Source organism: Macaca fascicularis, chromosome 4 (assembly GCF_037993035.2).
Source record: "Macaca fascicularis isolate 582-1 chromosome 4, T2T-MFA8v1.1".
NCBI classification, from domain to species: domain Eukaryota; kingdom Metazoa; phylum Chordata; class Mammalia; order Primates; family Cercopithecidae; genus Macaca; species Macaca fascicularis.
The window spans coordinates 81,450,336-81,522,424 of NC_088378.1; positions in this window are offsets into that span (position 1 = coordinate 81,450,336).

Sequence of the window (72,089 nt, forward strand, 5' to 3'; positions counted from 1 at the left end):
CTGAGGATAATGGCTTCCAGCTCTATCCATGTCCCCACAAAGGACATGATCTCATTTCTTTTAATGGCTGCATAGTATTCCATGGTGTATATGTACCACATTTTTTTATCCAGTCTATTGTTGATGGACCTTTGGGTTGATTCCATATCTTTGCTATTGTCAATAGTCCTGGAATAAACATAGTCATGAATGTGTCGTTATAACAGAATGGGCAAATATTTTATGATGAATCACCAAAAGCGATTGCAACAGAAGTGATAATTGACAAGTGGGATCTAATTAAACCAAAGAACTTACACACAACAAAAGAAACTATCATCAGAGCAAACAGGCAACATACAGAATACGAGAAAATGTTTGCAATCTACCCATCTGACAAAGGTCTAATATCCAGAATTTACAATGAACTTAAATAAATTTACAAGAAAAAAAAAAAAAAAAAAAAAAAACAAGCAACCCTATCAAAAAGTGGGCAAAGGACATAAAGAGACACTTCTCAAAAGAAGAGATTTATGTGGCCAACAAACATATGAAAAAAAGCTCAACATCAATGATCATTAGAGAAATGCAAATCAAAATCACAAGGAGATAAAATCTCATACCACTTAGAATGGTGATTATTAAAAAGTCAAGAAACAACAGATGCTAGCAAGGCTGTGGAGAAATAGGATCACTTTTACATAGTTGGTGAGAATGTAAATTAGTTCAACCATTGTGGAAGACAGTGCAGCAATTCCTTAAGGATCTAGAACCAGAAATACCATGAGATCCAGCAATTCCATTACTGGGTATATACTCAAAGGAATGTAAATTATTCTATTATAAAGCATTTCTTTAAATAATTGTTGTAGGAAGTTGAACATGATTTTACCAATATGATCCTGAAGACAAAGCACAATCAAAGCAATGGCTACCAAGAAGCAAAAGTGGCCCAATCAAAGCAAATGTGAACCAGTTAAGATCAAAGGTCATGGCAGTAGTTTTTGGGGGATGCTCGAGGTATTTCTTTTGTTGACTTTGTGGAGGGCCAAAGAAAAATAACATCTTTTTATTAAGAGAGTGTTTTCAGAAAGTTAGACAAAGTTTTAGCAGAAAAATGCCTAGTAAATCTTCACCAGAGTGTTTCCCCACCAAGAGAATGTTCCTGCTTGCTCACTTCTCTCATCAAACAAGGACAGTTTCTGAGAATTTTTATATGAAATCATTAGACATCCACCTTACAGTCTTGATTATCTTATTTGGACTCATTTTCACTTTCTAATTTTATTAGTCCGTTTTCACACTGCTGATAAAGACATACCAATATAAAGATATTTATAAAGAAAAAAGAGGCTTAATGGACTCACAGTTCCACATGGCTGGGGAAGTCTCACAATTATAGCAGAAGGTGAGGGAAGAACAAAGACACATCTTACTTGACAGCAGGCAAAGAGAGAATGAGGCCCAAAGTGAAAGGGGGGACCCCTTATAAAACCATCAGAACTTGTGAGACTTATTCACTACCATGAGAACAGTTGGGGAAACCACCCCCAAGATTAAATTATCTCCCACTGAGTCCCTCCCACAACACGTGGGAATTATGAGAGGTACAATACAAGATGAGATGTGGGTGGGGACACAGCTAAATCATATCACTATTCTTTAAAAAAAAAAAAAAAAGAAAGCTATAAAGGGCAGCCATTTTCTTTAATTAATAATGTAAAAAGACTGCATTCACATGGCTAATTTCTGGGACCCACATTTCTTTAGAAATGGACTAAATGGGCCGGGCACGGTGGCTCAAGCCTGTAATCCCAGCACTTTGGGAGGCCGAGGCGGGTGGATCACGAGGTCAGGAGATCGAGACTATCCTGGCTAACATGGTGAAACCCCGTCTCTACTAAAAATACAAAAAACTAGCCGGGCGTGGTGGCGGGCGCCTGTAGTCTCAGCTACTTGGGAGGCTGAGGCGGGAGAATGGCGTGAACCCGGGAGGCGGAGCTTGCAGTGAGCGGAGATCACGCCACTGCACTCCAGCCTGGGAGACACAGCGAGACTCCGTCTCAAAAAAAAAAAAAAAAAAAAAAAAAAAGAAATGGACTAATTGGCTTGTGTCATTGCTCTCAAACTGTCTTGAACTTGATGGAGCTCAGTATGAGAAATAAAGTTTACAGTTTTTATTTTTATCTTTTAATTTCATTTTTCTATGAACTTTTTGAAACCTCTTATACATTTCTCCAGTTGCCACTGTACAAGCAGTAAACTTGTGGTTATTTTATCCTTTCATATTGTTTTTTATCTTCCTCTTGCCTAAGGGATTATCTCATACTACAGACCCTAAAACTCACTTGGACATTATGTGATCCCCCTATTCTGTTGTAATAAGATATCAACTAACATGGCTTTTAAAGGACTAATTCTTTCAATTCTTTGAAGTGACAACTAAACCAGTAAAATACACACACCCTACATTTGAAATTCCAACATCTCCGAGACTTCTTGGTACAGTTTGTTACTAATTTTTAAAATGTGGGTGCTTATGGGGATGGAAAGGAGAATGGATCTAGACGGCTATGACACACTTAGTGGAAACACTTCCACTTCTCCAACTGTCTTAGGGGTCTTGGTGGCTGAGACAAATAGATCTCCATCAGTGCACCGAGAAGAAGAACTATACTTGCCAAAATCCTTCATGTAATCTTTAGAGAACATTGTCATTACCACTCATTATACTGCCCTTAAGAGACAGTGTTCTGCTGTGATGACCTGCTCCACTGCAATATATCAAGAAACCTTTGCCTTCCCTAATCTATATCCCCATTATACCCACATGATCTATACTGAAATGTGAGAGCCTCTTGATATGGTTTGGCTGTACACCCACCCAAATCTCATCTTGAACTGTAGTTCCCATAATCCCCACATTTCATGGAAATGACCCAGTGGAGAGTAATTGAATCACGGGGACAGTTACCCCCATGCTGTTCCCATGATAGTGAGTGAGTTCTCAGGAGATCTGTTTGTTTCATTATGAGCTTTTACCCCTTTTGCTTGGCACTTCTTCTTCTTCCTTCTATCATGTGAAGAAGGACATATTTGCTTCTCATTCTACCATGAATGCAAGTTTCCTGAGGCCTCCCCATCCGTGCAGAACTGTGAGTCATTAAACCCTTTTCCTTTATAAATTATCTAGTATCAGGCAGTTCTTTATAACAGCATGGGAATGGACTAATACAGTAAATTGGTACTTCAGAGAGCGAGGTGCTGCTATAAACGTCCCCAAAAATGTGGAAGTGACTTTGGAACTGGATAACGGGAAGAAGTTGGAACAGTTTGGTGGGGGGCGAAGAAAAAAAGGAAGATGTGGGAAAGTTCAGAACTTTCTGGAGACTTGGTTGAATGGACTTGATCAAAATGCTGCTAGTGATATGGACAATGAAGTCCAGGCTGAGTTGGTCTCAGATGGAGATGAGGAACTTGTTGGAACTGTAATAAAGGTGATTCTTTCTATGCCTTAGCAAAGAGACTGGAGGCATGTTGTCCCTGATCTGGAGATCTGTGGAACTTTGAACATGAGAGAGATTATTTAAGGTATCTGGCAGAAGAAATTTCTAAGTAACAAGGCATTCAAGAGGTGATTTGGGTGCTATTAAAAACATTTAGCTCTATGTATTCACAAATATATACTTTGGAATTGAAACTTAAGTTTAAAAGGAAAGAAGAGCATAGAATTTCAGAAAATTTGCAGCCTGATGAAATGATAGAAAAGAAAAACTCATCTTCTGAGGAGAAATTCAAGCCGGCTGCAAAAATTTGCGTAAGTATGGAGGAGTCAAATGTTAATTGCCAAGACAATGTGGAAAATGTCTCCAGGTCCATCAGAGGTCTTCACAGTAGCCCCTCCGATCACAGACCTGGAGGTCTCAGAGGGAAAAATGGTGTTGTGGGCTTGGCCTAAGGGCTTTGCTGCTTTGTGCAGTCTCAGGACTTGGTGCCCTGTGTCCCAGCCATGGCTAAAAGTGACCAAGATACAGTCTGAGCCATGGCTTTACAGGGTGCAGATTCCACATGGTGTTGAGCCAGCAGGTTCACTGATGTCAAAAATTGAGGTTTTGGGAACCTCTGCCTAGATTTCAGAGAATATATGGAAATGCTTGGATGTCCAGGCAGAACTTTGCTGCGGGGGCAGAACTCTCGTATATAGCCTCTGCTAGGGCTGTGTGGAGGGGAAATGTGGGATTGGAGCCCCCACATAGAGCTTCCACTGGGTCACTGCCAAGTGGAGCTGTGAGAAGAGGGCCACCGTCCACCAAACCCCAGAATGGTAGATCCACCAAAAGGTTGCACCATGCATCTGGAAAAGCCACAGACACTAAATGTCAGCCTGTGAAAACAGTCGGGAGGGGTGCAGTACCCTGCAAAGCCACTATTGGGAAGGCATGGTTGTGTTTTGAAATGTAAGGGCATGAGATTTTGGAAGGGGAAAGGGTGAAATGATATGACTTGGTGGTGTCCTCATGCAAATCTCATCTTGAATTGTAGTTCTCATTATCCCCATATGTCATGAGAGGAACTTGGTGGAAGGTAATTGAATCATGGAGGCAATTACCCTGATGCTGTTCTTGTGATAGTGACTAGTTCTCTGGAGATATGGTGGTTTTATAAGGAGCTTCCCCCCCTTTTGCTCAGCACTTCTTCCTGCCATCATGTAAAGAAATACATGTTTCCTTCCCCTTCTGCCATGATTGTCAGTTTCCTGAGGCTTCCCCATCCAAATGGAGCTATGAGTCAATTAAATCTCTTGGTTTTATAAATTACCCAGTCTCAGGAAATTCTTTATAGCAGTATGAGAATGGACTAATATACCTCTAAAACATTATCTCTGTTTGAGAGAGGAATAAGTTCCTTCTTAAATTCAAACCATATTCCAACCTCCCAGTGGCTCAGAAATCCCAGTGGTATAATGTGAATGAATCTTGAAAGAACTCAGGTTGACTCTCATAAGTATAAAAATGTCATTTTTAGAAAATTTAAGGAAACTCAGCAGATTAACTTTAAATATTTTGTTTTTTTACATAATGGGAGCGATGTCAAATTGAGTTGCAGAATCAAATATTTTTTGCAATATAAAGTGGTAAATAGAACAGTTATCTCACAGTACAGAGTAAAAATACAAAAGAAACAAAAGAAAGAAAAGAAAAATGCCAGGAGCAAAAGAATCATGGAGACGGAGAACCTGATTTTTTGAATAATGATAGTTACAAATTGAAAAAAGCATGGTGGAGAAAAAGTAGTACAGTCAAATAGAACGGTTTGACTAGTCATATCACGATTTTTCACTAAGAGTTATGACGCATATTGAGATATATCTCAGGAAATCATCTTAATATGCAGGTGTATTAGTTTGCTCAGGCTGTCCTAAGAAAATACCACAGATTGAGTAGTATAAAAGATAGAGACCTTTTTTTCACAGTTTTTGAGGTTGCTATATCCAAGATCAAGATATTAGCAAGGGAGTTTTCATTCTGAGACCTCTTCTTTTAGCTTGTAGGTGGTTGTCATCTTGCAGTTTGCTCAAGTGGCTTTTTCGTGCATGTGTGTGTGGCAGGACATGGTGGAGAGAGCTCTCTGATGTCTCTTCTTATAAGGACACTTATCCTATCAGATCAGGGATCCACCTATATAAACTCATTTAACCTTAATTGTTTCTTTATAGGTCCTGTGTTCAAATACTGCCATACGGGACATGGGAGATTACGTGTTCAACATTTGAAGTTTAGAGGAACACAAACATTCAGTCTATGACACCAGGGTAAAGAGAATCTTAATGTTTCCAGATATGCAGAAACATTATGTATAAAAGGGAAAGAGAGAGTGGCATTCAATTTCGAGTCTGCTACACCGAAAGATATAACATTCTGGAAGACTTCATAATATTAATGACAAACTGGCATGTAGCTTGCTTTGCCGCCTGGTCTTTTAAGTATTTTAAAAATATTGCTTTATGAAAATCCTACATTTAGCAGAAATTACTAAGCAGTTACATCAGCTAGGAAGAGAAACTACTACACTACAACCAAATGAAAATTTAATAGAAAACATATCTTAAGATAGGAAACAAACAGAACAAAATATTGTAAGTGACAAATATAATAAATTATGTAGTTAACTAAAAGGTGATGATAATAATATCACTAGAAACCGAAATATAATTGTTCATTCATTCATAAAATCGAAGAGTCTGCAAGAAAAAACCTAATGGTCTGAAACTAAATTTCAGTTCTGAATTAACAAATTAGGAGTTAGCTAGGAGAGAAAAGGAAAGTAAGAAAGTGAAAGTTCCCTATGATCATGAGGTGGGGCTTAGTAAATATTTAATTTTAATCTATAGGTAAAATAATATTTGTTTTAAAAAGTCTACTAAAATATAAACAAGGCAGGGCACACTGACTCGTGCCTATAATCCCAGCACTTTGAGAGGTTGAGGTGGTCAGATCACCTGAGGTTCAGGAGTTAGAGAGCAGCTTGGCCAACATGGGGAAGCACTATCTCTACTAAAAAGACAAAAATTAGCCGGATATGGTGGCATGCACCTGTAGTCCCAGCTACTCAGGAGCCTGAGGCAGAGGAATCTCTTGAACCTGGGAGGTGGAGGTTGCAGTGAGCCAAGATTGTGCCACAGCACTTCAGCCTGGACAACAGAATGAGACTCCATCTCAAAAAAAATATATAATCATCATCATCATCATCATCTTACAATACAATAAAATAAAATATAAATCATTATTCAAATGCTTCTAACACAAAAATTGCTGCTACATCCTATTTAAAAGAGACACAAATACAAATAATAAGAAAAAGCTGAAAAGAAACAAAAACAATTGGGACATGTATCAGGCAAAATAAATTTAAAATAAATCAAGAGCAGCAATGGTATAACTTCACTAAATGGACTTCAAGCCAAACCTATTATATGAGTTAATAGAATATTTTACAATAACAAAACATTATAACTGGCAAAAGTCAATGTTATTGACAATTACTTTGTACTCAACAATACGGCAGAAAACTAAACAAAACAGTCTCCTAGAGATATATAATGATGATATTTAAATATCTTGCACATAACATGAAAGATGAAGTAGAGAAAACTTAAGTGAATAAGAAATGCTATTTTTGACCCATGGAGTCAATTAATTATGTATATAAATTGTATACAATATATTCATTATTATTTAAAATTATGTAACAATAACAATACCAATCACTATAAGCACATACCATGCATCAGTAGTATTCTAAATAAAGCACATACATTAAGTCATTTAATTCTCACATTTACCCTACAGTATATACTAATACAATCTCCATATTATAGATGAATAAACTTATGCCTGAGAAGTTATTTGCTCAAGATACCACAGCTTTAATTGGAAAAGGGAGGATTTAAACACAGGCCACTTGGTTCAAGTGTCTATGAACTCAGCCATTTTGACAGCAAAAGCATAAACTAACACTCATCTACTTAGAAATTAAAAAAGGCAAAAAGAAATAGTCATCAATGTAACTCTTGGATCAAGAGAATAAAGAGTTGTCTTAAAAATTTATCTTATTTCAAAATGTTGGAAATTTTGCTAAGAAGTCATCAGAAGAGAAAATATGTCACCTTAAATAGTTTTTTAACAAATTAAAAAGATATATATGTCAATTCACTTGATTTAATTAATTCTCAATTAAAAACATACCAAAACATCGCATTTTACTCTTTAAATATATACAATTATCATTTTTCAATTAAAAATAAAATTATGTTTTAGAAGATGAAGAAATAATCCATAAAGCTTTTATAACTGTAATAGAATGGGACTTACATAAAAGTGAACAAATGAACCTGTTGAACAGTACAGCATTAAGATACATCCAAATATAGCTGGGGACTTAATATATAAGAATTGTGGCATTTGAATTTAGTGGTTAAAAAGCAGATCATTAATAAAAGTAATGAGAAAATGTACTATGTATTAATTTAAAAATAAATGGAATTTTGAAACTACATAGGAAATAGAAAAATCAAGATTGACTACCAAAAGTAGGCAATGAAATTTAAAATATGTATATGTATATGCATATAAATACATACACACAAACACACACACACATATTTAAATGTCAGGACAAAATGTTCACAGTAGGCAGAATTTAGTAATTTAAGCCATAAAACCCCAAATAAAAAAAAAGAATGTATTGTCTTATAGAAATATATAAAAATGTATAAGTTCTATAAGATACAAAACAAAGCTAAATGCAAATAAGAAATTAAGATAATAATATTTGGAATATATTAAAAAGACCAATATCCTAAATGTATAAAAAGCACCTACAGTTTGTTTACAAGAAGAGAATGATTTTTACAATAGGTAAAGATAATATAAGACCAAACTGTGAAAATTGCTCAGCTTCACTATTAAGGACATACAAATGAAGTAATAATACTCTTCTTTGTTTATTACATTGACAAAAATTGCAAGTAATTTCAGTATCCATACAGCATCCAGCTTATATATATCAGGATATACAAAAGAGTTGATCAACAGCATATATAGCTTCTTCTTTGCTACTTGGTCTCACATTAGTCTTCCAAATTATTGTACCAGTTTATACTCCACGTTCATTACGTGAGAGCCCCTTATCATGAACATATGATGGTATCAAGATTCCATTTTTTGTCAATCATGTGAGTATGAAAGATGAAGTAGATAATGAATAATATTTTGTAAATTTTTATTTTGTATAACTCATTATCAGTAAGTTTTAGCATATTTCCTATGGTTATAAGTTACACTCGTTTTCTATTTGGTGAATTGTTCATTTATATCCTTTACTCGCTGTGTAATTGTGTTGTTTGTAATTCCTTTATTGATTTGAAGTTGTGTTCCTTTCAAAACACAACTCGTTTGATCTCCTTACTTGGAGCAGATTCCTACAAAGGCTCCTGACTCACTGAATGTAAAAGCCCTATCCCTAACCATGGCCTACAAGGATCTGCACAGCTTGAACTCTGTCCCATCTCACCCTCTTTGACATCTTCAACTATTAATCACCTCCTTTCTCCTTCCACTCCAGCCATACTGGCTTCTATATTTCAGATTCACCAACAAGTCCTAACAGTGGAGCTTCTGCAACAGCTCTGCTGTCCACCTGAAAAGTTAGTACATGGAAAGCCAACACCATACTTTAATAAGTCTTTGCCCTGATGTAATATTCTCAATGAGGTCACTCTGACCACTGAGCCCAAAACTGATTTATCACTCAACTTTATACTCCTGACTCTCATTACCCTGCTCTGCTTGCCCTTCCACCCACCACCTGCCCCCAGCAAAACAAACATTACTTATCTAATATCTTTAGTCTCTCTTAGTTAATATGTAAACTCCCAAAGGGTTAAGATCTTCTTTTCCTTTGTTTGCCTATTTATCCTAAGAGCCTATGAAAGCGTCTGCTATAAAACAAGTACTTAATAAATAAACTTTAAAGAATAATTGATTTTAATGATGTTTTTCATGCATAGGTTTTTCATTTGTTTGTGTCTTTTACTTTAAAAATGTATTGTAAACTCTTCTCTGCACTCTTTGGGAAATTTTTTTAGCTTTATTCAGGGTTCCTTTTGGCATACAGAAGTTTTAAAAGATGTATTTTAATGTAGCTAAATTAGTCAAGCCTATTTCTAATTGTGTGTGTTTTCATATCTTGTTTTTAACATTTTGAAGTTTTGCTTTCAACATTTAATTTTTTTCTGTACATATAATCCATTTTAATGCATAGTAATGAATTTTTTCATATAAAAGACCAATTCTACTAGCACAATTTTTGAAGGGTTCATTCTTTCTCCACTGAGTTTTTACCACCTCTGTTATATGTTAGCTTTTATATATGCAAGGATCTATTTTTCAGCTCTTTATTTTGTTCAATTAGTCTATTTTTCTATTCCTTTTAATAATGTTATCTGCAAATAATGAAAGACATTTCTTTCCTTCTTATACTTATGGACTGGCTCCTATTTAATCTTGAGTGTTTTTATATATTATTTTGTAGATGCACAATATATGTAGACACAATTAACTGCACATACATATATAACATATTATTTATAATATTAATATTATCAATTATCAGAACAGCATTTTTAGAATGAGCAATTTACTTCATATGTAGAAGTCATGCACTAATAATTTGAGAGGCCTTGACTCTGAAGGTATTTTACATATATGTATTCTTTTAGATATAAAATAATAGAAGGCACAGCATGATATAATGAATGATACTTTTGCAAGGACATATTCTGTATTTTCCATTTGAAAATTATTTTAAAAGATTTTAGCAATTCAAATGTGCAACACTGCTCAATGATTAGAGACATAATTATTTCTACCATAAAGGAATTTTTAAGTGAAGGAATATAAAATCCCGTAGTAAAGGAGATGTGATCAAATGGGAATGTTGCATTTGTGATTATAATTCTCTTGAAATCAATATTTGAAAAATGCTTTCACACCAGTTACTAAATGGATTATTGATTATAAAATGCCTTAAATGGTTTTCAGAGTTGATCAATTGGTAATATATCCACATAATATTCAGACAAGGACCACTGTTTTCAGGCTTATGCTTTTCTAATTTAGAGAGAAATCAGAATCAAAGGTTTTGCTCAATATTTATTTATAAATATGGAATGTATCAGCTTCTATCCTACTGACAACATAGCCCATCATTTATTAAACAAATTAGAGCACCTATTGGGCACCAGGAAGTACGTTAGACCCTGAGCGTACAATGGTGAACAACAGAGGCAGACGCTCTGCCTTTATGGAATTTGTACTCTAGAGGAAAATGTACAGAGAGAGCAGAAACTTGAGAGGAAAGCTGGAGACACAGAGAAACACAGGTTAAAAGTCCATGGACTTTGGAGGCAAATATTAGCTAAATATACCCACAAGCCAAGGAACACCAAGAGTCGCCAGCAACCAGAGGCATGGAACAGATTCTTACTCAGAATGTTGAGAGGAAGCATAGTCCTGTTGATTACTTGATTTTAGACTTTAGGGCTCCTGAACTATGAAAGAATGAATCTTTGTTGTTTTAAGTTACCTAGTATGTGGTACCGTGCCCCAGAAGCATTTGGAAACTAATACAGTTAGCCGCTATTGTTATTCCATTTAAAGATAAGGGAATCAAGGTCATGTAGTTAAGTGATTTGTTCAGTTAGAGAATTAGAAAGTGGTGAAATTGGACTTTTAGTCTCAGACAGTTGAACTCAAGAGCATACATTGTCTAACCACTTTGTATTCTACCTGTATGAATACACAATCCTAATACCTACTTTGTAGTCAATATTTATTGCAATGCTATTATATGTGCAGAGTCATTCTAAACATTATCAATGCAACAGTAAACAAAACAGAAAAAGCATTTACAGTTTGTTGTAGTAAGAGATGTCAAAAGAGTTAAGAAAAAGCTATGTGTTATTTTATATATTAATGTTAAAAGGAAAATAGATGGATAATGGGGATAGAAAGTTGTGACAGCAGATGGGACTTTTAAATTGTATGTTCAGAGAAGATCTCACACTTCACATCACATTTGAGGGAGTTTTGAAAAAGGAGAAGAAATATGTATATTCATATCTGGGATAACAGAGTACCAGACCAAGAGAAAAACAAGTTCAAATGTCCAAAGGTGTAAGTACAAAACAAGTACAAATGTCCTAAGGTATAAGTACAAAACAAATATAAATGTCCTAAGGTATACCTGGGTGTTTGAAGAATTAGAAAAACGCCATTTTAGGTGGAATGGGGTATAATGATTGGTAGAAGTTGTGGTTAGGGAAGAGTTAAAGGAAAACATTTAAACTGAAGATTTATATTATTGCATAAATCCTTAAGATTGTACACTCATGCAATGGAAGATTGATAGAAAAACAGAGAGACCCAGAGGCTAAGTTATGAACACCTCCAATTTTAAAAGGCCAGGGAGATGAGCAGGACCTGACCCAGCAAAATGAGAGCAAAAAGTAGATGACATTTAGTAATTAGAATATCCAAGATATGTTGATCTGGAAAACAAATTTATCCCTCTACAAGGAAGTCTTATATATCAAGGAAAATAGCAACTCAAAATATGTATGAATAATACTTACATAAAAGTTTCTAGTTATACTTCATATTCATAATCTATGCATGTGCAATTTTATTCAGAAGTATTGCAAGAAGAAAAAAAGGCCACTTACAATAGTTTTCAAAACCACTTAGTTCATAAAATGTTGTAACATTTTCTTAAAGGAATACAGACAACAATTCATTCAACAAAGCAGTAAAGGTCAGTTTCTCTGTATGATGGGAATCATAAGACTGAAAAAATGAATATCACTGCACATCTCTTCCTTTTAACTCTTCATTCTTCCTCAGGATAGAGTGGCCATTATCCCCCTACGTTACTTGCTTTGGTTGTCTACATTTTGTTGCCTTTATATTTAGTCAGTGTCTTGATACTGGTAGGTATATTAGCTTCTTATAACAGAATATATAACAGAATATATTTTTAAAATAACAATATAATATTTGATTTTCTTTGACATTTGATTTAGTTTTCAAACATTATACTTGTGAGCAAAGGTCAAAAGTATGGTCAGTGATTAGGAAGCATAGGAAAGCCAATGGGTTGATGTAAGACTAGAGTTATAACCTTGACATTCTTCACCTAGTTAACATTGTACTGTTAATAGCTACTATTCACAAGTAGTAAGGAGTATTTTGTAGTTCTAGATTAAGTACCATTTTATATATTTTATCAGTGACCTAGATAAATAAATGTGTGGGTTGGCTAGCTCTTTAGAGGAGAAGATTATAATTCAAACTGACCTTCACAAGTTGGAAGAGTAGTCAGAAATAATGAAAATCTTGAGGTCAGGTATAAAGGAGGAACTACTCTAAGGAAAAAACATGATACATATAAGATGGAGAATGTCTAACTAAGCATGAATGTGGCAGAAAAGAACCTAGAGATCACAGCAGACACAATTTGAACATAATTCAGCTCAGCAGCATTATTTTAGCAGTTTGAACACATAATGCTGGAATCTACTCTTTCAGCAGGTCATTCTGATTAAAAATTATAAGATAAAACTTCAACTACATTTTACATTGATCAGTTTAATGTTAAAACAGTGTATCAAACTTTGGACGAGTGAAATCTGGAGAATTCAGAGAGGACCCAAAAGACAGAAGTACGATTAAGTGATTAGAAACTGGAATTTCAAATAAGCAATAACATTATTTCAGTTGTTTGATTGTAAAGTAGTGTGAGGAGTGATTTAATAACTGTCTTCCAAATCAAAAGTGGTGTTTTTATGAATTGTTGACCAGCTGCTTTCAACCTTCATTGTGTTCAGAATTCTTGTTAGAATTTCAGCAAGGATAATATAAAATTGATGATGAAACAAATCATAGCTTAAGAGAAAAATATAACCTGACATCGACTAGCATGTCTTATTGTTAATTTTTATTTTATGAGAATCAAGGTGTGGATTCAGGTGTATAGACAATAAGGTCTGAGCAGGAACTTCTCCCTACCCCCTTTTTTTCCTCAACTCAAACTTGGTCATACATAGTTTAGCATCCCTCTATATCAGTACACATTTTGTTGGGGACCAAATTATTAATTATTATGTTAATTTTTTCAGTACTAATTGATATGAGCAAACGACATATTAAGAATACTAACATTAATTTACAAAAAATCAAATACAGAGAGATAAGTTGAAATTTATCTCCCAAATGTAGTCTTTACTTTGATATATGAATAATAGTTAAAACTTTTCATACTCAGTTTTCCACTCTTAATTTTGACCTTGTAGAAAGGCCTAGTTTCATGTGGAAACAGAATAAATTATGTCACTGATGTGATCTAAGTGATTTCAAAAACGTGCTTAAAAATATGTCCTTCATATTATTCTACTGGTTTGCCCTTATGTTGAAACTCTTCACCACTAATATTATACTTTCAGGCACTTATTGAGAAGATTTTATATTTTAACTGGGCTAAAGGATTGTTATTTCGGAGGTGCCATGTATTTAGCTAGCTGTGAATTTGACAAGCAGTAGTCCCCCCTTATCTGTTTGGGAAGTGTCCTGAGACCCCCAGTAGATGCCTGCAACCACAGATAGTGCTGAAACTTACATATACTATTGTTTTCTATACACACATACTTATGATAACCAATCACATTTGCATTTAAAGTAACCACCTTATGGATTGCCTTTGGCAATCTAAATTGCCAGCATCACTACTCTTGTGCTTTGGGATCTAATAATGATACCATGACAATAAATCTGATAACCAATACAGATACTGAAGTGACTGAAGTGTGGGAAGCTTACATGGCATGTCTATACTGGACAAAGGGATGATTCGCATCCCAGCTGAAATGGTGCTAGATTTCATCAGGCTACTCGAAATGGCACACATGCAATTTAAAAAGTAGAAGTAGTTTATTTCCAAAATTTTCCATTTAATATTTTTGGACCTCAGTTGACCATGAGTAAGAAACCACAGAAAGTGAAACCACAGATAAGATGGGATTACAGCACATCATTCTTTTCCTGATTACATTTGGTACCTTTAGTTGTTTCCCCTGGAACCAGCAAGTTTAGGGTTTTAGGATCATTATCGGTGGGAGAGAGAATTTCTAGTAGGTAGGGAAGAAAAGAATTATGTCTACCTGGAAATCTTGGCTCCTGCCCACATTAAGGGCAGAGAGTCTTGGAGGCATAGGAACACAGGCCATAGCAGAGATAGAAGAGATCTGAAAAGATGAATCAGAAGATTTTTAAGCTTTCACTCATTTCAATATTTTGCTAATGATCAGCCATTCTTATAGATGTGCCATAGACATGGCAGGGGTTACCAATGCAATACTTTATTTTCTTAAAAGATGCTACTAGGATATTATGTAATATTGAAATTTTCAGTGTTTGAGGGAGGTCACATTTTTTACTTCCCCTGTGAGTTCTCAGGGAAGAAGTAAGTGGAAAGCAAGGTAAAAATGATATTCTTGAATATGCTACTTTTCTCTGAAACCACATAAGAAGCATATAAATTGTTTTTTAATAAGTTGTAGCTATATAGGTGTTGAGAACTGAAAGCATTCTGGCCTTCTGTTTTACTCCGAAGTAATCATATTCCTTTGCCTTAAAACGTTTTTAAAAGAAATCAAATAAAAAAGAATTATACAAAGTATTTTATAATAATTTCAGAGTCTTTTAAGCAAGTCCCAGGAATATTAGCATTTTGATAACTGAATAAGTCAAACACCATATGCTCAATTTCTCCTCACTGGTTTTGAATCTGCTCAATGCTGGATTTATTGACTACCAGTCATTCTTCAATAATTTCAAAAATCATGATGTATAAATAGGAAATATATTAATTTTAACATTCAGACCAGTGAAATTCAATCACGTGTCGACGTATTCATTTGTAATGTGTAGCCCATACTTTCCTGCCTTCAAAGAACTTAATGTCTATAGGGAAAGTAGAGCATGAAGCAAAAAGTTATTCTATAGAGTGGTAGATGTTTGTAGTAGATAAGAGGCATGGCATGAAACCAGACCAAGTAATTGCAGCAAACCTCACAGATGAAATACTTTACACATGAAACAATACAACTGCACACACCGTGCCATTTATGCCTTTCATGCTTTTGTCCCTGCTGTCCCTTTTGCCTGGAATGTTGTTCTTTTTTTTTTTCCACTGTCATCTCAGTAACTGCCTTCTTTCCATGAAGTCTGAGTTCAGGTGGCTTTCCTATAATACTCAGGGCCAAAATGCCCACATTTCTTTCTCTGCATGGCTGCATCAGGTTTTAATTATCTGTATATATTTCTGCCTCTCAGGCTAGACCTCTTCACGAGGTTAAGATCTGTTTTGTTCATTTTTTATATATACATAGAAAATGATAAATAGTCCTCAACTAAGACAAAAATGAATGTGAGAATATTTACAATGATATGAGAGTTGAAGAAAACTCAACTCAAACAATTAGCTTGAGACAAAACAAGAGTTTAATAGTTCTTGAAACTCAGAAACACTTCATCCAGGAAAAAAAAAATTATCATTTATATTCAGTCTTTCTGTATTTTTTATCTCTCCCTCTCTCTGCATGTTGACTTTGTTCTCAGGCAAATTTAAATTGCTATGGAATAAAGGATAGTTTCTTCCTCTCTCTCTCTCTCTCTCTCTCTTTCTCTTTCTCTTAAAAATTCTTATAAACATCTTATTGTGTTTCAGAGGTTCTAGATGGTTATTATAATTTCCTCCAGTGCCAGAGTAAAAGAAAATAATAATAATGTACCTTTACAACATATCCACACTTGGAAGCAGGAAGTCTGTCAACTCTAAGTATGGAAAACTGTGAGACTGTTGTTTTATTCCCCCCACCCCCAGAAAACATTGAGTCTGTGACCAGAATTACAGTATTCTGTCAGAAAGCAATTGTTAAACACATTACATTTTCTTTTCCTCTTCATTATTCATTTAGTTTATTATCACAAAACTAGTAATTATAGCCATTAAGACCAGTCAACAGGCTCCAAGACAATAAATTGGGGGGGGGGGATAAGGATTTAATTTGACGTATAATTAGGCATTATCTTAAAAATAAAACTATTAATAATTTAAACTTTTTTTGGTTGAAAAGTACCTAACACTTCCTGTTCCTCTTTTATTACATTATTAAAACATTTACTACTAACAATATTGATCACTTTCTGTACGGTACTGTGAGTGATTAGAGAGATCAAAAGTTTAAAACGAAGGACCCCATCTTGTATGAAGAAAATAAGTTCATTTATGAAGACATTAAATTTGAGATAAATGTTTAGTAGGAAAAGGGTTATTTGGTGCCTATTATGGGTCAACTATTGCATGTGAATTAGTGAGCCCAGTCTCATGGAATTTATATTCTAATGCTATAAGACACATTCAAGTTTATATTCATATGGCAATTGGATATGTAGCTGTACCTCAATGGAGATGCTTATGCTTGAGATATGTACTTGAGAGTCATTCATATCATCATCATCCTCCTCCCACTGAGAATTTATGAGACACAAGTCTATTCCCACCTCTTACTACCTCCAGTCTCATTTCCCTGAGTTGACTTCTTTACTAGTTCTATTTTTTGTTGTTGTTGTTGTTCTTCTGGTGGTTACCTCCATAATTCTAAATATTATGGTTATTCCTCTTTTCTTAATTTTTCTGCTCAAGACAATATATTTTGAGTCTCTAATAAGAAAGATGAGATTTGAACTCACTTATATTATTCCCTGTAATATGTGATCACCTATTTCTAAATTAAAGACACTGTCTAGGTCATTATGTAGTATTTAAAAAAATGAAAATCACTTTCAAATTCACAAGCATTAAATTGTTCCTCATTGCTTACTGAATTATGCAGCAACACGTGATTTTGAAATTCAATGTGCATTAGCACTTAGGTCAATCATTTACTAGAATTCACCATTACTCCACATAGAAAGTTTCTTCTGCCAATGGTTATTTTGTTGCTTAATCAATGTTTCTACCACTTTGCTTTTTCTCATAATATTCCCTTTTTTTCATTGATCTCCACCTGTTGAGTCCCCACACATTCTTTCATGTCTAGCTCAGATATTATTTCCTTCGACAAACTTAGTATCTCCTAACTGTAAACCAACTCTCTGACTTCTTGATCCTCGTAGACTTTCTTCCACCTTATTTATTTATTTACTTATTAATTTAGTTTAATTAGTTAATTTATTTATGTTGAGACAGGGTTTTGCTCTGTCACCAGAGTGGAGTGGAGTGGTATGAACACAGCTCACTGCAGCCTTGCCCTTCTTGGCTCAAGCAATCCTCCAACCTCAGCCCCCTGAGTAGCTGAGACTACAGGCACGCACCACTTCACTTGTACATTGAAAAATTTTTGTAGAGACTAGGTCTTGCCATATTGTTCAGTCTGGTCTCAAACTCCTGGGCTCAGACAATCCTCCTGACTTAGCCTCCAAAAGTGCTAGGATTCCACATGTGAGCTACCATGTTCAGCCTTTCCACATTACCTATAACACACATTATATGCTTTTGCTCATAATTATTTCACAATTTAATTTTTATTAATTAAATTGAAAGCTTCTTAGAATCAGGGTCCAGTTCATCTATACAATTTTATTTCCTAGAGTGGCCTGGTGCAATATACTCCACATATTGGTTGATTAATAAATATTATTTTACTATTGAATGAATTTATGCATAAATATTAGGATCTTCCTGACATTAAAAGATGTTCTCAAGTGTTATTTAAGTATATAATATGTTATAATGTAGCTAACCTAAAAATATACATATTGTCAGAAAAATATATTAACGGAGCAGAAAGAGAACTGGTAGTATTTGATAGACAGCTACTGGCTCATAATCACTATTTATATTTGGTGGAATTTAAGAATATCAAGGAAATTAATTAAAACTTGAATGCTTGGGCTTTGATTATCAGAAAAATTGCACTTTCAATAGAGCCTTAAGGGAAAGAAAAAATTTCAGAACAGTTCAATTTATATTTCCAATGTTTAAGTTCCTGGAAGAGGCAACTGTAGGGGATTATTGGTGGAAGAAAAAATTTCACATTTTGATCAGGAACCATATCATTCAATAAGATTTCTCTCACAGGAAGTAAAATAAAAGCACGTTGATCTATATATGTTTGTTATTTTTGATAAGAAAACCCAGAACCCTACATACTACTTCTTTCTCTTATTTTTAACAAGCTATTCTGTAAGGACCATTTTAAGAAAGATAAGTTTTGGAAACCTTTGCAAATGGATAAAAATGAAAATAAAAGAATAAGAAAAGAGAGAAAGACTAAAGCGAGCGAAACACCAAATGAGACCAAAAAAGACAACATGAGCATACATTGCTCTAGTCTATGTTGAAGGACTGGTGTTTCTCCCCATCAAGTCTTCTAGCATTTTCAAACTACCTGGAAATTAATCATTGCAAGATGCCTACTGGAGGCTTTCAAAGCCATGGAGAGTGTTGCAGGAAGGTGGAAGGAAGATAGTGGTATTTTGCAAAGGGTCATGATGTTTATATTTCATTTTTCATCTGGGAAATGTTTCATCAAACTTTATGAAAAGGAAAATTAGTTATATATTAAAAAAAAAAAAAAACCACTAGATATGTGGGCTAGGTTTCAGAGAAGCCAGTTACTCTCATAAATGCAGGACTAAAATAAACTACTTTTTTCAATCCATGCAGGGAGGATGCTATCACATCATGGTTTCTTTTCACTAGGTCTCCCCTTTGTAAGTCAAAACATGGGGGAACCAATGAGCTTAGAAAGCTGAGCAGTGATGATTCTCGCTCCTCACCTCACCACACGTTGTTGTGCATTGAGTGATTTGGGCCCAATGTAATATTATCCTATATAGAAAACCAAAAAGGTTGTATCACAGGTGGGAATGCCAAAATTCCAACAATTTGCTTTTTCAAGTAAAGGTTATATGTCACTGTAATTAAAAGCAGTTTTGGGGAACTAGGTTTTAGAAGAACTAAAATAACTCTTTGTAACATATTATTTTTAATTGGCTAAAGTTAAAACACGATTTGTTAATTTTACTCACAGGTTTTGATTTAAAATCCAGCTATATCCAGTTTCTAAATAAAAGTGTTAGAGCATATTTTAAAGTAATTTTAAAATTAATAAATTACTATAAAATATGACTTTATTAGGCAAAATTTGTGTCAATCCACAACCACAAGCCACAGGATTGGCACTCTAAGAACTCTAAGAATATGTAAAGGAAAAGATGATGTTAAAGCACAAGTAAACGCATCACTATTTGATTCAATTTGGATGCATAAATAAATCGACAAACACTTCTTATTTTGTATTCTTCATCATTTTTTTTTCCCATTCGAAGGATAATCACCTTGAGCCTGAAACTTGGGAGTCTTTCTGAATTCCTCCCTTTCCTATGGCTTCTATATTAAATAGGCCTCTTACATTTCATTGCAGTGTCCTAATATCCCTGGAATTCATGTTTCACCATTTCTACTTCTAGTGCTTACTCCAATTCCTCTTTTTCAAATCAAAATGATGAAAATAGTACATTTCCAGTCTTGCTATTTCTAATATTTGTCCAGACCCACTCAGGACCAGCAATTGAATTGTGGTGTCCATATGTGTGAACATAGAATGAAAACAAAAGTTTCAAAACACTGAAATGATGTACATTTAAATGCTATGTGAATAATATGATTTATTCAATTTATGCCATCATCCTTATATTTCTCATACATTACATGTTTTCTAATACAATTACAAATAGTTTTAATTAAGAAAAATATTACTATTGCAAATGAATTATCTAACACTTGAAACTGATCAGGCACTTACTTACTTGTAATTATCCTGAGGCACACAATTACTTACACAAACAGTAAAGACCCCCAATGGGAAATATAAAACCTTTAGATCTGACTTCTTCCAATATTTTGGCTACATTTTGCGAAGGTTAAACACATAACTTACGACACAAACCAAGACAGATTAATAGTGGAAAGAGTTGCTCTTAAGAACTACAATTCAATGGCTGGCCTAAGCTGAGACTGGCCAAATAAATAAAATATATTCCTGATTGGGCTTTTTTCTTCTTCTTTGTTTATCTGTGTGAAAGAGGGAGCAAAGAATTATTTTTGCTTTTTGTTTTTCTTCATATTTTACCTTATGTGCATTATTTAAAACCGGAAATAATCTTCTTCTTACTCATTGGGATATCTTTCTCTTTAATTTGTATTCTCCAAAGTCCAAATATATGATATGATACAGATACAAACTTATTTCAAATGACTGGGTGTAATTCTAAATTATTCCAGTAGAATGTAAGCTCGATGTGGGTAAAAATTTTTGCCCAGCTTTCTTTTTATTGAGGGAGTAAACGCTGTGCAGAAGTATAACAAATGTCCACCACAGTTGAAGTTCAGATTTTGAGACGTCTTAAATGTTGTGTATAGGTGAACCAAGACTTCTGCATCATATTATTAAGATTTTTCTAAACCTCAAGTGATGAGCTTTGTCTGGCTACTGACCTTGTGTAGAGCTCTGGTTTCCCTAGGTGCAAATTGAATTGAAGAGCACCTATTTCATTAATAGTGTTAACCATGATGACCTGAAAGTACCTGACATACAATAAACATTCAATAAATATTTGCTGAATGAGATAGATTGATTAAAGGTAAAATGATTGAAAGAGCTTCCATGAGGTTATTATTATTATTTTTTGAGACAGGAACTCCCTGTTACCCAGGCTGAAGTGCAATGGCGCAAGGCAATCATGGCCATAAGGTTGTTTTTAATACTCTCATTTTTGAGAAACAAAACTTTATTTAGTATACTTATTTAAATAGTGTTTTGTAAATATCTATTGTGTAGATTTGTCATAAGTAAAATAATTAGAAAATTTAGAACTAGGGAACAGATTGGAGTTCATATCTTTCAACCTTACAAATTTTATGGACAGGGAACTATAGACCAGGATGTGAATATGGACACAAAGCTTGTTGGTAACTGAATGCTAATTAAAGCTCAGGTCATAATTGTAGAGCTTTCTCCACTCCTTATATGGCCTTTAATTTCTCTTCACTAAAAACAATGTTTGCATCTGAATAAAGTATGGACTTTAATTAATAACATTGTATCAATTGATTATTTAATTATGGCAAATGCACAGTTCTAAAGTAAGATATAAAGTATAGGAGAAACTCATTGTGGGTGTACGGGAACTCTGTATCATCTTTGCACATTTTTGTACATCTAAAACTTTTCTGAAAAATAAAGTTTATTTTTTTAAATGTCATTTGTATTCAGCCTAAAGATAGGTAAATAGATTCCTAACATAGTCTGTAAATACTGCCCTTGTTAAAGAGATGAAAGGGAAGATGAACAGAATCAGTTGTAATCCAAATACATTACTTCCAGTATAGGAACTGAAATTTCTAAACAACTCCTGTGTGCCTTCCGACTGTATCATATTTTATATGTCCTTGTATATTCATAGATATCACTGTGTTATTGGCTTACCCTGCCAAAATTGGTTAATTGAAATAGTCACTTACAGAAGATGCTTGTTTTAATATTATGAACCAAAAAGCCATGTAATAACCATCAACTAATACCTGCGGCTTCTGTAGTTTTTGTTGACACTTAAGTCCACTTACCTCAAGAATAAATTTTGAGAAGAAGAACACTGTTGACATCATATTTAGATGATATGGAGCTATTCTTCACATCAAACGTGACCCGAAACAAAAAACTAGTAGAGTCTTTTTACTGTTACCATCTTAGGCCACCAAAGAAGGCAAAGAAAATGTGTTTAAATATATATATATTCATTTTAAGTTACTGATTGGAGTTTCTACTGGTTTTTGTAGACACACCATTTTAAAACTTACAATAAAGAAATTGAATCAAGGCAACTTCTCACTAAGGTAATCAGCTTTCCCTTTGTAACTCTTTTAATAGGATTTTACTGGTTAAAGTTTTGGAATATTTCTCCATATTTCGTATCCAGGCTCACCCTAATGTTTTTATAACTTTGTGTACATGTCAAAGGTCCTCTGCGGGAATTCTGTGGGAAATATGCAGACTGACCTGCACATAAGGAACAAGGAAAACATCACAGCATGGGATGGTATGGAAGTTAAAATGAAATATTTGCAGTTCTGTGCATGATTCTTTTAAAATCTTCCATAGGAGGTCTGCATTGTGCTGACAGAGGAGTCACATTTTTTGAGTTAGAATGCTGTTTAGAATTAGATACTGTCTGAGCAAATTTCTGCCCAGATTTAGAATCCATTAAATATTGGGTAAAATAACAGTGGTATCTGAGACTTCGTCACTTAAATCTTTTTTTTTTTTTTTTTTTTTTTTTTTCTGTAACACACCAAACTTAAGGTAGTAGAGATAGATTGTCCCTTCCAATCTCTGTTAACTGATGTCTTAGTAATAAATGGAAGCTAAAATGTGCTGTCAGAGGTAGATGTCAAATCGTCACTGCTATGTGATTAGCTGCCAACATTATCGCTGATTGTTGCCTTTAACAACAAAAAGAATGTTGATGTGAAGTTATGGGAAGCTCTATTTGCTTAAGTTCTCTGAGATCTATTAAACAGGTCTACTGCTTTAAAAAAAGTTCCACTATAGTTTTTTTAAAGTATTTATTATTTTTAATAATCTAGCCATTATATGTTGTGATGGTTAAGAAAAAAAGTGATTTCAGTGAGAATCATTGAAGAGATCATGAGAGATCAATGCATGTGATATATTGTTTATTGTCTCACATGATTTCTATTAATTTTGTTTTTGAGTTATCAGTTACACTCCGACCTTAAGAACATATTTCAAAAGGAAAGCAGGAGAAATAAATGAAGCAAAATAAGGGGGAAAAATGGAAGCCCATTACTGCCATCCTAGAGTTAAATGGAATTGTTAAGAACACAAAACAACTTTAAAAGAGATAGTATTAATAGGAATTGTTGCTTTATTTTGACCTGGTGACAATAAGTGTTTATCATTAAAATTAGGTTGCAAAACAGATCACAGTTTGAAAATTCATGCTGGAGTTTCAATAAATGATGTTCACTAACTATTATTTCTACCTCTATTTATATGTATCTAAATGTGGCTCCTCTATCAACACAACACAGAAACTTGCAAATCCATGTTCTAAGATTTATCAGAGTCTATTGAAGTGACAGAGAAATGATACTATCCACTCGTAGCTTTTTCCACTTATTGACTGACTTAAGTACATCCTTTAAGTTTTGCTCTATTCTTCCTTGAAATAGTTATTATTATGATTTCCTTTATTCCAAGGGTCTAACTAATAGATTAAAAAATGTAAAATCAGTAAATTTAAAGATGTTTTTAAAACTAGGGTAAATATTTACTGATGGCTAATTGTTTATATAACAGGCACTTTCTGGCTCTTAGAAATATTTGACAAAAAGTATTGACATAGAGTAGTGAAGTTTACTAATACACTAATAATAATAATACTAAATTGATAATCCACTAACTTTCTGATTATGGGTGAGTATCAGAATCAGGAGAGATGCACTAATAAAACAAAACAGTCTGAGCACAGTGGCTAATGCCTGTAATCCCAGCACTCTGGCAGGACGAAGCGGGCAGATCACCTGAGGTCAGGAGTTTGATACCAGCCTGGTCAACATGGTGAAACCCCGTCTCTACTAAACTGCAAAAGTTAGCTGGTCATGGTGGCGTGCACCTGTAACCCTAGCTACTTGGGAGGCTGAGGCAGGAGAATTGCTTGAACCTGGGAGGCAGAGGTTACAATAAGTCAAATTTGTGCCACTGCACTCTATCTAGCCTGGGTGACAGAGTGGAACTCTGTCTCCAGAAAAACAAAACAAAACAAAAAACCTGGAAAAATACTAACCTTCACAAAGAAAGTTTATATTCCTTGTCTTTAATCCTCTGTGGTACTGTAATGCTGTGATACTCTTTTATTCATATTCTGTCTCTGTTTTTATTTCCCAATCTTATTTTCTTTCAACTTTCAGCACTTACTCCTACTAAGAAATTAAGTTATATTATGCCTTTTCTCAAAATTCATGTTTGAGAACAATTTTCTTAACCCTATGAAGATCCAAGTTGACCATCTCTGAAAATACTTTAAATATTCAAACTATTGTTGATTAAATAATTATAGGATATATAGTTTTTAGCAGCAACAACAGAAATGTAATTATTCTATAGATGAACTGTTTCAATAGGTTAATGGCACTTGGGAAACTGTAGGTAATGTACTAGCAAACTTTATGTTTTTCACACAAAAATTAATGCAAAGCTTTACTATGTCAAAATGTGCAGGTAAGGATTTAAGACAGAGTTAGGGACAGCTTCCTTAAGTAAATTTATTTAAATCTACAAAGCAAGCAAGTACCTTGAATTTGACTTAAGTAGAGGGCACAAACAAGTACAGACAATTTAGCTTTAATAAATATTGATCACTTTACAAATCAACATTAATATGAATGAGTAAAAATTTTAAATAACATGCTTAGTAAGTTTTGAAAAGAAAACTATAGTAAAATATAAGCCGTTTAAATTATTTCAAATAATAATTAGTTTTGAAATGACAACTGAGTGGATTCTCTTAAAACAAAATCTTTGTCATGTTATTTGTACCAAAAGGCCAAATGTTGAAAAAAGAAAGCACTTTTTACAACTGAAATTGCCAACTGCCAAGATAGATTGTCATTAAATTTAAAAATCATATTTTTAAAATGTGGCAGGGTGAGTAAAATAAGACAGCAACTGCCATAAGCTAGATGCCGCACAAAATTGGAGAAATATTTTCACAAAGAAAAAATGGCTTAAATATAGACATTCAAGTTCTAAAGCAAGCTTTTTTTAAAAAAAATTTAAGTGTGAACATGTATTTGGTAAGCACTTGTAAAAACACTGATATGAAGTAGGAGTAAAACCCAGTGAATAGTTTTCACCACATCTTCAGTGAATAATTTTCTTGTGAGTTCTTTTTAGCAATTATTTTTGAAAAAGTAATAAGGAAATAGACATAATAAATTCATGCAAATGCTTGGGATATTCTATTACTTTTAATTAGGAAACTAGATAACAACATGATAGATAAAAGTAAATAAAAAATCCAAGACATCTTAAGAAATATCAGCATAAGATTTCAAAAAGTTTCATAGAATTTGGAATTTTTATAAATTACTATTATGCTTGAAGAATGACAGCTTGCCAACATGTTCCTACAACTACAAGATATTCTCCAGAAAATTTTCTAGGCACATAACTCTCTAGAGCTACACTGTTCATAGTGGTACTCATTGGTCACATGTGGGTATTTAAATTTTAATTTACTACATTAAATTAAAAAATCAGTTCCTCTATTGCACTAGCCACATTTCACATGCTCAATAGCCACATGTTGCCAGTAGCTATTGAATTGGACAGCTCATATATAGAACATGGCCATCATATCAACATGCTCTATTGAACAATCCTATGCTAGACAACTAGTGATACTGATTTCAAGCATATAGAATATGTAAAAATTTCCAACATCATAGATTACTCATCTTCTATAGTGGTCTGTGGGAAAAAAGCAATTTTATTGTTTATTAAGAAGGGAATTATGACTGACTGAGCTAAGAGGTTTCTGAGAAACTATTTTAAAACGTGTGTAGGAGAGCAAGTACACATCATTTATTGAAACTGGAATGTGAACATGCATGCACTGTTCACCTAAACACAATTTTTAAAAAGTGATTATATTAAAATGAATGATTCCATCTAATAAGAAATAAAATACTGATCTTAGAAACCAAAGGAAAGTAGAAGTGAATACAGAGATGCAAAGTGGAAATTCATTGATAAGCTCTAAAATTGTCTTAAATAAATAAATAAAACATAAACCTTCAAAGCACATTTGAATAATGTGACATATTTAGGGTAATTTATTCTAATCAATCTGAAATGATAATGTGTTCTAAAATATTAAATAGTTTTTTGAGTCATTTTCTCTCCTGAGGAGAAAAGTTTAATATTTCACATAAAGTCCAGAAAGACGACCAGTCCCATACTCTTTCAGTAAGTGTTGCACTAAAAGAATCAAAATCTAAAATGGACTTTAAATTCGTGTAACACATATGGAGTGTTTCTGTAACCTATAGAAAGCCTGCAACGTTAGATAAACTATAGCTCCTCTTGCAGTTCTCTTTTTCTTGCAACCAGGAGTGAATGAATTCTCTGATTAGCTGATATACTTTTACCAAGGATACTGAGATACATAAAAAATGTGATTATAGACTTGATCCATCCACCATCCTCAGATGCAGATAGAAAATTTTTCAGAAAATTCCAGGTATCCAAAGACAACCTAAAGCTATCCTTGGGATTCTCTCACATTACACAGTATAGAAGATAAGCCTCATTTTAAAAGATAATACAGGAAATTATAAAATTTATGTCATTGAGAGAATAGCTATATTATTAGCATCAACTTTGATAAAAGGTAGATGTTCCTTATGAACTAGTATGACTTTAATTTGGTTTGCTCTTTTGCTGGGTACAGAAGTGTTCATATTTTGTTTACAGTAATATTCTGTATTAAAGTGCTTAAATAAAATGTTAAATATAAATTATACCCATGAATTATATAAAATAGACGTTTTTATTGGTATATGTTTATTTAAATTTCAAGTTTATGCTCTTTATTTATTACAAAGTTTATCCATGAGAATCTTTTCATGAGCCCAAAATGTTATAATCGAATATTTGGGATACCAATGTTTTAAATTGTAATTTTTAATAAAGAATAATCTACGTTAAATCTGAGGATATATTTTAATTATTTTTTAAGTTATTTTCTATTTGTCATTTGGTTAGCCTGCCTTTTTTAGAATAGATAGAAAATTTTAATTTGCACAGATAAGTAATTGCCAGAATAGTTTCTATTTTTAAACAACCTATCATGCAATCTGAGGACACTGTTTAACTTCCCTAGTCCAGAAGTTTGAATAAATAACAATACAGTTTTTTTAAATGCAATTACCAATGCTATATAAAGACTACTCTCATTTTTTTAAGTAAATACATTTTTTTATCCAAAGAAATTCACATGTTGTGATTACTTTCTGTTGCTCATCAAGGACAGCTTAGTTCCTCTAATTGAACCAATAAAGGAATTGATGCTTAATTCACAGTTATCCTGTCATTTCACAATTTTTTTATTTTTATTTTATTTTTTTTTTTTGGTCTGGGCTTCTCTTACCTTCACTTGAATATGGACATGTTGACACCAACTTTAAAAATTCCCCATACAAAGAATCTTTTCAATCTAATTTCTTAGACAATTTACTTTAGGATCATTTTTTAGAGTATATGGGTCTGCCTGCTTCTCAATTTCTGACACCCCTCCTAAATATGAATGGGTTCAAATCATATTCTTAAGTTATCATATGCAATAAGAGTATAGATGTGTTGGATATGCCAATACCAAAGGCAAAAGCAAATGTATTACTTGGCCTTTCATACTTTTAGCAACTCTTTCTGGTATTATACTTCCTCCCCACAGCTCTAATATTCCTATGAGTAAAGCAAAATCACAGAGTTACACTAGATGTTTTCAGATGGTGTGGCTACAGAAAAATCCCTATCATGTTAGACCTCAACTAACTCTCATTTTTTTAGCACAATAACATGAATAAAACATTGAACATTTCCAGTAAGAACTAAAACAGTCAATAATGAATTATTTTCATAAGATATTTTGCCCCATATTCAACTATTATTGTCTGATTATTACAAAGATCACATTTTATATCAGGCATATGTAACTTAGCTCTCTTGATTACATGTACAATAGTTATACCCATTTTTACATTTACTCAGGTTCAACTGATATGACAAAATAAAGAATAGTCAGTGGAAAGCTGTAAACTACTCCTAAACATAAAAACATTTGTACCAGTTGCAGTGACCATAAAGGAATATATGTATATGTAAATATATATGTGTGAGTAATCTCACATTAATATTAAGAACTTTGTACTCATTAAAAGCCATTCCTAGAAAAAGTAAAAACACAAGCCACATAGTGGAAAGAGATGTGTAACAGAGAAAGGGCTCAAATCCAAAATATATTGAAAAGGTACCCTAGAACATAAAGTATAATAAAAAAAAAGAAAAAGAAAAGACAAAGAGCCATTGCACAATGTCATGCCTGTAATCCCTGTTACATGAGAGAATGAGAAGTGAGGATCACTTGAGTCCAGGAGTTCAAGATCAGCCTGGACTCCAATCTTTAAAAACAATTTTTTAAAAATTAGCCATGTACGGTGTTTTGCACCTGTATTCTCAGAGCTAGTCAGGAGGTTGAGGTGAAAGAACAACTTAAGCCCAGGAGTTTAAGACTGCAGTGAGCTGGGATTACATCACTGAAGTCTAGCCTGAGCAACCGAACAAGACCCCATCTGTTAAAAAAAATAATAATAGTAAATAAAAACAACAAAGAATCCAGTAAAGTATGAACTAAATACTTGAGCAAGCATTTCACAATCTAGGGTGTCTACATGTTCAACAAAGATATGAAAATTGCTCAATATTATTAACTATCAGGGAAATGCCAATTAAAATACAAATGAGATGTTCTTTTACACCCACCACAATAATTAAAATTTAAAAGTAACTACATTTTAAGATTTGAAGAAGATGCAGAGTAATGGAAAATCTTATACATTGCTGGTGGGAGCATAAGATGATATAATCTTTTGGAAAGCATTTTTGGCATTGTCTACTAAAGCTAAACATATTCTTACTGTATGATCCAGCAAGTGCACACCTAGAAATATATCCAAAAGAATTGTGTGATTACACACACAACAGTATATAAATAGGAATATGCAGAAGAGAATTTTACAATAGTCAATACTAGCAAGTGACCTAAATATCTAACAAATGAGAATGAGCACTGAAATCGTGAAATATTTACAGAATGGATAACGAGGAGTTAATAAACTCTATGCAACACGAATAAATGCCACATCAAGCATTTAGTGCAAAAAACAAAATAGTCTTATACATTGTAGATTTCTTTTAAAATGAAGTCTGAAAATGGAAATTTAATTCTCATGTTTAAGAATATATAACTTTAGAACGACACAACAAAGAATATCAAACAAATGATTCTCATAAAAGACAAGATATTGGTTATATTTGGTGGAGTAGATGGGGAAGTAATTAGAGAGAACAGAATGAGAACTTTGAGGCTGCTAGCAATATTCTATGTCATCATCTGGGTCAAGACACGTTCACTTTCTGATAATTCATAAACTTACATTTTTTTATTTTGTATACCTATCTGTACATGTGTTACTTTTTATTTTTTACAATAAAATAAGTGTTAAAATGCAACATAATTCAGATCACTCACTGAGGAGACTCACTCCATGTCTATCTGGGTCACTTACTGTGGGCTGTCAGCCTAGAGATTTGGCAGTAGTTACCAAAAAGGTCAGATTTTAATCATACTCTAGCTTTTGTTTGTTTATAAGACTAAATTAATAAATGAAAGTTATATTCCAGAGTGTGTAACAAAGATCAAAGTTAAGGATGCCAAATTCAGTCACTGAGATAAACACAACCTCAGAGAAGCTGACTTTGGAAAGAAGCAGAATGTGACAGTAAATGCTGGAAGTAACTCCACATGCATTTTTACTAATCACTGATCAACCATGCTGTTTGAGATCTGGCCAACCTCAGGGTAAAAAAATAACAAATTATAAATCAATGCTGTATCATATGGACCCTATTAAATATTTGACCATGGGTTTTCACAAGTTATGTAAAAAGATAATCTTGTCTATTTCTGTCAGTTCTTTGAAGGTCCCCAAAAGAAATGTGTACAACAAGCTCAATACCAAACCTACACGATCTTATTTTTATAACTCTTTGCCACCAAAGCCCAAAATGATCCTTTTTTTGAGCTAGGTTGATGGGGCACTTTTTTGTCTAGGTTATGGGCAGGCTTAAAAACACTATCTCCACTTTTTCATAGCCCACATCTATTCTAAGACAGATGGTAAGAAACAGCTCAAATAAAAACATACCCATATGTGTAAGAAAAGGCAGGAGCACTTTCCCTAATGCTTAGTGAGTCATTGGTCTTTCATATGCTATCTCATTTATGTATTACAGAAATCCAATAAGGAAAGTATTATAGTTTTACAAATAGGGAAAGTAACAGTCAAAGAGGCCAAGTAAATTTCATGAGGTCGTGTAAGGTAATGAAGGAAGCTAGGATTTTAATCAGGAACTTACTGACTCCTGAACAAATATTTTTCCAGCTAAACCACACTGACTTAGAGTCCTTCCATGTACCAGCCTCCACATAAAAAACTTGGAGAATTTTAGATTACCATTTATTTTAAAAAATAGATAAATAAGAGTAAAAAAACAAAAACAGAAAAAGGAAAGGCATTTATAAGAATAATAAGTTTTCAAGAGGATATAATATATTCTTCTGTGAGATAAGATTATAAAAGATGTTTTCCTTGCAAATATAAATATTAGATGAAAAATGGGTTAAACTAATAAGATAACATAAGCTCTAGATATGATTATTTATCTATACAGAATTTTGTGATTTACATAGACTCATACATAAAATCCAAGAATGCTCTCATAAGTATTTGTTACTATCTATAAAAGAGTCCATTTAAAATAAGCCAGATGGAGGATCCCTCAGTCAGTAGGTGGGAAGCTTACAGATTTCTACATCACCACGTATTATGCATAATAAAAGGTAAAGTTAAATATCTGTTTGATAGACAAAAGCAGGTCTTAATGACACTGTGGTATCATCCTAAATTTGCCATTGTGTAATATATTCTGACCAAAATTCCAAAACAAACAAAAAAAATAGAATCATAGAAAGTATAGATAACTGTCCTAGCCAGTATGGCAAATATTCCATACTGAGGTATTCATTGTACAGTTGTCACTGCATGAATCATTTGGATTTTTTCTTTTCAATTTTTTTACTTCACTCATTATAAGAGAAATGTATAAATTTCTACTACAAAGGTAGAGACTAACCATTTAGATCTGCATTCCAAATTACTATGATGAATAAAAGTGTTTAATAATTGTAATAACTTTGTAACCCCTTGACAATCTTACAGATAATTATTATTTTAGACTATAAATACTACCTCCAAAAAGGCAAACTGTCATCTACTTTGAATCATGTAATTGTCAGTCTTCTGTTCAAAATTCTAAACCATAGCAACAGAAATTTACTTACCATTTTAAGGAATGCAGGTACGAAACTAGAGAATAATTAGCTACGAGACCAACAGGCAGAAATTTAAGGATCTTTAAACATTTCACACGAATTTTGTTTTTAGTTTACTTGTATTTATTTAGAAGACTATATATTTAATATATATACACATTATTTATATGTATGTATTATATATACAAATATATATTCCATATATACGTGTGTGTGATATTCTAATTATAGTTAAATATGTTTCATATATGTATAAGTTGAATATATGTATTTATTACACACATATATAAACATACATGCGTATCTCATATATACATTTATATGAAGAAAATGTAGCAATCTATGGTCATTGCTTTTACAATTGTTAGGGATGAAACAGTTCCTGTAAATATCTTGTTTTAGAGAGCTAAATCACATTATGTGAAAGACAAATCAATAAACCTGTTTCCAGGGGAAATAATTGAAGATTTGATTTACTTTAGATCTATGTTCAGCAGTTCAGCAGCACCTCAGTATTACTTTGATCCATAAGACTTTTCAGAATAACTTCTACATGATGAAAACTGCCAATAGATACATTTCCTTATATTATTAGCATTTTGTAATATTATTTATAAAGGGGACCCTAAAGACGAATCCAAGTGAAGTTTAAAAATTATATTCAAGGGAAAATACTCTGAACTATTCTAAATTTGAACTGAATGATATCGTAGTAATATAAAGAATCTAAGTTTTTCCGTTGTAATTTTAATTTTAGATTCGGAAAGAACATGTGCAGGTTTGCTTTAAGGTCATATTCTGTGATTCTGAGGTTTGGGCTTCTATTGATCCCATCACACAGATAATGAACATAGCACCCATTAGGAAGTTTTTTTAGCCTTTGTCACCTCCCTCCTGCCTTGGTTTTGAAGTCCTTGGCGTTTATTGTTTCCATCTTTATGTAACGTGTACTCAAAATTTAGCTCCCACTTTGTATTAGGCCATTCTCATAGCATTATACAAAATACCCTAAACTGGGTAATTATTAAGGAAAGTGGTTTATTTGGCTTATGATTCTGCAAGCTGTACAGGAAGCATGACAGTATCTGCTTCTGGGGAGGCCTCAAAGAGCCTTGACTCATTGTGGAAAGCAAAGAGAGAGCAGGCAGTTCACATGACGAAAACAAGAGCAAGGTGGGGGAAGTGCTACATGCTTTAAACAACCAGATCTGTGAGAACTCACTCACTATCACAAGAACAGAACCAAGGGGATGGTGCTAAACCATGTATGAAGGATCCACCCCCATGATCCAATCGCCTCCCCCCAGGCCCCACCTCCAACATTAGGATTACAATTCACCATGCGATTTGGATGGAGACACGAGTCCAAATCCCATCACATTTATAAGTGAGAACATGCAGTATTTGCTTTCCTGTTTCTGCATTAATTAACTTAGGATAATGGCCTCCAGCTGCCTCCATGTTGCTGCAAAGGACATGAAGAAATCTAATTTTTTCAAGACATTTTATAGTATATATTTCTTGCTCAAAAGCAAGACTTTTGTGAAAGATTGAATACTAGAGTCTGTTCATAAATCAACATATAGATTTGATAATATACTTCAGGGGACAATTATGAAAGTATCAGGGAAAACATCCTGGTGATTTAGATAGCATGTAGAACCAACCCTGTTAGTATAATGTATTCTGCTAAAACACAAACAAGAATAAAATACATCATACTAGTTGTTATCTTTTTTTTAATTTTCTCTCCTTTTTTTTTTTTTTTTTTTTTTTGAGACTGGGTCTCGCTCTGTCGCCCGGGCTGGAGTGCAGTGGCGCGATCTCGGCTCACTGCAACCTCCGCCTCCCGGGTTCACGCCATTCTCTTGCCTCAGCCTCCCTAGTGGCTGGGACTACAGGCGCCCGCCACCACGCCCGGCTAATTTTTTTGCACTTTTAAGTAGAGACGGGGTTTCACGGTGTCAGGCAGGATGGTCTCAATCTCCTGACCTCCCGATCCGCCTGCCTTGGCCTCCCAAAGCTCTCGGATTACAGGCCTGAGCCACCGCGCCTGGCCCTAGTTATTATCTTAACATGTTAAATACTGATGATTTGATTGATTCTTAGAATTGTGTTTTTTTGACAATTAAACACTCAGAATATGTAGCTTTGTATTAAAGCCAAGGCTTTGCTGAGACCTGAGATAAGAGGTAAATGCTACTAGGAGAGGTGAAGGTGAACATTTCCAACTTGTGTTCTGAGAACCATTTGTCTAATTCTCAAATTCTTCACTGGAATCCTGGCTGAAAAATCGAAAAGTAAACAATGATCTTAGCAAATATACTGACAACAACACACAGAAGTTATTGCTGCAATTGCACATGCGTGAGATATGCATAAAAGAAGGTTATCGTGTAGATTCTGTTCAAGAAAGTTCCTTGGTAGTGGTGAGAAGAACTGAAAGTGGACAGCTGGATTCCTGGGAAGGCATGGAAGTCATAAAGCCAGATATGAGCATTTTAAATCCAGTAAAAATATTTCAGTCATCCAAAAATGACTAGTGATTATGAATACAGAAGGGTGGCTGTTACTTGAATTTAGATCTTTGAAATGAAAATGGCTATAAGGAAAAAAATAAAAGATTTCTGTAAAATCTTGGATAACAAGCAGAACTGCTTTGGGACCCTCTAGTGGGATGTGACATTAAGGGGATTAAAGCTTTCTTCTTTTCCTTGCTATACTTCCTTTGATATAGTTGTCACACTATGTTGGCAACACAAGTGCTTTGGTGGCAGCTACAAGGGATAGGCAGAAGCGGGTCCATAGGACATAGATGGATATTCCTGGAAGAGCAGTGAAAGCTTCCCTGCACTTGGTTACAAAGTTACAGCTATTTGGTGAAAAAATTGAACTGTCTGACAAAGCATCAGCGGTATGCAAGTAGACGTGAATGCCCTGAAGAGAAGAAATCAGCAGGCCTAATCAGGACAACTTTGAGGACTCATAAAAGACTAGGAGAAGCTGCAATGTTCAATGGAACAGGAGTGGAGCTAGAAAGAAAAAAAAAAAATCTACAGCAATGGTAAAACTATAATGACCCCAGTGGAGATGGTTAGGCTTGGTCAAGCAAGTGCATACACTGTGGAACAGCATACACAAATATCAACTCATGAAAATAGAAAGTGGCTCCAGCAGAGAAACAGCAGCCCCAACAGAAGTAAGTATAAATCATGAGCATATGTAGAAATCAGGTCACTCCCCAGAGTTCTGAAAGCTTGGTAGGCAAGGGGATGGGTGGTAGGGCGGGCAATGGAAACAGTTCCTACATTTTGCAGGTTGCAGTACATATTTTGAGTTATGCTAATATAAATAAGTTACATCCACAAGCAGGCAGAAACTAGGGAAAAAATAATATGTCAACATTTAAACTATTGAAAAAATAATTTCTTCCACTTTTATCTGAATTTTATTTAAATAAGAAAAACCCTAGACCAAAGTAGACCAAGGTTATTTTTCAATGAACTAGGTTCTCTCAAGCTATAATAAGAAATTATATGAAAATTTAGATGATACTGCTAGCCTTCAAAATGTATTGTTTTAAGAACTGGAGAGTATTGATAGATGTTTAACAGTTTACATGTGCTCCTAATTATTGGATATTAAAGTCATTTTCAAATTTTTACTGTTTTGAATAATTCCATAATAAATATATTTATGTCTAAGACTTTATCTGCCCCCCACAAAGGAAAATTTCCTTGTGTTAGAACCCAGGAAGTAAAATTGCTTAAGGCACTTAAATATGGCTAAATTATTTTAAAAATTGGTTATTCAAACTGCACTTCTACCAGCAAAGTAAGAAAATACATATTTTACCTCTTTTATACCAATATGAAGTGTTCTTCATTTTTTCCTAAATTATAAAGAAAAAAATGCATGCTTCTTTCACTGATGGCTTAATTGACACTTCTTTGTATACATACATACATACATACATTAGTTATAAAAATATTATACTTCAAGTTAGTTATTTGTAGTTAGGGTGACTTTAGTGATATCTTCACTATCTGTAAGAACTTTGATGTTACAAATTTGTATGATTTGTTGTTAATTATCTACTTATATTTGCAAAGAATAATTTCCAAATATATTAATTTTATTGCATATTAAAAACATTGACATTTTCTATTGCATTGTACTTAAATATATTTTTTATTTGTGTCTCTCCTCATTATATCTGAACTTTGAATATTTGATTTTTACCACTCCCACCCAGATTTAATAAATATTCATTATTGTTTTCTTCTGTTTTTATAAATAAGCAAACATTCAGCATACTGAAATGTGTTTGATGTAAGGTGTAAAGTAAAAGGCTTATTGATTTTTTTTGACAAATTGCAAAGCAGTCGTTTCAATTTGATTTTTTGGATGATATATCCCTTCCCTTCTGATCTGTTAGGTCTCCATACACATATTTTTAACAGTTATTATTGATCAAACCAGATGAGAATTTTACCCAATATATTTGTTAATTATATACTGCATGTGAGATACTATAACAGTACAGGATATACATTGCCACTTTGATCAATGAGTAGAGATAGCCTTTATTTGTCACATAGTATTCTTATATTAATGTGTATATCTTTATTTAAAGCCCATTGATGTGGAGTAACATGACAGTAATGTTAGTTTAATATTTACTGGTATGTAAACCATTATTATGCATTTTCATAATATTTTCTAATTCTGGCAAAACTTTACGTAACATACAAAAAGTATTCTCAATTTACCTTATAAGTTCAGGAACTTAATTTATCATTTTGTGGACACAATATATATACAGCAGGTGACTTATATATGACTAAGTGAATGAAATTAAAATTTAGAATCAGACAGATTTGCATTGAAATTCTGGTCTGGTAATTTATTGGTCTTTAAAAAATTATTTAACTTATCCAGTCCTAAATTTTGTTTTATATCTGTCCATAAAAATGCTACAACTTTAACTGACAAAAAGGGAATGCCTAGCATTGACCATGACATATAGTAGGCCAAAAGTTACATGTTTAATGGTTTGTGGCAAGAAATTACTTTCTAATATTTTTACACCATACTTTAATCACCTAGCAACTACATGTAATTAAAGATGCAGACTAGCATTTTCTTCAGAGGAGAGGATTAAAGGGTTATCAACTATGCTAAACTATTCTGGTCCTGACTGGGGAAAGCTAAGGAATGAAAATGATGTTATACCTTATAATAACAGTACAGCCAGGAATAGAGAGAATATGGTTCCAATAAGAGGAACACATAAAAATAGTGTAGAAAATAACACTTTGGTTGAACCCAAACTTCAAAGGAAGGCTTGAACAAAAAGCTCAACTAAGTTCATAGTAGCTTTACATTTATTATTATAAATAATAATTTGTTAAATCCCCAAGTTAAAATGGAAGCATCCATTAGTCTCTGTTAAATTTTTATTTTATAGGACAGCACAGACATGCACAAGAAACTGAAAACACATGACAACATTTAAAACCATGTTATATCAGAATCTGGGGGAGTGGAGGAGTAAGGTGGCAAACGTCCACTAAAATAAAAGATCTTACATTTATGGAGAGAATTACAATGTGTAACTGAGAAACTAAAAAAACCAAATTGTTTTGAACAAATGCCAAACTCTCCACAATGTAAACTGATTCTAATAAAAGGTATCAATGAGTGAGACTCTAGCATAGATAGTAATTCAAGAACCAGTAGCATCACAGACTAGAAAAGAAATGGAGTTAATTTCCTAAAATAATTTCATACAAGTCTAATGATTTCCTATAAAATTCAAAATCAAAATCAGATGGAAATAGAAATATTTGTAAAATATCTGAGTGAGTGAGGAAATTCAAGCTTAAAATCAAAGGCATATATTGAAATTAAAATATTTTATTTATTGGACTGTGTAGTAGTAAGTAAAAAATGGGAAAAGTTTTATAATAAATGTATTTTAGAATATTGTAATTAGTGCTCCAGTTCATTAATTTACACTTCTAACGATCAATTACTGGGTTCACAGATGGGTCAGATGCTGGTCTAGATTTATCATGTATGTAGTGTTGAAAAATACACACACATCCATGTATTCGCAGATGTTAAAATCTTTCAGGGATAGGAGAGTAAATGTTACACAAGAAGATATCAAAGTTAAAATTTGATAGGTACTTCTAAGCAGAAGTACAGGAAACATTTTAAGAAAACTTGACAGGAAAAATTTGAGGGAACAAGTGACATGTTTAAAGTGAGCCCTTAAGGATATTTGTAAGTGAAAGGGGCAAAGAGAAACATTCCAAAAAGAAGGAGCAAACCAAAATGTCCTTAGTCTGAGGAAATTTCAGTTATTTGAATGACTGAAATAAATTTCCAACACAGCCCCTGCATGTTGTCTCTTGGAATACTACTATGAAAACCCTGAACTAGAAATAACTCACTTCTAGGAATATTCAGACTACCTGCTAGAGAGACCTTGGGAGGAGACTCTGAGTCTCCATAGACAGGGACCAGGCCCAGCTGAGGCCAATCTTCCAATTGTTCTTGCCAAAATACTACATATGTAAGTAAATCTTAGGCCCTCCAGACCAGGCTAGCTAACACCTAAATGTCACCAAGCGATTGCAGTAATTATCAGGTAAAGTAGGAGAATCACTAGGGTTATTCCTACCCAAATTCCTGATCCACAAAATTATGAGGTTAAAAAATTGCCTGTTGTTTGAGATGAATAATTCATTTGAGGCATTCTTGTAGTTAGGGAAATATATTACCCACTTCCAAAGATAAGGGTCTAATAATTATTTACAGGTATGTTTCCAGGTTTTAGTAAAATATCTCTTCACCTGTGCCATATAGAACTGGGAGAAAATATCAATTTGCATTTAAAGTCCTGAAACTACAAGAGTGAAGGACAGTGATATTGCATTTTGCTTTCTGAAAGTTAAAGTTTAGGAAAATAGTTCATAGGAAGACCAGGAGGCTCTCAATCCCTTGGTAAGAGAGCTCCTCAAGATCCCCAAGTGGAAAGCCTCTGAAGGGAATGGAAAGTCTGAACTGTGTCCAAGTTTAAATCAAAGGTCCTAACAGTTGGTAAGGGTGGGTTGATTGTAGTACCATGCATAAGGGAAGCTGGAAACCTGATGGGAACCATTCTTTAGGCCACAATGCCATATTTTGGGCAACCATGGTCTAAGAAGTGAAGGATCATCTAAAATAGATGGGAGCCTGAAAGCTAAAACAAGGCATCATTACATCACTAACAAGATGCTGGACCAGCAAGGGTATTACCACATCAATGGGCATGCATAGGAGTTCAACAATGATATCACATCGCATTCGTTCCTCCATTTTGCAAATATGTATTCGGTGCCTATTATGTGCCAGTCTCATAAGTGCATGAACTAAAATCTTAAGCAGCAATCCCTGCTCTTAGAATAAACAGTTTAAGTAGGAAATAAAAGTTACTGCTCTGACTGATTCATGAAGTATTCTAGTGTGAAAACAGGATTGGCCCTGGAAGACTTGAATAATATGGGATTTGAGATAATTTTAGAGATTTCAAAAGATAATTACAAATATAGTCATAAACATAAATGCATCAAGAAACTTAAAAATTTAATATTTTTGACAAAAAGTAGGAATTAATTAAGAATTTATCATGGGAATATATAATTTTCTAAGTATAGGAAAGTTATGCATTGAGAAATTTATCCTGATATAATTTAAAGTAGTTGTAGAAACAAACAAAAATTGAAACCACTCTGACCTCCACTATAATGAAATTGTTAAGTAATCTCTATTTTAGGATCATAAATTAAATGCTATTTACTGAAAGTCATAAGTGAGAAAAGAGTAAATATATGTTAAGTGAAGAAACGAAATTCAAATGGTAATTATATACCATCATTTTAACTTAGAAAAAAAAATGCATAGATAAAAATCACACTAATTGTGAAATCACACCAAAACTTTGAAAATTTAAAACTTTTTTGAAAAAAATGATGTATTTTTAATTTCAAAATCATTTATATCTAGTGTTTTAAAATTACTTTATACATATCATGCATGTTATCTTATTTGAAAACATGCTGGAATCTTCTTTATGTATAAGTTCATAAGACAAATATGCTAATGCTGATTCTGTTGTGCAGAATAGGACATATTGAATCACTGTCATGAACCAAATTTCATGGAGATTAGTCGTTTATTTTTAAGTCATTATTCAACATCTTTTTAACCTTTACCTGCATTAATCACACCAGAAGCAACTGAACATGTATGTCATGATATTTGAAATAATAAACTACAGTGTTAAATAAATTACAGTCTATTTTAAGAGTGAAGCCTCATAAAAACATTAACTGCCTTTCTCAGTGGACTTGATAACATTTTTGAATGCTTCATAACCAATTCTATTTGAACTGTCTTTCAAATAATTTTCTAATGTTCCATTTTTATTATGGGGCTAGACTTGATGTTTTTCATTTTTAACCAAAAAAAAAAATCTCATCATAAACCAATTGTTTGTGTTTTTTTTCCCCTAAGAGAAATTATTTAATAACTCAACTGGGTATGCAGTTTTTAAGTTATGGACCCGTCACACTGATGATAAAAATCATAACATTCAGATTTATCCAGTGAAGTATATTAATAGCATATTCAACATGACATTATGACCAATAGGGCCCTCAGGAGTTGGCCTATAAATGTCATGAATTGTCAAAGAGTTAAAGGGTTTGTTTCTTACAGGCTATAGTAGCCACATCTTATTCTTTATTATCTTACTGGTGATGTTTCAAATGAATTTCCAGAATGCACATTTATTTTATACATATAATTTGAAATGCAATGTGCTGGATATTATGCTAGTTCCTGCCTTCAGGGATCTTATAAACCACTTGTAAAAATAAAAGTATTTAGAAAATTGACTGTAATATATGATTCAGTATGTTGTACAAAAAGAAAATAGCATGGGGAGTTTAAAAAGGCATTTATTGACAAATTATTATACAACCTCCTATAATCAAAAATGAAACAATGCAGTTTTTCAACATATTTTTAAAAAAGAAAAAAAATGCAACAGCATAAAAGTCCAGAATTCTGACAAAAAAAAAAAAAAAAAAATTCAGAGTTTGCCTGAACAAAATTCTTGAAGGCAATTTCTGTGAGAGAATTATGCCCAGGGAGAGAGTTACTGTAATGTCTTTGTTTGCTCATTTTTGTACTCCCACTGTAGCTCTCCTGGGTGCATGTCAAGGACAGTGAGAGAGTCTCAGCACTGATTGTCACAGTTCCTGGGCCTAAGTTGACTCATGCAAGTCATCAGGAGATGAAACATCTACATTTTCTCAATCTTCGGTCTCTGTAACTTCCTTCCTGATATCGTGTTAAGTAGCAAAGCACTCGAGACTTGTTGAATATTTAACTGCATCGACTTGACCAAATTCAGTGGGAGAAACTCAAATTTCATAGTACCCAAAAGCACTCTCAAATTTGCAAACTAAATTTAATCCTCTTATGCAGCACACAAGTTCTCTCCTTTTTAATTTACACTTTAACTGTCTTACAATGTCAGATACTTTTTCACTCCTTCCTTCAGAGTAGAGCTAGCTGGACCAGCTATGGCTTGGCATCTAGTTTCTGGTTACCTAATTTGCATGTGATGTTTCTCATTATAATATGATCACTATAAAGTGGGGAGTCCATTGTCCAGGACTTTGCCAGGTAAATCCTATATGACTAATCTCTTATTGTGTTCTTATATCCTCCTCAATTTTTTTATAATAATGTAAATATGATATCCTTTATTTTGAGCATATTACCTTAATTTATTTTATTCTAAAATGATAGCCTCCTCTCATCCCATAAAGTGAATTTCCACATTTAACTCCCCCATTGTTAACATAGCCCAATTAACATTCACCCATTTTTACATGTTTACTCAAATGTTTATCTTCCCAAAAAATAGTCCTATATTTTTCCTTTTCTGTCTTCCTTTTAACAATTCTTTTCTTACATTTTTGCCTTCACAACACAATTATAGAAGAGAATATTATATGCATCATTACCAAATTACAAAAGTAACAATATTAATGTTTTCTTCATGATGATAACATTCTCTTTAACGAGGACAGTTGTAAATTTAAAAGCATTATTTCGACTATTGAGGTAGTTTTAACTCTTCTTTGGTCCATTATGTGAGAGTGGCAATATTCTTTCACCATTTCTTCACTTTGTGGTTTATTGACTTCTGTATTTACAATTATAAACTCCTAATTATAAATTGTGCAAACAAACAAACTAGCTAATTATGGATTTGCTATATTTTCTGTATTCCTTCCACCAAGGCCCACTCTAATTTCCATAATTGGTGCTGAAGAATTGCTTCCCATCTCAAGGGAGTCTTTCTATGCACTCCACTAGACTGAGAACATCATATTGTTTGTTGACTGACTATACATCTAAATTCTATTTATCAGAATCTCTATTAAAACTGTCCCAAGCACCCCAGCTATAATCTGATAGCTCTGATAACTGTATTTTAAGCGAGGATATATCTTACCCTTCTCCATTATAGGTTTATATATCTGTTTAACATTGAACCGTACCTTCCAAGTGATATGTGAGTTATATTATTTGTATGTATTCTTGACAACATTTCCCAAAATTTGCTTGTTAGGTAGTTGACAAATAAGTTATGAAAGTATTTACCATATAAAACTACTACTAGTAGTAGTGCAGTTACAGAAATCATGAAAAAAGCCAAACACACCACTTAATATGTTTTTTTTCTATTACTGCTATCGAGCTAACAAGTGCTAAAAGTTTTATGAACTAAAGATATGTTCTTTGCTTGCCTGATCATTACCATTATAAAAATTTGCAATGTTTATTTACCAAGTGATCCAATAGGATGATGATCAGATTTCACCAAACCCACACTGTTGATACTGAGAGACCATAATTGTTGTGGGAGAAAGGGTTATTTAATCACCCATTCTTAAGATAGTAAGACTGAGCACAGAATTATAATTGATTCCACAAAAAAGCTTACTGCAGGAATGTTTTGAGTTTATCTGAAAAACAAGTGAATTATAGAGTGAAAAACAGGAAAAAAAAGTTTATTACAGGCCAACTCTAATAAAAAAAATACAAAGTACCATCTGAATTCTGTAAAACATAAAACTGATGATGTGAAAAAAAGAAAAAAAGATTACTTTGGAAACATAAGCTTTTAAATGTGTAATGGAATTTGAAGTCTCTGATAAAATGTGTATACACACAAACATTTATATGTGTGTATATGTATATATGTATATTAATTATATAAATACTTAATATCTTATATCACCAATTAGTTTCCCTGGAAAGAAAACTCTGGGAAAATGTTAGCATAAAAATATTTATTGGAGAGTACTCTTGGGATCAATACCCAACAGCTGTTGACGAGAAGAAAAGGAAGATTGAGCAGAGAGTGTTGGATGCTAAAAATATAAAGCACCATTCTTTCTGATAATTAGCCTTAGCCTAAGGCAGCACTCTCACCCCTCGGCCAAACCCACCAGTAGCTCTGGAGCTAGGATGGCCTTTCAGAGTTGATCTGAGAAGAGGCAAGGAGCTAAATCTTTTAATATCACCTTGATTTGTCATGGGATACACACTGTCTACATAATGTGGCATGGCCTTGGGTGAGACAGTTTTCTTTATATAAAAAGAGGGCTGAAAACTATGACTCCATTCCCAGCAGCTTGAAAAATAGTTCCTTCAGTCCTGTAAAGGGAGCTAGATACTGGATTGCAGCATTAACCACAAATGTTTAAACATGGTATTAGGTTATTCTTAAGTCATTGAAAACATCAATATTCCCAGGTGACCCTTTTCACAAATTCTTAGTAAGTATCATATGTTAGCCCAGTGTCTCTTTATATAAAAGTGTTTTTTAATAAGAAATTTAGAAATTGACACTTAGAGATTTATTAGGGTGTCCTCTGGGGTAACCACACGTGTAAGGAAATGAAAGAAGAATAATTGAGTATATGAATAGTTCCTACACTGGGGACTCTGGAGCTAAAATAGCCCTTCAGAGATGTCCTCAGTTAAAGTAGGGGAGCAAGCCTTTGTACTCATCATTGATCAGTCATATTATATGAATTGCTCCTTGGGAAAGGGTGAGACCCCAGGTGAGGCAGTTCATTTTGGCCAAGGGAAATTCCCAGCAAAAGATTATGTGTATGCTGTCAGTATGCACATTCCAGAAAGCTGTAGGAATGAGTTCCTTGATTCTGTAAGGGGATCCTGTACATCATCCACAATAATATTGATTAAAAGTGTTATTCAAAAATATCATCAGAAAAACAAACCAAGCTTTTTTTCCAAGAGGGCAGATTGGAGGCATTGTTAGCATGTTTCTCCTAATTGGAAAGATGAAATCTTGTGTAGAGATTCACGTTGTGAATGCTTTTCCAAAAAACGATAAAGGAATGTGCCAGGAAAATAAGAAAGAAACCACAGACCCTTTGAAAGAAGCAGTTGACAGCAGCCTACAGAGGGAACCAGAGGAAAAATTCCCCATAGAAGGCAATGAACCTGTTCACATACCCAGCACATCACTACTACAACCAGCATCTGAGAAAGTCATTATACAAAGGTTCTCTATAACCAAGGAACTCATATAGAGTCATTGCCACTGAAAGAAACAAGAGGCGAAACTGGGTGATAATAAACTATAAACATTAAAGTCACAACCTTATGGGAAAAAATAAAAACCCAATTGAATAAAAAATATGACGGGTGCACCAAACACTCAGAAATCACCACTAAAGAAATAAAGGGCTAACGAATGAATGAATGAGTGAATAAATAATTATAAGAGATAGTGTATTAGTTTCTTCTCACACTGCTAATAAAGACATACCCGAGACTGGATAATTTATAAAAGAAAAAGGTTTAATTGACTCACAGTTTAGCATGGCTTGGGAGGCCTCAGGAAACTTACAATCATGGTGGAAGGGGAAGCAAACACATCCTTCTTCACTTAATGACAAGAAGGAGAAGTGCCAAGCAAAAAGGGGGAAATCCCTTTATAAAATTATCAGATATCCTGAGAATTCACTCACTAACACAAGAAGAGCTGTATGGGGGTAACCACCCCCATGATTCAATTACTCCCCATCAGGTCTCTCTCACAACATGTGGGGATTATGGAAACTACAATTTGTGATGAAATTTGGGTGGGGACACAGCCAAACCACAGCAAATAGTCCACCCAAATGAGAAAGAACCAGAAAAATAATTCTGGCAATACAAAAAACACAGATCTATGATACCCCCAAAATATTACAATAACTCTCCAGCAGTGGATCCCATCCAAGATGAAATCTTTGAAATATCAGACAAAGAATTCAAAAGATTGATTTCACAACCAACCTTTCTGTTGTATGTCCTAGTTATGTCAAAGACAAACAAGAGAAAGGTGAAAACCAACATAAATAATATTTCCTAAAAACTCAGGATATGAATAAAAAATCTTCTAAAGAGATAGATAATTTAATGAGAAACCAGACCAAACTTGTGGATATGAGAGATGCATTTAGGAAACTACAAAATGCAGTGGAAGATTTTAACAATAATCTAGACCAAGTAGAAGAAAGAATTTTAAAGCTTGAAGAAAAGGCTTTCAAACTAACCCAATAAGACCAAAAGAGAAAAGACTTAAAAGAAATGAATGAAGTATCCAAGAAATATGAAATTATATAAAATGGCTAACCTAAGATTTATAGGTTTTCTTCAAGGAAAAGAAAACATAGCAAAAAAAAAAAAAAAAAAAAAAAAAAAAAAAAAGGCAAAATGTTTGGAAAACCCATTTGAGAGAATAATTGAGGGAAATTTATCTGGCCTTGCTAGAGATTAAGACATCCAAATATGAGAAGCTAAAGAACTCTTTGGAGACTCATAGTAAAAAGGACATCATCAAGGCATATATAGCTATCAGGCTATCTAAGGTCAACATGAAGGAGAGAATTTAAAGAGCAGTGATACAAAGACATCAAGTAACCTATAAAGAAAACACTTTCAGACTAACAGCAAACTCCTCAGCAGAATCCTTACAGACCAGAAGGGACTGAAGTCCTATCTTCAGTCTCCTTAAACAGAATAACTGTCAGTCAAGAATTTTCTATACAACAAAACTAAGTTTCATAAGTGAAAGAGAAATAAAGTCTTTCTCAGACATGCAAATGCTGAGGGAATTTGTCAATACTAGACCAGCCTTATAGTAAATGTTAAAAGGAACTCTAAATCCTGAAACTAAAGGTCAATACACCCCAGAATAGAAATGCCTGAATGCATAAAAATTAACAATGCTTATAAAACAATAACACAATGCAGAAAACAAACTCACTAATAACAAGACAATGACTGGAAGAGTACCTCAAATCTCAATATTAGCATTTAATATAAATGGTCTATATGATCCACTTAAAAGATACAGATGGATAAATGGATAAAAATATCACAAACCAGACATCCGCTTTCTTCAGCAGATACACCTAATGTAAATATTCTTATAGACTCAAGATTAAAGGGTAGAAAAATATATTTCATGCAAATAGAAAGAAGTAACTCTTCTTATATTAGATAAAACATACTTTCAAGAAACAACAGGTTTTTTAAAAAGACAAAGTCATATAATGATAAAAGGATGAAGTGAACAAGAAAATATAACAATCATATATATATATATATATATATGTGTGTATCCAACTAACTGGAGCGCCCAGATTCGTAAAGCAATTACTACTAAACCTAAGAATAGAGATAGACAGAAATACACTAATAGTGAGATGAGTTAAAACTCCACTGATAAACTAGATGGATCGTTGAGGCAGAAAGTCAAGAAGAAAATAACATATTTAAATTGCACTCTAGAAGAAACAGACCTAATATTTACAGAACATTCTACCTAAGAACTGTAGAAGACACATTCTTCTCACCAGCAGATAAAACAGAATCCAAGACAGACCATATGAGAGGCCACAAAACATGTCTTAATACATTTTTCAAAATTGAAATTATATCAAATATCTTCTCAAACAGCAGAATAAAACTAGAAACCAATTCCAAAAGGAACCCTCAAAACTATACAAATCCATGGAAATTAAACAATCAACTCTGAATGATTTTTTGTGTTAATGATGAAATCAATATGGAAATTAAAACATTTTTCAAAATGAATGATAACAGTGACACAAGTTACCAAAATCTCTGGGATACAGCCAAAGCAATGCCAAGAGGATAGTGTAGAGTGTTAAGTGCCTACATCAAAAAGTCTGAAAGATCACAAAATTGACAATCTAATATTGCACCTCAAGAAACTAGAGAAACCAGAACAAACAAAACCCAAATCTTGCAGAATAAAAGAAATGGCAAAAATTAGAGGAAATCTAAATAAATTGAAACCAAAACAAAATCTGTAAGATCAATGAAACAAAGAGTTGGTTCTTTCTAAAGATAATCAATGTTGATAGATCACTGGCTAAATTAACTAAGAAAAGAAAATTTATATAAACTCAGAAATAAAAATGGAGATGTTACAACTTACAGTACAGAAATAAAAAATACCACTTAAGATTACTATGAATATATCTATGCACACAAATTAGAAATTCTAGAGGGAATGCATAAATTTTTGAAAATATACAACCCCACTAGCTTGAATAAGGAAGAAATAGAAATCCTGAAACGACCAGTAACAAGTAGAGAGATTGAATCAGTAATTTTTTAAAAACTGCCAACAACAAAGCCCAGAGCCAGATGGGTTCACAGCCAAATTCTACTGAACATTCTAAGAATTGGTACTAATTCTATTGAAATTATTCTGAAAGATTGTGAAAGAGGGAATCCTTCCTAACTCATCCTACAAACCCAGTAACACCCTGACATCAAATCCAATAAAGGATGTAACAATAAAAAGCTACAGATCATTATCCCTAATAAATATAGATGTAAAAATACTCAACAAAATACTAGCAAATCAAATATAACAGCAGATAAAAAAAAAATTCACCATGATCAAGTGGATTTCTTGCCAGGGATACAGAGATGAGTCAACGTATGCAAGACAATAAATGTGATTCATCACATTAACACAATTAAAAATAAAAAACTTTATGATCAACTCAATAGATGCAGAAAAAACATTTAATAAAATACAACCTTATTTATGATTAAAAACCCTCAACAAGCTAGACATAGAAAGAACTTACCTCAAAGTAATAAAAACCGTGTATAACAAATCCATAGCCAACATCATGCAGAACAGGAAAAAGTTGAAAGCATTCCCCCTAAGAACCGCAGCAAGTCAAGGATGCCTACTTTCACCACTTCTCTAAAATATTTCTGAAAGTCCTAGCCAGAGCAATAAGTCAAAAGAAAGGGCATCCATATTGGAATAGAAGAAGTCAAACTATGCATTTGCCTATTACATAATCTGATACAGAAAAAATTCTAAAGACTCCTCCGAAAGACTCCTTGATCTAATTATTGAACTCAGTAAAGTCTCAAGGTACAAAATCAGTGTACACAAATCAGTAGCACTGCTATACACCAACAACGACCAAACTGAGAGCCAAATTAAGAACTTAATACCTTTTATAGTAGCTCCCTAAAATAAAATAAAATAAAATAAAATAAAATATCTAGGAGTGTACTTAATCAAGGAGATGAAGGATGTCTACAAGGAGAACTACAAAACATGCTGAAATAAATCATAGATGACACGAACTAATGGAAACACATCCCATACTCATGGAATGGAAGAATCAATATCATGAGAATATCCAGACTGCTCAAAGCAATCTAGAGATACAATGCAATTTCAATCCAAATACAAACATCGTTTTCCACAGAATTAGCAAAACAATCCTAAAATTCATATGGAACCAAGAAAGGATAGTAGCCACTGAATAGCCAAGTAATCCTAAGCAAAAAAGACAAGTACGGAGGCATCACATTACCCAACTTCAAATTATACAACAAGGCTATAGTAACCAAAACAACATGATAGTGGTATAAACGTAGATACATAGACTAATGTAACAGAATAGATAACCCGGAAATAAAGCCAAATATTTATGACCAACTGATCTTTAACAAAGCACATAGAAACCTAAACTCGGAAAAGGACACCCTATGCAATAAATGGTGCTGTGAAAATTGTATAGCCATATGTGGAAGAATGAAACTGAATCCCTCTCACTGTGTATAAAAATTAACTCAAGATTAATTAAAGACTTAAATCTAAGACATGAAACCATAAAAATCTCACAAGAAAACCTAGGAAAATCTTTGCTGGACATTGGTCTGGGCAAATATATATATATATATGCTAGGTGAGATCTAATTAAAGTAAAAAGCTTCTGAACAGCAAAAGAATGGTCATCAGAATAAATGGGCAACATACAGAGTGAGAGAAAATATTTGCAAATTATCCATCCAACAAAGGACTAATATCCAGAATCTACAAGGAACTCAAACAAATCAGCAAGGAAAAAAAAAAAAATCAAAGTACATAAATAGACAGTTCTCAAAAGAAGACATACAAATGACCAACAAACATATTTTAAAATATTCAACATGAGTAATCATCAGGGAAATGCAATCTAAAACTTCAATGAAATAACATTTTACCCCAGCCGGAATGGCCATTATTAAAAAGTATAAAAAACAATAGATGGTAGTGTGGATGTGATGAAAAAGGAATGCTTATATATTGTTGATAGGAACATAAATTAGTACAACCTTTATGGAAAAAGTATGAAGACTTCTCAAAGATCTAAAAGTAGATATACCATTCTTCCAGAAATCCCACTATTGGGGTTGTACCCAAAAGAAAAGAGATCACTATATCAAAAAGATACTTGCACATATCTCTTTATCATGACACAATTCACTATTGCAAATATATGGAACTTACCTAAGTGCCCATCAACCAATAGTAGTGATATATATACATACATCACATTTTCTCTATCCACTCATTTCATATACACACCACAGAATACTACTCAGCCATAAAAAAAGGATACAATAATATCTTTTGCAGGAAATTAGAGGTTTCTGGAGAACATTATTCTAAGTAACTCAGGAATGGGATACCATATGTTCTCTTATAAGGGGAGCTAAGCATGAGCATGCAAAGCATACAGAGTTATACAATGGACAGTGGAGACTCAGTGGTGGCGGGTGGTGGGAGTGAAAAAAAAAAACTGCCTATTGGGTACAATACATACCACTTGGCTGATGACTGCACTAAATTGCCAGACTTCATTATTCAATTCATCCATGTAACCCAAAACCACTTGTACCTCTAAAGCTATTGAAAAATTTTTGTTTTTAAAAAAAGAAAAGAACACACACCAGGTTTTCTTCACGGAAAAGAGTAAGATTCTATCTTAAAAATAGCACTGTTAATAACTTTCACTTTTTAAACTACTACTAATTTCTTTTTATCTATTACGCTCTTTATGTATATTTTAGAATGAATATGGAAAATAAGCTATTAGCATTGATCTTCAAAAATATATATTCACTGTGTCCTCTTCAATAAAAAGTGTTATATAACAGAATATTTAATATAAAATATATGTCATTTTCATTTTTTAGATATGTGAAAGGAGAGAAAGAGGGAATGGTGTAAAAATATCTTTTTACAGTTCTAGACTCTGGTATTGATAATCTTATGAAAATCTCTTGTTACAAAGTGACATAGAAATCCATGCTGTACATTTCTGTTCTATGACCAATAATAAAACTAGCACTCTTAAGTAAGTACACAATGTTTAGGACTTTACAGTTTCCATGACATAAAATTATTCCAACATAAGTGAATAACTTAAATACCCTGTTTCTGTAGTAGTCAGCTTCAACTGCCATAATCAAGTATTGTTGATCATTGATTGAGTAACTTAAACAACATAAATTTATTCTCCGAGAAGCTGAAGGGGGCTGGAAATCTGAGGTCAGTGAGTCAGCACTGTGGGGTTCTGGTCACAGCTCTCTTCCTGGCTTGTGGCCACTTTCTCCCTGTGTGTTCACATGGCCTCTCCTAGGTACATGAGTGTAAAGAGAGAGAGCGATCCTTCCTCTTCTTATAAGGTCACCAATCCTACAAGGATTAGAACCGCAACCTTATGACCTTATTTAAGCTTAATTACCTTATAAAAGTTCTATCTCCAAATACAGTCTCTTTGTGGGTTAGAGCTTTAACACATGATTTTTAAGGGAACACGATTCAGTTCATAGCAGCTTCTTTTGATACTGCCTCTCTCTTTTGTTGATGTTTACCTGCAGGCATTTAATTACTTCCACTGCCATGAAGTGTATCATGTATAACTCTCCCCACAAAAATCTATGAGGTACACTTCTGGAGTACTATCTATTAAGTAACTATTAGAAAAGAATGTAGAAATTTTAAATGTCATATATAATAAATTACAATAAATTTTACCTTACATCTATAACAATTCATTCAAAACTCTAGGCCAGAAAATGAAAATGTGTGACTTATTAACAGTTTATAATTTCTGACATAATATTTTGAGTATTGTTTTAGATATATTTTTGTAGTGCATATTTTTAAAATTTGACTTTTATTTAACTCTCTCGTATCTGATTTTATTGCTACATTTTTGTAGCTATAATAATGTTCTGTGGTCAACTACCCGAACCACTGTCTGTTGCTATACTACAAACATATAATTTTGTACTTTAAAAGTATTTCAAACATGCCTTGTCTCATGGCCTCTTCACAACTCAGACATAATATTAGTCTTACTTTTAGAGATATTGAGGTTGCTAACAAACCAAGCAAAAGTCATGATGTGGAAGCATAATGTGAATTTCCTATCATTTAAAAATGTTGACTATATTACTACTATTTCTAGTACTACATATATATGCATTTATATGCATTTAAGAAGTATAAGAATTAGTACAAATTAATCTTTTATTTCAAATATCCTCAAATTTTGTCATAAAGGTGGTTATGAATTATGATTCTGCAGTGGAAGAAATCACTCGAGTATGTAAAGGTAATTACCACCTGTAACTCTGGGCATTGTTTCCCAAATGCACTGCATGTCTTTTACTGCTTCTGAGCATAACTACGTCATTTTTAACATGAAATTTAATAAATCACATCACAGAGAGTGTACTAAACACTTTGTAACGTGGAAACAATTATACATGATTAATGGCTGAAGTAAATTTCAACTAGAAAGAGGGTTGCGCTGCTTGTAAAGACATGCAGGTAAGAGGCAGGTCTGCAGGTTTTCTTGTAGCTAGACATTAGGAAAGTTTTTGAAAATGGTATATCCTTCTTCTGATAAGCTTTGTAAAAGGCCTGTGGAGTTTCCAGGTCATTCACTAAGATATAAATCAAATGCAATAATTCTGAGAACAATTTTTTAAAGCTAGAGATAGGGTAAGGTTTAAAGTTATAATTAGTGGATTCCATTGTCAGATTTCTCCATGACATCGTAGCCATGGTTACAACTGACCATGGTTTCACACCACATAAATCAGGACACTGCCTGCTTTCACAGAGAATTTTGAATATCACCTAACAATAAAGAAAACTGTATATAATATGGCACCAGTAACTAAATACAGCATCCTTTCTACACAATCTTTGTAAGATTCACATAGTTCCAATTTAGCTGTCGGCAAAATTTCTCATCATTCTTGTGGTGGAGCAGCTTCAGTCTTATGCTAATTACTTAGCCATAGTCACAGCCTCTCAAATGTACACAAACATTTTCTTCACACCTCTTTTTCTTTTGTTGGATGGCAGACTCAGCAATGACCTACTGTCTCCTCTCATAGTTTAGCAGAGGAGGGAGTCGCAATGCTGTCTGGAGTTTGCGGCTACACAAAGAACGGATGCATTGGACTAACAAACACATTGCTGCTCATAGCTCCACTAAAAGCTAAATGAGGCCTTTATTTATTTTATTTTTTTCAAGACACAAAGAAGCTTAGGCCCTGCAGCTGCTCCATAAAATATAGTAAAAAAAAAATCACTGGAATTTGAATAAAAAGGATATGAAACAGACTGATTCATTCATGGCCTCATTTTGAGATGTGCTATGTGGTTTAGTTAAGTGTAACTCAGAGCAATGGATCTACATTCCTCATATTATCAAAAAGTGTATTTTTAATGAAAAGTTTAGAAACAGTTTTTGCTCATACTGAATATACCTGGGTGTCTGTAATCATTGTTTTGCATATAATGCTACCACTGTGGGTGTTCATTATATAGCTTTGTTAAGGCTGCATAGAAATACCTTGCATGCACAGAGGTTTAAAGAACTGTCTGTGGTGCATGCATTTATCAGTATTTATTTTTAATGAAGACAGTGATTTGTAAAGGAAGAATAAGTGAAAGGTTTTGTAAATGAAGAATAAAATTGTCAATAGTCTAAGTCTTTAGCTTAGATTCCTGTCTGGAATTTATCTTCTTACATGTATAGTCACTGTACAGTAATGTAATTTTGGTCTCTGAAATTCTTAATTTTTGAAGCATTTCCACTATGCTCACAAATCCTTATGTAATATGAGATTCAAACAATTGCAGTTACACAAAATTTGCAAAATTTTAGCACCAAAATATACTACAGACACTATTTTACATAGGTTAAAGATTATAATATATAAGCTTAAACAAATTTAGTACTTATGCACAAATAAAATGAATCTGCTAATGATGGTAGAAAACTAATTGTCTCATGAATATTATAGTATTACTTCTGATATATAAGAGCTAGGTAGAGAGATAACTAGCCCAGGTCCCAGCATTCTTATGTTCCTTAGGCAAAATTGCCTAAATGACTAAGTGGACATTGCAATACAAATGACAAATATTGTTCCCTTACTTTCTATCAGCATTTTGAAACTACATTAATCCAGACAAAGAGTAGTTACTTGTTAATGAGTGTTTCTGTAGCACATTCCTGAGTTCCTAGAGTCAAAGAGCAATAACAAATAGAAGATATGTACAATGGCTAATACAGAGTGTCACTTGGCTGCCTTGAAGGATACAAAGTATTGATCCTGGGTGTCTTTGAGGGTGTTGTCAAAAGAGATTAACATTTGAGTCAGTGGGCTGGGGAAGGCAGATCCACCCTTAATCTGGTGGGCACCATCTAATCAGCTGCCAGTGAATATAACCAGGCAGAAAAACGTGAAAAGGTGAGACTGGCCTACCCTCCAAGCCTACATCTTTTTCCCTTGCTGGGTGCTTCCTGCCCTCAAACACGGGACTTTAAGTTCTTCATTTTGGAGACTCAGACCTGCTCTCCTTGCTCCTCAGCTTGCAGACAGCCTATTGTGGGACCTAGTGATCGTGTAAGTTAATACATAATAAGTTCATATATATATATGAACTTATTATGAGTTGATATATATATGAGATGATATATATATATATATCCTATTACTTCTGTTCCTCTAGAGAACTCTGACTAATACAATATAATAATGCAATAATAAGGCAATATCAAATTAAAAACTCATCTCTTCAATAAATTCTGTCTTTAAAATTAACCCCATATGGTTTGTATACAAATTTCCACACGGCACTATTAATTAAAACATGTGGAAACTCTTCTGATAAAAATGTTTACGTAGCCATTGGATATGCCAGAGGAAAAAAAAAAATTTTATTATATGGAAACTCAATAAAAATGATACTATGAAATTTGGTAATTAGTCTTATTCACAGGACAATTGCTCTAAAAATGCTGGCACTTTCTAAAATGGATTCTGCTATCAAAATACAAAGGGTAGTTATCCTTCTATTCATTCAAAGCTTTACCTTATACTGAAATAGAAAAACACACTAAGTCTTTATCCTTTCATCTCCAAAGCTTGCAAATACTAGTTCCTAAATTACTTAGAATCTGTCTTCTCCTTCTTAACTATTTGAGTTTTGAATCGAGTTTTACATTGTTTTCCCTGAATGACCATTGTAGTTTCCTATACAGATAAACTTCCTTTAGTTAGATGATCTACTGCGTGAGATGGCTTAAAAAAAAAAGGACTTTTTTTTTTTTTCCCCCACCACACCAATACCAAACTGTTTACAATTCTCTGGACGCAAAACTTTATTTCACATTTTCTATCTCATGATCTCTTATTTAGCATTCAAGGACCTAATGAAGACATTTTGCACTCTTATGAAACTTTGACAGTTTCCATAAACACTGCCTCCTTTTTATGTATATTTATGATTTACATTCCTTCAGCAATCATTTATTGAATTCTTACTTGGGGTCAGTCGCAGTGCTGGTTTCCGGGTAATTCCTTCTCTGTATAAATGTCAGTCAGATGGAAATCAAAGATATATGTCAGTTATGACTCCATATCAAAAATTCTGTACTGAAATACTAGAGGATGCTGTGCTATGGTGCTTATTTGTGAATTCTCTTTCTCCTACTGGACTATAAGTATTTTAAGGAGGAAAATTGTGCTTACTCATTTTTCATTGCCAGTACCAAGAATAAAATACCTTGCATGTAGTATATGTTGAGTATTCGATGTGAGCTGAAGATCTTTGTTTTCTATGCTTTGAACGTGGTTTCAAAGGAAGGCCTTCAAACAGGTTTTGAGGAATGATAGCATCAGTGGAACTGGGGCAAAGGCTCCCAAAGCCACTACAGGCATTTCTCTTTTCTAACACTTTGAGTTTTAATAATTTATACAGACAATAATTATAAAGCTAACTTTTGTTGGGAGCACACAATATTCCAGGCAGTATTATAAGTATTTTATATATATTAACCTATTGACTTTTTTAATGCTCACAAGTTCCATATGAGCTAAGTATTCTTATCATGTAATATGTTTCCACATTTATGACTTTATAAATGTGGAAACAGAGTTCAATAACATATCCAAATTTTTGTAGCTAGTTAGCAGCAGAGCCAAGATTTAACCTTGGCAGTCTAGCCATTCCCTGATGTACCTTTCCCATGCCTTTGATGGTTTCTGCCTTAGGGCCAATGACACTGGTGCTAGGTTTTTCTGGTGAATGCTATCAACAAGCGCCTTTCCTCAATACATAGGTCAAAACTGACGATTAGCACACTTAAGATTATGTGAGCTCTCCCTCAAGATACTCTATCACAATTGTATCTGTAGGTTTCTATTAATAAATATTGGGGGTTAACAAAAATTTTTATATGTTTTCTTTAATTCTCCATCTTGAAGAAAGATTTATGATACAAGCTTTTCTATATTAATTGAATTAATATCAGTTTTGACAGGTGGCCGATACATTAAAGTTTATATATCTTTAAAATTTAACTTTTAGTAAATCGAATTTGGTTTATAAAAGTGAGTATATTTGATTTGTTATCTTAGAGAAATTTTCCACATTTTAATCCCATATTGTATTTTCACATGTTGTTTTATACTGCATCTCTTTTCATCTCAGTGTCATGACTTATTAAAGCTCAAAATACATTTTGGGCCCTGTGAGTGAAGGGATATGAGCTTGGGAGCTGTGATGATCTTACTGTGGTAAGCAGTGGGTTGCAAAACTTGTCTTTTTAGTTCTTTTATAGCCATATAAAAACCACAGTGAGATTATTGAGCAGTTGAAAATTGGAGGCTATAAAAAATTAAGCATGAAAATAGAGTTGCAGTAAAATAAAAACCTTCATTTTAAATATGTAATAATATTTAAATGAACAATTTTTAGGTTAGTCATAATACATAGCAAATAACTGAGCCCAATTTAGGGGAAAAAAAGCTGGAAGAGCAATTTGTGTACTAAAGGACCATGGTTTTGATAAGCTCACAATCTGATGCTACAATATAATTCATTAGGCCATGGAAGCAAAATTACAATGATATGGGTCTTATGCTAAGATTTCCTGCCCAAAATGCTCTAAGTGTTATAGAAATTAGGAGCAATATTTGGATAGTGGCTTCTCTCTTGTTCTCTATTTTTTTCTGCTATCTTTCTTCTCTCATTTATGGAATTAAAACCTCCCTCCTAACCCTTAAAGGAGATATGTATGTCGTTTATTAAGGATAAAATAATAATTGTAATATTTAAGGGAAACAAAATAGCAAATAAGCATTGAAACAAATTCAAGGTAGCTTAGCTCTCAGCAAAATTGAGAAACTGGTGGTGTTGCTAGTAATAATTCTCACTGGGCTCTGTGTTCCCCTAGGCACCTGACACTTGTGTCCTGGCTCCTGAGATTCAAGGAAATCTCTTTACCCCATTGTAATTACACACACACACACACACACACACACACACACAGTCACACACACACACACACACACACACACATATATATATATATATACACACAGAGAGAGAGAGAGAGAGAGAGAGAGAGAGAGGGAGGGAGGGAGGCAACCAGTTAGGTACCTTGCATCCAGCAAGGGAAAAAGATGTAGGCTTGGAGGCTAGGCCAGTCTCGCCTTTTCACGTTTTTCTGCCTGGTTATATTCACTGGCAGCTGATTAGATTGTGCCCACCAGATTAAGGGTGGATCTGCCTTCCCCAGCCCACTGACACATGCCATGTGTAAGCATTTCCTGGCACCCTTTCTTCCAAATGTTTATTTGTCCCTTACAGTCCTTGTCCTTATCAAGAGCTATTTGGAAAGTCTAATTTCTGTTCTATATTACTTGATGTTGTATTTTTTATATTATTTTACAATAATGTAAAGTGGAATTTAATTGAGTGCTTTAAGAGACAAAATATTAATCAAATAGTGAATTTAAAAGGAGACCCTACCTTTTAAGGTTCCTGAAGGAACATCTTTCTGCTACTTTCCTTTTCTTTGTGAAACTTTCTTTAAACTCATCACTGACAAATATTTAATTTAGTCTATTCTTTAGTAGTCATTTTACAAAAATTTGTGAAGAATGAAGGTGCTTACCATACTGAGAATTTAAAATACAGGAAAATTGGATAGATATATACTTATCATGTTGAAAAAGGAATTTATACAATAAAATAAAAATAAATTCATCTGATAATCTAAAGATTCCCTATCAACACATCACTATAGATTTTACCTCATGCACGTACCAATGATAGATCAAACAGGAAAACAAAATGAAACAAGAACACCAGGAAAACAAAATGAAACAAGAACACTTTTAAGGGAGTTAAGGGAGTTAAGAAAGTAGGGATGGGCAGAGGGACAACATGAACTGTGATGAATTTGCAAAAAAGGACTTAGGCAAATACAGCAGAGGATGCTGTAGAGCTGAGATGACATTTTAGAGTTGTTCCAAGTTAAGGGGCTCACATATTTTATTCCCTTGTGAAACAATCACTAGAAGCATGCTATCCCTGGGATAAGGCCATAAACTTAGTTGAGGCAGGTCACTTTGGTTAAGGAAATTCATGGACAGAGACTCGACTGTGAGCTGTCAGCAGTCAGCTCTTCAAGCAGCTGGGGAATGAATTTCCCAGTCCGGAAGAAGAAATTAGTATTCATTATAGCCCACCACATATGAGAATAGCCTTTTCAGGAAGATGGTTGTTGTCATTTCCGGGGAAAACTAAGAGGAGTGGTAGAGAGGTGACCTACAGCCCTGCTGTCAGTGCTGATTTCACTGACAATCATCATATCCTTCCTCTACCACTTCTCCAAGATCTTCATCTTCAGAGGCCACTCTGTTTATCTAAGTGGCTTACTTGATGGCATGTTCAGACCAAGACCTTGAAGGTTCTAAGTCTGAGTCACCAGGCCTTTTTTTATGCTGTTGCTTTTACACCTGTCAATTTATCAAAATTGATCAAAGAAATGCTGAGAGACACTCAAGTGAATGAATCATTTAGGTATCATATTTTTTTTTTCTGACTGCATTGTGAATCAGAAACACTATCTCCTTAGAATACTAGAATCAATTACCTCTGTAAGAATTGTGAATTCTTTTCTCCTCCTGGTCTCTTGGCATAAGGAGATTAAAGATACTATGCAGTTAGTAATTGGTTAACATGAAACTAGATACTTTCTGTAATTTTCCCTGGTGGAAGCATATATCTCTAGGAACAGATACACATAAACCTGCAGAGCCTAGCGTTTTGGGGAGGAAAAGAACAAGTTATCCAAGTAGATCACTGGAAGTCATTATCAGCAGGATTGTTCCTACCTATGTCTGTCAGTTCTTGATCCTATGTGTTCAACTTATTAGTGATACAGCATTACGTAACAGTTTTTAATTTAGAATATATCCAGCATCCTAGAGGATGGCCTTTTATCCTAACAGCGCATCATCTCTAAGTTGGTGCTTCAGTTATGCCTCTGTTATTCTATTAATCCAACAGCTGTGGGAGTTGCAATACATAATAGAGTCAATAGTGGCCATATGCTCACTGGTACATCTTTTTTTTTTCTGATAAAAATGTTACTTTGGTTCTCTGTAAGATTGTGGATCCAGAGTTCTAAAGCTCTTGAAGAGTGATGTTGCCTTAGGTCTTTCAGGCTGAAATTTATAAACTTGAAACATGTTGATTCCAGTCAAGATGAGTCATTGTTCCTTCCAGGGTAAAAGGGGTGCAGTGTAATAAAGTGGCCACCAAAAACGTGGTTGATCCCCAAGAGATAATGGCATACTGAGTCTCTCTGATGTGATATTTTTATGTTTCCATTTGACTTTATCATCAGAGTGCTCAGACATTTTGACAAATATTATTTTCAGTGTGTCTGTGAGGGTGTTTCTGGATGAGATTAACTTTTTTTTTTTCTTTGAGACAAAGTCTCACTCTGTTGCCCAGACTGGAGGGCAGTGGTGCCATCTCAGCTCACTTCAACCTGCACCTCCCGGGTTCAAGTGATTCTCCTGCTTCAGCCTCCCAAGTAGCTGGGATTACAGATGCCCAGCACCATACCTGGCTAATTTTTGTATCTTTAGTAGAGATGGGGTATTGTCCTGTTGCCCAGGCTGTTCTAGAACTCCTGACTTCAAGTGATCCTCCTGCCTCAGCCTCCCAAATTCCTGGGATTACCGGCGTGAGTCATGGCACCCTGTCAAGATTAACTTTTGAATCTCTAAACTGAATAAAGTAGGTTGTCTTCCTTGGTATGAGTGGGCCTTATCTAATCAATTGAAGACCTGAATAGAAGAAAAAGGCTGATTAGGAGGGAACTGCTGCTGCCTGACTATTAAACTGAGAAATGGGTGATTTCCAGACTGCAACGAAATCATGGCTGCTTCTTCAGTCTTGAGCCTGTAGACATTCAGATTGGAATTTATATCACTGGTTCTCCTGATTCTCCAGCTCGCCAACTGGAGATCTTGGGATTTCTCAGCCTTCACAACTGCATAAGCCAATTTTTTATATAATAAATCTTTATATGTATATATATGCACACTATACGCACATACACATGCACATATACACATACATACATTCCATTTGTTGTTTCTGTTTCTCTGGATAACCCTGACTAATACAGTTTCTGAGCACCGGCCACTGAAAGATATGCTATTTGTCATTGGCAGTAACTGAATCAGCTTTAGTAAATGGGAGTGGCCTCCTCTTGGGTCCACTTATTACATCCTTTTATGTCATCATTGCTACTTGATTTATGTGTCCATTGTGCCAGACTTGAAGTCTGGCTGATGGCAACTTGTCAAGACATACTTTCTACTTGGGTTTTTAGTGTGAGATATATATATATATATATATATGTACTCTAGTGGGCATGAACAAAGGAAGCAATAATCTTCAGGCATTGTGCTTATGCCCACAGGACCCTCCATGACTCATCTCCAATCCTCTTAATCCATTCTTTCTTGAGAGGGTGTTTGTATTATTTTATATATTACAAGGTTTTAAAATTCCTCTATTTTGCAAATTTGTGCTGTCAGTGGAGAATTTGAAGAATTCCCAAGGATTGAAAAGAACAATGAGTCAAACCTGAGCACCATGCTCAGTTATGGAAACAATTAAAATCGGTTTATTACTAGACATTGTTAAGGTGATTGCTATCTATAACCTCTGCTTTCTTTCATCCAAGGTTAGTACTTTCCACCCAATGACAAGGGCACAACATTTTAGTTTAATTCTTTCAGTCTTTTTCTTTTTAATTGTGGTTCATAAAAACCCCACATAACATAAAATTTACCATCCTAATCATTTTTAAGTGTACATCAGTAGTGTTAGGTGTACTCACATTGGTGTACAACAGATCTCCAAAACTTTTTCATCTTACAATGAAAAAATTTCATCTTGCTTCCACTCTATGTGTGTACCACATTTTGTTTATTTATACATCTATCAAAGGACATTGATTTTGCTTCCCTTTCTTGTCTATTGAGATTAATGCTGCTATGAACATGAGTGTTCAAATATCTCTTGTTCCTGCCTTTAATTATATTAGAGATATATCCAGAAGAGAGATTGCTTGATCATATAGTAGTGTCATTTTTAATTTTGGGGGGAACTACTATACTCTTTTCCATTGCAGTTGCTTCATTTTATAATCGACTAAAAGTTTGAAAGTATTACAATTTCTCCACATACTTTCCAATACTTTTTGTTTTCTGCTCTGCTTTTTTATTTGTTTGTTCATTTGTCTGTTTGTATTGATAGTAATTGTTACCGACAGAAATGTACCCCGCAAAATTTATATATTGAACCTCTAAACCCTAGTACTTTCAGAGTGTGACTATATTGAGACACAAGGCCTTTAAAGAGGTGATGAAGCCAACATGAGGCTGTTAAGGTAGGCCGCAATTCAGTCTGACTTATATCCTTATTAGACCAGAAAATTTGGACACAAACTGAAAGACCAAGTATGTGCACATATAGGGATACAAATGGGAAGACACGGAGAGCAGATGGCCATCAAGGTAACATGGTTTGGCTGTGTCCCTACCCAAAATCTCATCTTAAATTATAGTCCCCATAATCCCCACATGTCAAGGACTGGATCATGTGAGGTAATTGGATCATGGGAGCAGTTTCCCTCATGCTGTTCTTGTAATAATAAGTGAGTCTCATGAGATCTGATGGTTTTATAAGCTTCTGAAATTTCCCCTGCTTGCACTCACCCGTCCTGCTGCCCTGTGAGGAAGGTGCCTACTTCTCCTTTGCCTTCCACCATGATTGTAAGTTTCCTGAGACCTCCTCAGCAATGCAGAGTTGCAAGTCAATTAAATTTATTTTCTTTATAAATTACCCAGTCTTAGATATTTCTTCATAACAGTGCGAGAAAGGACTAATGCACAAGGAGAACAGTATGGGGAGAAATGAAATATGCTGACACCTTCATCTTGAACTTCTAAGCCTATAGAACTTTGAAAAAATAACTCTGTTGTTTCAGCCATCCAGTCTGTGGTATTTGTTATGGCTTCCCTAGCAAACTTAATACAGTAGCCATCCTCATGGGTATAGGTAATATCTCATTGTGGTTTTGGTTTGCATTTAACTAATGATTAATGATACTGAGCATCTTTTAATATGTCTGTTGGCCATTTGGATATTATCTATGGAGAAATTTCTGTGCAAGTCCTTTTCCCATTTTATAACCAGGTTAATTGTTGTTGTTGTTGTTGAGCTGTAAAGAGGTATTTTTTGATATATTCTAGATACTAACCCTTTATCAGATATGTAATGTACAATTTTTTTTCTTCTATTCAGAAGTTAATTATATTTTATATTTTCTTCTTCCAAGCCCCTAAACGGCCCTATACAAATAGGATATTCATCCAAATTACTCAATAAAAGTGTTAGAGAAGTACTCCAACTGCAGAATATAGGCCTTTAGGCTGCAAAGTGACCTGCCTTTTTTCAGGTGATGGTACTGGTGAGATAGAATCCTTTATTGTTTATTTTGAATGGGGATATCCTGGCATTCTCAAGAATGCTAAATTTTAAAATATTTATTTAAATAATGAATCTCTGAATCATCATAGGGTTTAACAAAGTACCTCTGAGTTCCAAATAAAATGAAAATAATATTTTTATGAACTTTTGTTTTAAGTTCAGGGGTTCAAGTGCAGGTTTTTCATATATGTAAACTTATGCCATGGGGGTGAATTGTACAGATTGTTTCATCACTCAAGTATTATGCCTACTACCCATTAGTTGTTTTTCCTGAGCCTCTCCCTCCACCACCATTCACTGTCTGAAAGACAACAGTGTGTGTTATTCCTCTCTTTGTGTCCACGTGTTCTCATCAATTAGCTCCCACTTGTAAATGAGGATATGTGGTATTTGCTTTTCTGTTTGTTTTAGTTTGCTAATGATAATGATCTCCAGCTCCATCCATGTCCCTGTAAAGGACATGATATTCTGCTTTATGGCTACATAGTATTCCTTGGTGTATATGTACCACATTTTCTTAATGCAGGCTATCATTGATGGGCATTTAGATTGATTCCATGTCTTTGCTCTTGTGAATAGTGCTGCAATAAACATACAAATACATGTATCTTTATAACAGAATGATTTTATATTCCTTTGGGTATATACCCAGAAATTGAATTGCTGGGTCAAATGATATTTTTGTCTCTAGGTTTTTTGCAAATTGTCACACTGTCTTCCACAATGGCCAATCCAAATTGTCACACTGTCTTCCACAATGGCCAATCTTCTTTGCATGCACAACAACAGTATATAAATGCCGTACAACTTCGTCAGCATCTGTTGTTTTTTGACTTCTTAACAGGAGCTATTCTGATTGGTGTTAGATGGTATCTCATTGTAATTTTGATTTGCATTTCTCTAATGGTGATGTTGGGCTTTTTTTTTCATATGATTTTTGGCCACGTGTATGTCTTCTTTTTGAAAAGTGTCTGTTCGTGTCTTTTGTCCACTTTCTGATGGGATTGTTTGCTTTTGTCTTGTAAATTTAAGTTTCATATAGAAGCTGGAGGTTAGAACTCTGTCAACTGCATATTTTGCAGAACATTTTTCCCGTTCTGTAGGTTGTCTGTTTACTCTGTTGATAGTTTCTTTTGCTGTGCAGAAGCTCTTTAGTTTAATTAGATCCCATTTGTCATTTTTTGCTTTTGTTGCAATTTCTTTTGGCTTCTTCAGCATGAAATCTTTGTCTGTGCCTAAGTTTTGAATGAAATTACTTAGGTTGTTTTCCAGGGTTTTTATAGTTTTGGGTTTTATGTTTAAATGTTTAAGCCATCTTGAGTTAATGTTTGCATATGGAGTAAAGAAGGGGTTCAGTTTCAGTCTTCTGCTTATGGCTAGCCAGTTATGCCAGCATCATTTATTGAATAGAGAATCATTTCCCCATTGTTTCTTTTTGCCAGGTTTGTTGAAGATCAGATAGTTGTAGATGTGCAGTCTTATTTCTGCATCCTCTATTCTGTTTCATTTGTCTATGTGTTTGTTCTTGTACTAGCACCACACCTTGCTGTTTTGATTACTGTACCCCTGTAGTATAGTTTGAAGTCAAGTAGTATGATGCTTCCAGCTTTCTTCTTTTTGTTTACAATTGCCTTAGCTATTAGTGTTCTTTTTAGGTTCCATATGAATTTTAAAATAGCTTTTTCTAGTTCTGTGAAGAATACCAATGGTAGGTTAATGAGAATCGCATTGAATATATACATTGCTTTGGGAAGTATGGACATCTTAATGATAGTGATCTTTTCTATCCATGATCATGAAATGTTTTTCCATTTGTTGGTTTCATCTCTGATTTATTTGAGCAGTGGTTTGTAGTTTTACTTGAGATCTTTCATCTCCCTAGTTAGCTGTATTCCTAGATTTTTTATTCCTTTTATGGCAAAGATAAAAAAAGACAAAGAAGAGCATTATATAATGGTAAAGAATTCAATTCAACATGAAGAGCTAACTATCCTAAATATATATGTGCCTAACACAGGAGCACCCAGATTCATAAAGCAAGTTCAGTTCTTGGAGACCTTCAAAGAGACTTAAACTCCCACATAATAGTAAAAGACTTTAACACCCCAGATTATCAAGATAGAAAGCTAACAAAGATATTCAGGACCTGAACTCAACACTAGATCAAATGGACCTGATAGTTATCTACAGACCTCAAAACAATAAAATATGTATTCTTCTCATTGCTGCATGGCACTTCCTCTAAAATCAATCACATAATTGAAAGTAAAATACTTCTTAGCAAATGCAAAAGAACTGAAGTCATAGAAAATGGTCTCTCAGACCACAGCTAAATCAAATTAGACCAAGACTAAGAAATTCACTCAAAACCATACAATTACATAGAACTCCAGTAATTTTCTCCTGAATGACTTTTGGGGAAATAATGACATTAAGATAGGAATCAAGAAGTTATTTGCAACTAATAAGCAAAAAGCTCAACATACCAGAATATCTGAGACACAGCTAAGGCAGTGTTAAGAGAGAAATGTATAGGACTAAATACCTACATCAAAAAATTAGAGATCTTAAGTTAAAAACCTAACATTGCAAAAGAAAGTACTACAAAACTGAGAGCAAACACATCCCAAAGGTAGCAGAAGACAAGAAATAACCAAAATCAGAGCTGAACTGAAGAACATTGAGACACAAAAGACTATTTGAAAAATCGTTAATCCAGGGGCTGTGTTTTTGAAAAAAAAAAAAAATTAAAAAGACAGCTAGATAGACTAATAAAGAATAAAAAAAGAGAAGATTCAAAAAAAAAAAACACAATTAAAAATGATGAGGGGGATATTACCACTGACACCACAGAAATACAAGCAATCATTAGGGAATATTATAAACAACTCCATGCACATAAACTAGAAAATCTAGAAAGAAATGGATAAAGTCTTGGATACCTACAGAAAGAAATTAAACACTGGACAGACCAATAAAGAGTTCTGAAATTGAGACAGTTTTAAAAAGCCTACTGTATTAGTCCATACACTGTTATGAAGAAAAACCTGAGACTAGGTCATTTGTAAAGGAAAGAGGCTTAATTGACTCACAGTTTCTTTTTCTTTTTCTTTTTTTTTTTTTAGATGGAGTCTCGCTCTGTCGCCCAGGTCGGAGTGCAGTGGCCGGATATCAGCTCACTGCAAGCTCCGCCTCCTGGGTTTAGGCCATTCTCTTGCCTCAGCCTCCCGAGTAGCTGGGACTACAGGCGCCCGACATCTTGCCCAGCTAGTTTTTTGTGTTTTTCAGTAGAGACGGGGTTTCACCATGTTAGCTAGGATGTTCTCGATCTACTGACCTTGTGATCCGCCCATCTTGGCCTCCCAAAGTGCTGGGATTACAGGCTTGAGCCACCGCGCCCGGTGGACTCACAGTTTTGCATGGCTAGTGAGGCCTCAGGAAACTTACAGTCATGGTGAAAAGGAAAGCAAACACTTCCTTCTTCACATGGAGGCAGCAAGAAGTGCAGAGCAAAGTTAGGGGAAGCCCCTTATAAAAACATCAGCTCTTGGGAGAACGAAGTCACTATCACAAGAACAGCATGGAGGTAACTGGCCCCATGATTTAATTACTTCACACTGGTTCCCTCCTACAAATGTGAGGATTATAGGAACTACAGTTCAAGATCAGTTTTGGGTGGGGACACAGCCAAACTATATCATTCCACACCACCCTCTCCCAAATATCACATCCTCACAACTCAAAACACAATAATGCCCTTCCAACAGTCCCCCAAAGTGTTAACTCATTCCAGCATTAACTCAAAAGTGCAAGTCCAAAGTCCCATCTGAGATAAGGCAAGTCCCTTCCACCTGTGAGCCTGTAAAATAAAAAACAAGTTAGTTACTTCCTAGATACAATGGAGGTACAGGTATTGGGTAAATGCACCTGTACCAAAAGGGAGAAATTGACCAAAATGAAGGGGCTGCATGCCCAATGCAAGTCTGAAATCCAACAGGGCAGTTACTAAACCTTAAAGTTCCAAATAATCTCCTTTGACTCCATGTCTCAAATTCAGATCCCACTGATGCAAGAGATGGGCTCCCACAGCCTTGGCCAGCTCCACCCCTATGGCTTTCCAGGGTACAGCCCCTCCTGGCTGCTTTCACAGGCTGGCATTTAGTGTTCCCTGATTTTTCCAGGTGCACAGTGCAAGCTATCAATGGATCTATCATTCTGGGGTCTGAAGGATGGTGGCCTTCTTATCATATCTCCACTAGGCAGTGCCCCAGTGGGGACTCTGTGTGCGGCTTCAACCCCAATTTCCCTTCATTACTGCCCTAGCAGAGGTTCTCCCTGAAGATTCTGCCCCTACAGCAAACTTATGCCTGGACATCCAGGCATTTCCATAAATCCTCTGAAATCTAGGCAGAGGTTCCCAAAACTCAATTCTTGACTTTTATGTACCCACAGGCTCAATACCATGTGGAAGCTGCCAAGGCTTGGGACCCTCTGAATCCATTCCCTGAGTTGTAACTTGCCCCCCTTTAGCCATGGCTGGAGTGGCTGGGATGCACCAAGTCCCTAGGCTACACGCAGAAGGAAGCCCTGGACTTGGCCCAATAAACCATTTTTTTCCACCTAGGCCTCCCGGCTTGTGATGGAAGGGACTGCTGTGAAGATCTCTGACATGCCCTGGAGACATTTTCCCCATTGTCTTGGTGATTAACATTCCCTCCTTGTACTTATGCAAATTTCTGCAGCAGACTTGAATTTCTCCCCAGGAAAATGATTTTTCTGTGGCATCATCTGGCTGCAATTTTCTCAAACTCTTATGCTCTGCTTTTACTTGAATGCTTTTCCACTTAGAAATTTCTAAGACTTTAAATCATCTCTCTCAAGTTCAAAGTTCCACAGATCTCTAGAGTAGGGGCAAAATTCTGCCAGTCTATTTGCTGAAGCATAACAAGAATCACCTTTGCTCCAGTTCCCAACAAGTTCCTCATCTCCATCTGAGACCCTCAGCCTGGACTTTGTTTTCCATATCACCATCAACATTTTGGTCAAGACCATTCAAGTCTCTAGGGAGTTCCAGACTTTCCCACATCTTCTTGTCTTCTGAGTCCTCCAAGTCTTTAGGAAGTTCTAAAATTTCTCACATTTTCCTATCTTCTTCTGAGCCCTCCAAACTGTTCCAACCTCTACCTGTTAACCAACCAAAGTCACTTCCACATTTTCACGTATCCTTATAGCAACACCCCACCCTGCTCTACGAGTACCAATTACTATATTAGTCTGTTCTCATACTGCTATGAAGAAATACCCAAGACTGGAGAATTTGTATTTTAAAAAAAGAGGATTAATTGACTCAAAGTTCAGCATGACCTAGGAGGCCTCAGAAAACTTACAATCATGGCAGAAGGGGAAGCAAACATGTCCTTCTTCACATGGCGGCAGCAAGGAGAATTGCAGACAGAATATGGGGAAAGCCCCTTATAAAATCTTCAGACCTTGTGAGAACTCACTATTTTGAGAACAGAATGGAGGTAACTGGCCCCATGATTCAATTACCTCCCACTGGCTCCTTCCCAGGAAATGTAGGGATTATGATAATTACAATTCAAGATAACATTTGGGTGGGGATACATCCAAACCATATCACCTGCTAACCAAAAAGGCCCAGATCTAGACAGATTCACAGTTGAATTTTACCAGATGTACAAAGAAGAGCTGGTAACTTCCCTTCTCAACGTATTTCAAAAAATTGAAAAGAAGAGACTCCTCCCTAGCTCATTGTATAAGGCAAGTATCCTGATACCAAAACCTGGCAGACACACACACACAAGAAAACTTCAGGCCAATATCCTTGATGAACATCAGTGAAAAATCCCTCAACAAAACACTGGCAAATCTAATCTAGTGGCACATTTCAAAGCTTATCCATCACAAACAAGTAGACTTCACCTCTGGGATCCAAGGTGGGTTCAACATATATAATCAATAGATGTGATTCATCTCATAAACAGAACTAAAGACAAAAACAAACAAACAAACAACACATAATTACCTCAATAGATGCAGAAAAGACTGTTGATAAAATTCAATATCCCTTCTCATTAAAAACTCTCAATAAACTAGATATTGAAGGAACAAACCTCAAAATAATGAGAGCTATATATGACAGACTTACAGCCAATGTCATATTAAATGGGCAAAAACTGGAATAATTCTTCTTGAAAACCAGCAAAAGAAAAGGGTGCCCTGTCTCACCACTTCTATTCATCATAGTATTGGAAATTCTGGCCAGGGCAATAGGTAAGAGAAAGAAAGAAAGTCAGTCAGCTAGGAAGCGAGCAAGTCAAACTATTTGTGATTGCAAATGACATGATCTTATATCTAGAAAACTCCATCCTTTCAGCCTAAAAGCTACCTAAACTGATAAGCAACTTCAGCAAAGTCTCAGGATACAAACGTATGCAAAAATCACTAGCATTCCTATACAACAGAAACAGTGAAGCAGAGAGCCAAATCATGAACAAACTCTCATTCACAATTGCCCCAAAAATAATATTTATGATTTTTAAGATGTGGGCACTTAGTATTACAATTACAGAACATCAAATATGAAAAGGTAATATTAAATGCTTGTAGTGAATAGCTTATGGGATATGTGACATCAGAGAAAACAGAGACTTGTTAAAGGCAGCAAGACAGATTTTATTCAGTTTATTTAAGTTTGGGAGACTGACTCCAGTATAAACAGCTCAAATTCAACTAAGACAAAGATGGCTGAAGATTTTTTTGTCAACTTTTATTTAAGATTTAGGTAGTACATGTGCAGATTTGTAACAAGAGTATATTTGTTATAAGGGTAATGGTGATGTTTGGAGTATGATTGAATCCACCACCCAGGTAGTGAGCATAGTATACAATAGGTAGTTTATCAACCCTTCCTCTGTTCTCTTGTCTCCTCTCCTCTTTTGTAGTCCCCAGTGACCATTGTTCCCCTCTTTGTGTCCATGCATACCCAGTGTTTAGCTTCCAGTTATAAGTGAGAACAGGCAACATTTATTTTTCCATTTCTGCATTAATTCACTTAGGATAATGGCCTCCAGCTGCATCCATGTTACTGAAAAAGACATGATTTCTTTATTTTTTATGGCTTTGTGATATTACATCATGTGTATGTTCTGCATTTTCTTTATCCAATTCATCTTTGATGAGCACCTAGGTTGATTCCATGCCTTTGCTATTGTAAAATAGTGCAGTGATAAACATACAAGGGCATGTTTCTTTTACTTATTTTCCTTTGGATATATGGCCAGTAGTGGGATTGCTGGGTTAAATGATAGTTCTTTTAGTTCTTTGAGAAATCTCTGAGCTGCTGTCTACAATGGCTGAACTAATTTACATCCCCACTTGAAGTTTTTCAAGAGAAAAAAAGAAGAAACAAAAGAGACAATGGGAAGGTAAAAAAGGAAGAACAAAACAGACTGGGGGATCTGGAGAAATCAGGAATATAAGAAGGGGTCAAATGGATAATTACTAAAAATGTTTTGACAAAGCAGATAAGGACAATTGACAATTTGCAGTTTGGCAGCATTGCATTTTATTGAGCAGTTTCAGCACAGGGCTAGAGTCACCTTTAGGAGAATGACCTAGTACAGGTGGAAACCAGTGTAAAGTTTGGTCAAATCTGTTAGCACAGTGTTCAAAAAAAGTCCCTGATGCCATGTGTGAGTTCAGGTTTACATTGATAATTGACTGACAGCAGAATTTTTATCAACAATAAATACCATAAAATTAAGGAGTAATATCATCCACAATGTCCAATAGATATTTTTTTAAAACCTAGCTAGACATGCAAAAGAAAATTTAATGACTAGGAATGGACCTAAAAAGTACTCAGATGTTTCATTATATAATCTGATGAAGGAACTATTTGGAAACGATATTAAGGCACCTATACATTATACCTGAAAGTATATTAAAAATAAGACAGAAGAATGATTTTGAAAAAGCATCAGATTAAAACAAAGATAGGAAAAATTATAATTTCAGATGGATATTATATGGAAAAATACTTGAAGAAATATTGTTTGAACAATTTCAAAGTTGATTAAAAACATTAGCATTGGCATTTAGTAAGTTCAGCAATCACTAAGCAGGATAAATCAAGAAAACCATATCTAGGTAGAGTAGTCATAATAGTCCTAAAACAAGAATAAAGAAAAGTATATTAAAAGATACAGATAAAAAACACATTACACACAGGAGAATGTGTATAGAAACAAGGAGCTGGGAAGACAAATAAATGATACAATTGAAGTCTAAAAGAAAATACTTTCAACCTAATATTCTTTAGCCACCAAAAATATATTTTAAAAATTAAGACAAGATGAAGACAACACCAAATCACTGAAATTTGAGATAATTATATCACCATAATCTATAGGAACTGCATGCCAGATTTTGCAAATGCTAATGCAAAGTTTTTCAGGAAGAAGGAAATTATATCAATGGTGATTTGCATCAATAGTAAAGAAATAAGATAAAACAAGTATCAACATTTGAATATATAAATACATATTAGCTTTTATATTATTCAATTACTTAAATTTCCATAAGCCTTGTAAAGCAAAAATTATCATATGATATTGTGAGTTTACAAATATTTTGAATTAAAACAAAGGAAATAATAGTACAAGCAAAGAGAGTATGCAAGTAGAATTACATGGTTTTAAGTTTCTTAAATGTGAAATGGGTTGTATTAATTCAAGATGGAATGTGATAATTACGAATGCACATTTTAATCCCTTTAACAACACGACCACCATCGAGAGTTACAGATAAAAAGCCAATAGAAGAGACAGTGGAATATTAAAAGTTTCTCATTTCCTAAATGAGGTTAAGGTGCTAGATTTAAACATAGACCATCAGAAATTACATTAAAATGAACAAAAACATACTAATTAAGAAACTGAGACTGTCAAAATGGAAAGAGTGGAGAGATGTCATTTCAAAATGATAAAAGGGTTAATCCCTAAAATGTGCATGCACTTAATTACAAAGTTATAAAAAATGTATAAAGCAGTGATTGACATAACTAAATGAGAAATTAAAAAACACAGGCAGAATTAGAGATTTAGATATTCTTCTCTCAGTAATGATATTACAAGTAGACAAAATATGAATAAAAAAATGTTAGTTTTCTATTGTTGCTGTAAAAAATTACCACAAACTTAGTGGCTTAAAAAACACAGGTTTATTACTTGTCAACTCTGACAGTCAGAAGTCCAAAGTAAGCC